Source organism: Coregonus lavaretus, assembly GCF_964263955.1.
Source record: "Coregonus lavaretus genome assembly, contig: HAP1_SCAFFOLD_1921, whole genome shotgun sequence".
In the NCBI taxonomy this organism is placed as follows: Eukaryota; Metazoa; Chordata; class Actinopteri; order Salmoniformes; family Salmonidae; genus Coregonus; species Coregonus lavaretus.
In genome coordinates this window covers 31,986-93,194 of record NW_028156670.1, presented here as the reverse complement: position 1 = coordinate 93,194, position 61,209 = coordinate 31,986, and the positions used below count along the sequence as shown (strand labels likewise).

The 61,209-nt window shown below is 47.5% G+C and overlaps 1 protein-coding gene across 1 annotated transcript; it reads right to left on the bottom strand.

Moving 5' to 3' along the window:
* Positions 1-1,428: 1,428 nt before the first annotated feature.
* Positions 1,429-56,634, bottom strand: LOC311126103 (serine/threonine-protein kinase SMG1-like). Its single transcript, XM_084200127.1, has 52 exons — positions 56,399-56,634; positions 54,827-55,005; positions 51,311-51,466; positions 50,860-50,996; positions 48,284-48,342; positions 47,899-48,112; positions 47,603-47,728; positions 46,503-46,575; positions 45,986-46,083; positions 42,970-43,143; positions 42,421-42,642; positions 42,039-42,140; positions 39,334-39,633; positions 38,711-38,797; positions 38,161-38,204; positions 35,024-35,185; positions 34,532-34,650; positions 34,143-34,230; positions 33,923-34,024; positions 33,465-33,605; positions 32,919-33,175; positions 31,988-32,184; positions 31,391-31,552; positions 29,309-29,463; positions 26,298-26,443; positions 25,824-26,159; positions 25,548-25,692; positions 24,796-24,946; positions 20,826-20,946; positions 20,408-20,644; positions 20,010-20,111; positions 19,605-19,769; positions 19,335-19,479; positions 18,305-18,443; positions 17,061-17,309; positions 16,149-16,329; positions 15,597-15,758; positions 15,000-15,229; positions 14,009-14,163; positions 13,020-13,242; positions 10,720-10,966; positions 10,454-10,524; positions 10,014-10,172; positions 9,419-9,670; positions 8,381-8,519; positions 8,115-8,224; positions 7,208-7,426; positions 6,671-6,864; positions 3,177-3,349; positions 2,668-2,947; positions 1,925-2,197; positions 1,429-1,744 (listed from the first exon to the last, which is right to left on the bottom strand). Exons 1-52 carry the CDS (start codon positions 56,473-56,475, stop codon positions 1,465-1,467), a joined length of 8,715 nt encoding a protein of 2,904 aa, XP_084056253.1. The 5' UTR covers positions 56,476-56,634; the 3' UTR covers positions 1,429-1,464.
* Between the last annotated feature and the right edge of the window lie 4,575 nt (positions 56,635-61,209).

The following is a 61,209-nucleotide window of genomic DNA, read 5'->3' as shown; positions in this document are numbered from 1 at the left end:
AATGGAAACTGAAAAAATACTTACAGTGTGGCTTGTCAACTCTCACATATGACATTGTATGCGTTCCAAATGGCACCCTATTCCCTATATAGTGCACTACTTTTGATCATGGCCCATAGGGTAAAAAGTAGTGCACTATATAGGGAATAGGTGTCATTTGGGACACGGTCATTGAGTGACAAAGTTTTTATTACCTGTGTCTATTCTCCCCTGTTAGTTTTCCTCACTGGAATAATCAGTGTCAATTTAACCTTTCACCTGCATGGTGAGAAGTTGCTTGGTTGTTTCACTTTTCCGTCATTCCCTGGATAAACACTTAACGGGTTAACCCCACCTACACCTGAGGGAATTAACCAGTAGAGTCAACAGAGTTTATTTACGTAACCTTCCATAAACGTTAACCTCCAGGAGCTACTGTTGGGGTCGTCAAAGATAGCCTATGTTTATGTTCTTACATTTTGTATCTAGCTAATGACTATTGTCTTTGACTGGGGACTGATTGTCTGTCCCGAAGTGGAGGTGACCGTTGGTTTCTGTTGCAACCTAGAGATTATTAGGCTAAATTCCATTGACGTGTGAGTGATGCAACACTCAAAACTGTAAAAGGACCCCCTTCCAATACATGCACGCACACGCACACGCACACGCACACACACACACACACCTCTATCCTCCACTACACACACACACACCTCTATCCTCCACTACACACACACCTCTATCCTCCACCGACCACACACACACACACCTCTATCCTCCACTACACACACACACACAACATCTATCCTCCACTACACACACACACACACCTCTATCCTCCACTACACACACACACACACACACCTCTATCCTCCACTACACACACACACACACCTCTATCCTCCACTACACACACACACACACACACACACCTCTATCCTCCACTACACACACACACCTCTATCCTCCACTACACACACACACCTCTATCCTCCACTACACACACACACACACCTCTATCCTCCACTACACACACACACACCTCTATCCTCCACTACACACACCACCTCTATCCTCCACTACACACACACACACACACCTCTATCCTCCACTACACACACACACACACACACACCTCTATCCTCCACTACACACACACACACCTCTATCCTCCACTACACACACACACACACCTCTATCCTCCACTACACACACACACACACACACACACCTCTATCCTCCACTACACACACACACACACACACACACCTCTATCCTCCACTACACACACACACACACACACCTCTATCCTCCACTACACACACACACACACACCTCTATCCTCCACTACACACACACACACACACACACACACCTCTATCCGCCACTACACACACACCTCTATCCGCCACTACACACACACACCTCTATCCGCCACTACACAGACACACACCTCTATCCGCCACTACACACACACACACACCTCTATCCGCCACTACACACAGGCTTCCACCCCCCTTCCACCCTTACCTGTAGACAGGTGTAGACGGCATTGGCCAGGTAGACGGTCTGGGCGGTCTCCTGCGGCGAGGGCAGGTCCAGATCGTGTGGGAGGAGCTGACACTGCCCCAGCAGCTGGACCAATGAGGTGATGTTACCGCTCATAGAACACAGCTCCTCCAGGAACCAGGCCCCGTCACGAGACGTCAACTCTACCAGCTGCCCCCCCGCCGCTGCTGCCGCTCCTTCCATCACCAGGTTACGCCTGGACCAGAGAGAGAACATTAGGTTTAGAAAGGGGGGGACCAGACACACATACACCCCTCTATCCCCCCCACCACACACGCTCACCCTGTCACAAGACGTAAGGAATACTAGTTGCTCCGTCAACCATCAGGTTACTGTCGAGACAGACAGACAGACAGACACAGACAGACAGACAGACCTGGTGAGGGCGCAGAGGGCTGATGAGATGATGGTGGCCAGGCTGAGAGAGCCCTGCTCTGGATTCTCCAGGAGGAACACACTGATGCAACGCTCTATCTCCTGAAGCTGTTCTTCACACGCATGTACCGTGGCGCCCTCGGCCTTGACGCGCTCCGCCTGGCGCAGAACACGCGTGTTGGTCTCTGACGCCTGGTGCTGCAAGGCCAGCTCAACACTGGACAGGAACTGGCACGACGCAAGGGGGGGCTGGGGGGCAAACTGGACCTCATACCTGGAGGGAGGAGAGTTTAGAGAGGAAGGTGGAGCACAGATTCATCAAATAATGAAATATTAGAATAAAGAGAGATGCGGACAGAAATACCAAGAAAAGGAGCCAGCTAATCCCAGAGGACCCTGACAGAGAAACAGAAAGAGAGAGAGACAGAGAAACAGACAGAAGCAGACAGAGAGAGAGACAGAAGCAGACAGAGAGAGAGACAGAAGCAGACAGAAAGAGAGACAGAAGCAGCCAGAGAGAGAGACAGAAGCAGACAGAGAGAGAGACAGAAGCAGACAGAGAGAGAGACAGAAGCAGACAGAGAGAGAGACAGAAGCAGACAGAGAGAGAGAGACAGAGAGGGGGTGAAGGAAGGAGAAAGGACAGAGAGAGGAGGAGGAATGAGAAGGAAAGACATGACGGCGTGAGACGGTAAGAAAGAGAGAAAGTGAAGAGAAAGCCAGCACGTGTCCACTCCAACTCACTGTCTGTATATCTGCTGGCAGTGGTCAACAGTCATGTCACAGAGCAGCTCTTCCAGCCACTGTTTCCAGAGGTGGGCCCTGTGGCGCAGCAGCACGGCCCGCGGGTACAGCAGGGCCACAGTGGCATAGCTGTGCAGCTGCTCCAGACAGCCTCGCAGGGCCCCACGGCGCTGCTGCAGCAGGGAGCCCACCTCAGCCTCCAGGCCCTCGCACTGGCTGATTAGGTGGGCCTGGCCGGCGTTCTGCAGGAAGGCTGTGGCCGGGACGTAGCTGGGAGGGCCTGGGGGAGGGAGGAAGAGAGAGAGGGTTAGGCCAAATCAATCAGAACGATGGGGCTGCTGATGTCCTGCAGTAGGCTGGCTAGCTGTGAACACACACACACACACAGAACACCCTCTCCCACCTCTACAGACACTAACCCAGGTCTATAGGACTGCTGATGTCCTGCAGCAGACTGGCTAGCTGTGACCACACACAGAACACCCTCTCCCTCCTCTACAGACACTAACCCAGGTCTATAGGACTGCTGATGTCCTGCAGCAGACTGGCTAGCTGTGTGGCCTCCAGGCTGCTGAAGGCTGCTTGGTACTGGGACATCCACTGGTCCAGGTCCCCCTGCTTCCCCTGGATCAACTCCTGGACCGTACGCTGACGAGATGCTAGCTGGGTGTGCTCAGAGTACCTGTGGGGGGGGGAGGGCGAGAGAGAGGGGCCGTGTTCAAGAGCATCAAATCCGTGTTGCATTGTGACCGACTTCCTGATCTACAAATAATAAGGATCCTGGGACTGAACACCTCCCTCTGCAACTGGATCCTGTTCGCTGACGACACGACGGTGAGACAGCCTATAGGGAGGTGGTCAGAGACCCGGCAGTGTGGTGCCGGGACAACAACCTCTCCTACAACGTCAGCAAGACAAAGGAGCTGATCGTGGACCACAGGAAACGGAGGGGCTAGCACACCCCCATCCACATTGATGGGGCTTTAGTGGAGCGGGTCGAGAGCTTCAAGTTCATCGGTGTCCACATCACAAAAAATTAACATGGTCCATACATACCCACACAGTTGTGAAGAGGGCACGACAGCGCCTCTTACCCTTCAGGAGGCTGAAAAGATTTGGCATGGGCCCTCAGATCCTCAAAAAGTTATACAGCTGCACCATTGAGAGCATCTTGACTGGCTGCATCACGGCTAGGTATGGCAACTGCAAGGCACACGACTATAAGGCGCTACAGAGGGTAGTGCGTACGGCCCAGTACAACACTGGGGCCAAGCTCCCTGCCATCCAGGACCTATATACCAGGCGGTGTCAGAGGAAGGCCCAAACAATTGTCAAAGACTCCAGCCACCCAAGCCATAGACTGTTCTCTCTGCTACCGCATGGCAAGCGGTACCAGCGCACCAAGTCTGGAACCGACAGGACCCCGAACAGCTTCTACCCCCAAGCAGGGCGGCAGGTAGCCTAGCGGTTCAGAGCGTTGGGTCAGTAACCGAAAGGTCGCTGGTTCGAATCCCCAAACCGAATAGGTGAAAAATCTGTCAATGTGCCCTTGAGCAAATTGTAAATGTAAGCCATAACTGGTACTCCCTGTATATAGCCATGTTATTACCTGGTACTCCCTGTATATAGCCATGTTATATTCTACTTCCTGTATATAGCCATGTTATATTCTACTTCCTGTATATAGCCATGTTATATTCTACTCCCTGTATATAGCCATGTTATTACCTGGTACTCCCTGTATATAGCCATGTTATATTCTACTTCCTGTATATAGCCATGTTATATTCTACTCCCTGTATATAGCCATGTTATTACCTGGTACTCCCTGTATATAGCCATGTTATATTCTACTCCCTGTATATAGCCATGTTATATTCTACTTCCTGTATATAGCCATGTTATATTCTACTCCCTGTATATAGCCATGTTATATTCTACTCCCTGTATATAGCCATGTTATATTCTACTCCCTGTATATAGCCATGTTATATTCTACTCCCTGTATATAGCCATGTTATATTCTACTCCCTGTATATAGCCATGTTATATTCTACTCCCTGTATATAGCCATGTTATATTCTACTCCCTGTATATAGCCATGTTATATTCTACTCCCTGTATATAGCCATGTTATTACCTGGTACTCCCTGTATATAGCCATGTTATATTCTACTCCCTGTATATAGCCATGTTATATTCTACTCCCTGTATATAGCCATGTTATATTCTACTCCCTGTATATAGCCATGTTATATTCTACTCCCTGTATATAGCCATGTTATTTGTACTTTTTATTGTTATTCGTTATTTACTGTGTATTTATTCCTCGTGTTAATATTTCTATCTTTAACTCTGCGCTGTTGGAAAAGGACCTGTCAGTCAGCATTTCACAGTTTGTCTACACCGGTTGTTTACCAAGAATGTGACAAAATTTTATTTGAGTAGTTAGTTAGAGGTAATTTGTAGATCAGTCAGTAGGCAGTCGCCTGCACTGTCGGCTGCAATGTCAAACAAGCCCGGGGAGTTACTCAAACGTCTGTCTGTATGGCATAGGTCAGGGGTTACATAACTGTGTTCCAGGGTGAGTATGAGGTGGTCTGGGGTTAGAGGTCAGGGGTTACATAACTGTGTTCCAGGGTGAGTATGAGGTGGTCTGGGGTTAGAGGTCAGGGGTTACATAACTGTGTTCCAGGGTGAGTATGAGGTGGTCTGGGGTTAGAGGTCAGGGGTTACATAACTGTGTTCCAGGGTGAGTATGAGGTGGTCTGGGGTTAGAGGTCAGGGGTTACATAACTGTGTTCCAGGGTGAGTATGAGGTGGTCTGGGGTTAGAGGTCAGGGGTTACATAACTGTGTTCCAGGGTGAGTATGAGGTGGTCTGGGGTTAGAGGTCAGGGGTTACATAACTGTGTTCCAGGGTGAGTATGAGGTGGTCTGGGGTTAGAGGTCAGGGGTTACATAACTGTGTTCCAGGGTGAGTATGAGGTGGTCTGGGGTTAGAGGTCAGGGGTTACATAACTGTGTTCCAGGGTGAGTATGAGGTGGTCTGGGGTTAGAGGTCAGGGGTTACATAACTGTGTTCCAGGGTGAGTATGAGGTGGTCTGGGGTTAGAGGTCAGGGGTTACATAACTGTGTTCCAGGGTGAGTATGAGGTGGTCTGGGGTTAGAGGTCAGGGGTTACATAACTGTGTTCCAGGGTGAGTATGAGGTGGTCTGGGGTTAGAGGTCAGGGGTTACATAACTGTGTTCCAGGGTGAGTATGAGGTGGTCTGGGGTTAGAGGTCAGGGGTTACATAACTGTGTTCCAGGGTGAGTATGAGGTGGTCTGGGGTTAGAGGTCAGGGGTTACATAACTGTGTTCCAGGGTGAGTATGAGGTGGTCTGGGGTTAGAGGTCAGGGGTTACATAACTGTGTTCCAGGGTGAGTATGAGGTGGTCTGGGGTTAGAGGTCAGGGGTTACATAACTGTGTTCCAGGGTGAGTATGAGGTGGTCTGGGGTTAGAGGTCAGGGGTTACATAACTGTGTTCCAGGGTGAGTATGAGGTGGTCTGGGGTTAGAGGTCAGGGGTTACATAACTGTGTTCCAGGGTAAGTATGAGGTGGTCTGTGGTTAGAGGTCAGGGGTTACATAACTGTGTTCCAGGGTGAGTATGAGGTGGTCTGGGGTTAGAGGTCAGGGGTTACATAACTGTGTTCCAGGGTGAGTATGAGGTGGTCTGTGGTTAGAGGTGTAACCAACCTGTGTTCCAGGGTAAGTATGAGGTGGTCTGGGGTTAGAGGTGTAACCAACCTGTGTTCCAGGGTAAGTATGAGGTGGTCTGGGGTTAGAGGTCAGGGGTTACATAACTGTGTTCCAGGGTAAGTATGAGGTGGTCTGTGGTTAGAGGTGTAACCAACCTGTGTTCCAGGGTAAGTATGAGGTGGTCTGGGGTTAGAGGTGTAACCAACCTGTGTTCCAGGGTAAGTATGAGGTGGTCTGGGGTTAGAGGTGTAACCAACCTGTGTTCCAGGGTAAGTATGAGGTGGTCTGAGCAGCTCTCTGCCCCCTCCAGGAAGCTCATCTCCTCCAGGATCTTGGTGGTCATCTTCTCCCCCTGAGAGAGCAGCTTCTGCAGGGTGATGTACTCTTCCACCGCCCCCTCCACCTGGGGCAGGACGCCCAACATCTCCTCACGGTTCTTAAACCAGTTCACCTGGAGGGAGGGGGAGAGGGAGGAAGGAAAGGAGGGGAGGGAGGGGGAGAGGGAGGAAGGAAAGGAGGGGAGGGAGGACGGAAAGGAGGGGAGGGAGGGAGGAAGGAAAGGAGGGAGGGGAGAGAGAGGAAGGAAAGGAGGGGAGAGAGAGGTAGTGAAGGGAGGAAGATTTCAGTTGCCTTGTTATTTCAGCTACACACAGAACATCTGGTAAGGGGAACAGATCGTCTGAATTGGCACTCTCACTACATACAGTGCACTACTTCTATAAGGAACAGGGTGCCATTTCAGATGCAGAGATAGAGATGTATGTGACTACATGTGTCTGTGTCTCCCTGCTGACCTTGATCTCAGCGACGCGGGAGGAGAAGAGGGAACGTGTGATGTCTCTCTCCATCTCTCTCTTGCTCTGCTTGTTCTCTGCTTGCTGCCCCCCCCCTCCGTACACGGCCCCGGCGAAGCCCACCTCCCCCCCGGCCGTCCAGTCCACCAGAGGGTCGTAAACAAACGCCTCCAGCAGGGTCAGCAGCGTCTCCCGCCCACGACGCATCATCTGAACCACCTGACCAATCAAAGAGGAGAGAGGTTAGCATCATCTGGACCACCTGACGAATCAGAAAAGAGAAGATTAGAATATGGTTTGCATGTTTCAGAAACGTTCAAAAAATATATAATAACGTTTCAGGAATGTCTTCAAATGTGACAGGAACATTTTAGGAATGTTTATAAGTAAACAAGACTAAGTTGTAAGTGAAGTTTGGGGTGATCAACAGCCGACAAAGCCGGGAAATCCAAATGAGCTGCATCACAGCTTGGACACAGACATTACCTAAATGTTTCACTAGCTAGTGTACCTGTTCACAGGAGAGTCTGAAGAATGTTTCACTAGCTAGCGTACCTGTTCACAGGAGAGTCTGAAGAATGTTTCACTAGCTAGCGTACCTGTTCACAGGAGAGTCTGAAGAATGTTTCACTAGCTAGCGTACCTGTTCACAGGAGAGTCTGAAGAATGTTTCACTAGCTAGCGTACCTGTTCACAGGAGAGTCTGAAGAATGTTTCACTAGCTAGCGTACCTGTTCACAGGAGAGTCTGAAGAATGTTTCACTAGCTAGCGTACCTGTTCACAGGAGAGTCTGAAGAATGTTTCACTAGCTAGCGTACCTGTTCACAGGAGAGTCTGAAGAATGTTTCACTAGCTAGCGTACCTGTTCACAGGAGAGTCTGAAGAATGTTTCACTAGCTAGCATACCTGTTCACAGGAGAGTCTGAAGATGCCCTCCACCCCAGTCACTCCCAGGGCCGTCTCTATGTTGTGGGTCATACGGAACGGAACTTTCTCTGGTACACGCAGGCTCTTCCCTGGAGACCACACACACAGAGAAACACACACATAGAGAGCGATAGAGAGAAACATCACACACCAGTAGGACAAACAGCAGTGAAATCCACAGAGCAACTTGTCTAAACCAGGAGGGTTGCTTGTTCAAACCTCAAAAAAGAACTTAATTTATTTACCTTTCTCAAAGCAGACGTTGTAGTCGATGTGCACCACCTCTCCAGTTGTCATGTCAATCAGCACGTTGTCAAGGTGGCGGTCGCCGAGGCCAATGATGTAGCCCACCATAGACATCACAGCAGTGGACCTGGCGTAAGACTGTAGGAGGAGGAGGAGGAGGGAGCACAGGCCGAAGAGGAGAGGACCGTTCATTTACCATTAAATTAGCCACCAGTAATGTTTCATTTTTTCATTTTTATTTTTTACATTTTATGACTTCTCCAAGCATATTAGTCCAACATGGCTTCCTTTCCTTCATCTGCCCTAGTCAGAAAGACCTAGCCAGGTAGATCCACAGAGTAAGATAGAGGACCTTTTCCTATGGAAATTAACACAGACACAAAGATGAGTCCTCTATCCAACTCTATGGGTGGATCCTTTATATAAACGTCTTTTTATACAGTATTTGTTAATGTCTTTGATATTATGAGCTGCATGGGGATTGGGAGGATGAGGACATTCCATGTAATTATTTCTGTCACTGGTGGGTGCCAGAAGGTCTGCGTGCCAAGACAGCTTGGGGGCCACTGGTGCTGATCTTAGAAGGAGTATGTGATGGAATATCCTGACTAGGGTGCAACACAATACCATATAGGGTGATACTATTGTTGTTGGGAGTGACACTCAATGGTTGGCAACTGTTGGATGGAATTAGCTTGCAAAGACTTATATAAACTGAGAGATTTTGTATGCCTATCATTCAGATGACAATAGGCTACGCCCGTACCGCTTGTCATGTGAATCCGGTACTGTAATATTAAATACCCTGAACCAACTCTCCATCTATGTGTGTAACTATTCTCTTACATCCTGAAGTACTCGATACCAGAGAAACTCGTCATAACAATCCTATATCAAATCTTAGTTCCGCCATGTTTTCATCTTTTGTGTTTTTATCAGGGAAAGGATACAAGGATAAGAAGCCTCACCACCTGTGTGACCTCTAACCCTTGACTGACCCCCAATAAACCCTGTTATGACCTCTGACCCCCGCTCACCTGTGTGACCCTCCACCACTCGCTAGGCGTGGTACAAGAGCACCACAGCTCCTTGGCCAGCAGGTTAGGGGGCGTGGACGCCATCAGCTCCTTAAGCACCTCCCTCATCACGCTGAGCGGCCAATCGCGCCGCGAAACGTCCAGGCTGAGCCCCACCCCCTTCAGGGCGGGGCCTATCTTGCTGTAGTAGAGCTCACTGGGCCGTGGGACCAGAGGGAGGGGCTGGGGCTGCTGCTGGAACGAATCCTGGGCCTGGGGGGAGGAGGGAGAGGGAGAACGGGGGGAGAGAGGGATGAGAGGGGGGAGAGAGGGATGGGGGGAGGAGAGAGAGGAGTACAGAGAGGGGGGGAGAGAGGAGAGGGGGGGAGAGAGGAGAGGGGGGGAGAGAGGAGAGGGGGGGAGAGAGGAGAGAGGGATGAGAGAGGGAGGGATGAGAGAGGAGTACAGAGAGGCCTCAAGGCCAATGGCCCCACCAATGTGTTTGGCTTTGCCATAGTTTCAATGTTGAATGTTGTATTTATTGAGCGCTACACATTCACAGAGAATGTTCCTACAAAACATAACTCAAACGCACACCTCCACCCACACACACTACCTTCTGGGCCTGCAGCACGGCCTCTCTCTGCTGCCAACGCTTGTAGAGGCCAAACAGCGGCGTGGCGCCATCCACCCACTGGATGAGACCTGAGCGCGTCCCCAGCGGGGTGACGGAGTAGTGGCGGGCGTGGAAGTGGGGGCGCTCCTGCTGGTTCACCTAGAGAGGAACATAGAGTTATGCTATGCAGAAAACAGTAGCAGTCGTATGACCAGATAAAACCGTCCATCTTTCCTAGAAGAAGTAGAGCTTTTTATTTATTTTCTTTATGTAAACATTACTGGAACAAGCCTTCAGGTTTAATGAAGTATTATACTAGATTTATTATTTTTGGTGTATTTTTTACAGCTGAACCGCACAGGACCCATGCTCTATACTGTTGCCTCTGGCTGGAGCGGCCTTGTACTTTAAATGATCAATCAATGAACGATCGTACGTACCTTGGTGAACATTGTGTTGACTATGGAAAGGAACTGCATGATTCTCTCATCTAGGTGGAGGTCCTCCAGACCTGAAAGAGAAAGAGAATAGATTAGGGTCAAATCAGAGAGAGGGAACGAGAGAGGAGGGAGGAATGGAGGTAGAAGGGAGGAGAATGAGGTTCAGGCTTTATATTCCTACTGGTTGTCTGCCTGGAGGTTGTTCTGTCTGGTAGAGCTAGTTGCGTCCATCGTGTGTGTGTGCTAAGTGTGTGTCTGTTATCTACCTTTGAAGAGGTAAGGGTAGTTGCGTCCGTCGGAGCCCAGGAAGTGTAGTTTCTTGGGTTTGGTCTTGGTTGGCAGGATGGTGATGGTGTTACCAACACTCTGGATGGTCAACGCGTCCGTCGCCGACACCTCGCCCGGCAACGCCATCTCTGTGGTCGCCATTGCAGCCAGGCGGGGGCTGATCTGGTCCAGACGTAGCAGATAGCTGGTCCTCTTCTGAGCCCTCTGCTGAAGACTCAGCATGATCTAGGAGACACATTTTAAACACTATTTAAATCCACAAATCACATTACATTCAACAAAAATGTATACATTTCAAAAGGTTACAGATACATGGACAGTCATGGAAACAAAAAGCACTTTCACACATCAGGGTCAAGTTTCCCCTAAGCACAGATCTAGGATCAGCTTCCTTTCCCCCAATCCTAATCTTAAAGAGAATGGAAACACTTTAGGAAGTAAAGCAAAGCGAGGTCTTCAATACACTAATACTAAACATGTGCATTTAACATAGAAACATCTCTATTTTTAGGGGATTTGGATCTTGAACAATGTTTATTAGAGGTATTGTTGGATTCTAGCTTGAAATATATTTATTCATGTTACCATACTAGAATTTATTGACTACTTTACATGTATAAGGAATGTATATGTTAGGGGTCAAGGAAGGGTAAAGAGGTACTAGGTGTGTGGAGAGCGACTGAGCGACGTGGAGAGAGAGCGACAAAAGGGGAAATGCAGAAAGTTAATATTCTGTTCAAATATGTTATTGTTGATATGAATGTTCCTTAGGAGGGAGGCAAAGGGCAACAGTCTAGTTTCAGTTCTTGATAAGGCAGACCAGCTGCTGAGGGACCATGAGGAATGTGGAACTTAACTCGAGATAAGGTCAACAGATGAAGAGAGAAGACACTGCTTGGAGGAGGAGGGCCACAGGGGCTCACCCCGAAGACCATCTGATTATAGTCCTCTCTCACACACACATATTTCCACGGCCATGAGCTCTAGACGTAGGCAGGGCCATGACAACACCAGTAAGAGGAACCTACTGTGTTTCTGCCTGACAGAGAAGGATTGTATCTTAGACATGCAAGGAGATGACTCCGCCTACCAGACAGGGTCTAACCTCTGATGACTCCGCCTACCAGACAGGGTCTAACCTCTGATGACTCCGCCTACCAGACAGGGTCTAACCTCTGATGACTCCGCCTACCAGACAGGGTCTAACCTCTGATGACTCCGCCTAGTTGGAAGATTTAAAGATGTGCTTGTGTGTCTTGTATGTTTGTCTTTGCTGCTGTATGACCCAGTGGGTTGAATAAACTTGGTTTGAGCTTTTTCTAGTCGTCCGTGAGTTTTTACTCTGTTTGTTCAGAACCTAACAGCATGGTAGCGCCATCTTGAATTGCCATAGAAACAACTGACGCCAATGCGTCATTGGCAGGATGGAGCAAATTTAGAGTTTTAGCACGGTGACTAAAAGTGAATGCTACCCCAGGGAGGCGCCTGGCCTTCACTGGACCTGAAAGGTTTCTAACAAGTTGCTCTGTCATTGAGATCAGGACAGCAACATTAAGTTAAGAAACTGTATAACAATGTTTTTATGTTGGTAATTAGAATATTGACATTTTAGAGTATTTGTTCTGATGGATAAGATGAGACTGAAATTAACTTTGGTTTTGATAACAAGCTGAGTAGACAGTCAGCCAAAACAAGGCATAGTAGCTAGCTAGCCTGCTGAATTTAGCTCTCGTTTTTTTTATGTTAATGTTGTCTTTGTCAATATGAGCATTTTATTTTGTACAGTTACCTATTTGAAGAGCATTTGTCATTAGCTAGATATCTCAATATCTTTTTCTTTTTTTTTGTCATTTAGCAGACGCTCTTATCCAGAGCGGCTTACAGTTTAGTGAGTGCATACATTATTATTATTTTTTTCTTACTGGCCGAACCCACAACCCTGGCATTGCAAACATCCCTGCCGCCCATTCCCTCCCCATACCCTGGACGACACTGGGCCAATTGTGCGCCGCCCCATGGGTCTCCCGGTCGCGGCCGGCTACAACAGAGCCTGGATTCGAACCAGGATCTCTAGTGGCACAGCTAGCACTGCGATGCAGTGCCTTAGACCACTGCGCCACTCGGTGCTGCTCGTGTTAACGGCATCTCGCTGAGTCTACCTTTAACCATCAGTGGGGGAAAATGCAAAGCTGACCCAAGATCAGCTTCTGGGGGGGGGGCAACTTCACCCTACGCCCTCACGGAACAAACACACCCCCACCCACGGTCCTGGCACTACCTGTTTGAATGGGACCCAGCTGCTGGCCGGGTTGGCCGGGTTGTGAGGGCACTTCAGTTTCTCCAGGGCCGAGGTGATGGGGTCCCCATAGGTCTGCTGGAACCAGGTCTCGTGGGGGGTCTCGGCGGGCGTGGTGGTGATGCTCCTCACATGGTCCAGCGCGAACACCACAGGACGCATCAGAGCTGAGTGCTTCTCACGCATGATGGCTACCTTCTCCTCCCTGACAGAGGGGAAGACACACTGTTTATCTATCTTCCTTTAATAGGGTTTAAACACACACACACATACATATATATATATATATATACATATATATATATATATATATATATATATATATATATATATATATATATATATATATACATATATATATACATATATATATACATATATTATATATATATATATATATATATATATATATATATATATATACATATATATATATATATATACACATATACACACACACACATATATACATATATATATATATGTTGAGATAGGACAGTGAAGAGGACAAAACAAAGGAAGTGAAAAGTGCAGAGGGTCAGAATGGAACCCATGACTTCTGCCAGCCTAGACTATACAGTACCAGAGACAGGGACTAACCTCTGCCAGCCTAGACTATACAGTACCAGAGACAGGGACTAACCTCTGCCAGCCTAGACTATACAGTACCAGAGACAGGGACTAACCTCTGCCAGCCTAGACTATACAGTACCAGAGACAGGGACTAACCTCTGCCAGCCTAGACTATACAGTACCAGAGACTAACCTCTGCCAGCCTAGACTATACAGTACCAGAGACAGGGGCTACAGCGTTAACCACTGGACCACACAGGCCATGACACACTATTCTGTCACTTGTGTATGAGTGACTGTTTTGTGACTGGAGTTAGGTCATTCTAAAACATGTGTTTGAGATTCATCATGTATCCTAGTAGTGTGTGTTGTGTGTGTCCTGAGTGTGTGAGACTCACTTGCGTAGTGTGTTGTTGTTCTGCACTCTCTTGACCTCGTCCTCTAGCTGCTGTATCCTGCGCAGGACGTGCATGTGTTGCTGCTGCAGGACCCCCAGCCACAACTCATCCCACAGCAGTGTCACGCGGCGCAGCTCTCCCACCAGCATCTGCACCTGGGGACCCACGGACGGACGGACACACAAAGTCACACATGGTTAGCACAGGTCCCCACAAGACAGCCAGGTCCCCACAAGACTCCCAGGTCCCCACAAAACACAAGCAGGGCTGGGCGATACGGCCCAAATGTCATATCCCGATATTAGTCTCATTTTAGACAGTATGATGGTATTTGACAGTATTTTGTGTTTCTGAATAATAACAGTTCTAAATATTATTTATAAGCGTTGCATTTCTTCTCTTAAATACGTGCTGTCTCTTTAAGAAGACTGCGGTCATTCACAAGTCACGATGCACGGAGATGCATAGTCAGTTCGCCGAGGGAAAGACAAATCATTTAACCCAGTGAATTAAAGTGTTTGGTGACAATCAGCTTTGAAAACAGCATATTTTACATTACGGTTGGCATATTATCACAAATAAAGTTCTAGGGTAGTGAACTGAGGAAAGTTAGCTTTCTTTGAATGTTGAATGTTGTTTAATAGCTAGCTAAATAGGTAGTTAAATTATCCTCTTGCTTTGGAAATAGTTGTAGCCTGTATGGACAGTAAATTCATTAACCGTTTCAAAATGTCTACATGCTGTGTAACATTATTCAAGAGTGTATAATTATGTGCAGCATGAGTGCGGAGCTAGCTAGGACTAGGGGGACATAATTAACTGTAACACCAGTAATGAGGGGAAGCATTTAGCTGGAACACCAGTAGTAGCAGGGAGGTATTTAGCTATAACACAGGTAGTAGGGGGAGGTATTTAGCTATAACACCAGTAGTAGGGGGAAATTCTTTACCTGTAACACCATAGTTGGGTTGTGGTAGGGGGAAGTATTTACCTGTAACACCATAGTGGGGTTGGCTGCAGACAGCTTGTCCACTATCTTGCTGTAGCAGTCATGCATCATGGCCTGGTCCTGGCTGGAACACAGTGCAGGAAACTCCTCGCCCCGCCCATCTTCCTCCTGGGAGGCGGGGTTACTGCCCATTGCCCCCTCCCCTTCTTCACATAGCCCCTCCCCCTGCATGCCTCCCAGGAAGGTGGGCAGGGCCGCTGGGAGCTTGTTGCCTGGGTGACAAAAATGTTGTGGTGAGTTGAGAGTAACAGAGTACCTGTCAACACACACAGTGTGTGAGTGTGTGAGTGTGTGAGAGTGAGTAGAGTGAGTGTGAGTAGAGTGAGTGTGTGAGAGAGAGAGTGTGAGTGTGAGAGAGAGAGAGTGAGTGTGAGAGAGAGAGTGAGTGTGAGAGAGAGCGAGTGAGTGTGAGAGAGAGAGAGTGAGTGTGAGAGAGAGAGAGTGAGTGTGAGAGAGAGAGTGAGTGTGAGAGAGAGAGAGAGTGAGTGTGAGAGAGAGAGTGAGTGTGAGAGAGAGAGTGAGCGTGAGAGAGAGAGAGTGAGTGCTAGAGAGTGTGTGTGTGAGTGAGAGTGAGTGTACCTGCGTGCTGTGCGTCTCCTCCCAGAGACAGTGATCCTACTATAGCAGGGTACAGGATGAGGTGTGGTGAGTCCTGGGCAACGCGACACAGCAGACTACAGATACTCTGTCTGATGTAAGCCTCTGGGTGGTTCAGACGAGAGAACAGCTGGGGGATGATGCCTGGGGGGGGGGGGGGGGGGGGGGGGGCAGAATTAGCAGGAGACAGAAAAGGTAGCAAAGGTCTCTCAAATCTCTCCATAAAGTATTCTAGGTCTTATACTAGAATGTCAGTTTAATAAATATAAATTAATTTCTAGGTTGTAACAATAGGAGCCTTCAGAGAAATGTGGACACATCAGAACAGAGAGCTCCCTCTGTGTTACCTCTCCAGGGGGCGGTGGATGTGTGAGTGTGTTACCTCTCCAGGGGACAGCGGAGATGTGTGTGTGTGTGTTACCTCTGCTGGGGACAGTGGAGGTGTGTGTGTGTGTGTTACCTCTGCTGGGGACAGTGGAGGTGTGTGTGTGTGCGTTACCTCTGCTGGGGACAGTGGAGGTGTGTGTGTGTTACCTCTCCAGGGGGCGGTGGGGGTAGAGGCGAGCCCAAGCTCAAGCCCCTCCCTCAGCTCCCCGGCGTGCTTCACCAGCAGCCGTAGCAACCGCAGCGTTGCCATGACGATGACATCGTCGTTGCTCTGCTTGCTGTTCTGATTGGTCAGCAGCAGCTTGGGATCATCCTCATCCATGGGTACCTGATGGAGGAAGAAGAGATGATGGATGGAGGGCAAGGAGAGATGGAGGAGAGATGGATGAAGAGATGGATGAAGAGATGGAGGGAGGGCAAGGAGAGATGGAGGGAGAGATGGATGGATAAAGAGATGGATGGAGAGATGGATGGAGGGAGGGCAAGGAGATGCAGTGAAAGTGAAAAGGCTATAAGAGAAGGCATCTCCTACAATGTCCCAAACTTCCACAAGTCCTAGATTAATAGAAACATAGTGAAATGAATAGCAATACCGGGCTGAGAATCTTCTAGCATGTATCCAGACCAACATAAATTCTACTTTTTAAGATTAATCTTACAGACAAGTACTCGTAGGGCCAGTTTCCCAGACACAGATTATATTTATTTTACCTTTATTTAACTAGGCAAGTCAGTTAAGAACAAATTCTTATTTACAATGACGGCCTACAACGGCCAAACCCGGACGACGCTGGGCCAATTGTGCGCCGCCCTATGGGACTCCCAATCACGGCCGGTTGTGATACAGCCTGGAATCGAACCAGGGTCTGTAGTGACGCCTCAAGCACTGAGATGCAGTGCCTTAGACCGCTGCGCCACTCAGGAGCCCAGATTAAGCTTAGTCCCAGACTAAAAAGCACGCTCAATGGAAAATCCCCATAGAAATAGTCCCGGACTAACCACTCCCAGTCTCCCCTGCCAGTCCCAGTCCACCCACGAGAGAGAGCGAGTTCCACCCACCTGTCCAGCGTTGAGTTTGAGGAAGGTGAAGTAGGCCCTGCAGGAGACCCTGTAGAGGCTGAAGATCCGGTCCACCACCCTCCTCCAGACCCGGATCAGACCCTCCATCACCCCACTACCCCCACCCTGGACCCCCTCCACCTCCCCCTGCTCCTCCAGCCAGGGACAGGCAGACAGCAGCTGCCTCCAGATCACATCCACCATGTCATCCTCCTCATCTTCCTCCTGCTGCAGGGCCATGTCCTCATCCTGGAGGGAGGGAGGGAGGGAGAGAGAGGGGGAGAGTTAGAGTTATGATAGCAGGCAGACGGTGAATCCCAACCCAACTCGGTTGGAGGGCCCTCCGTTGTCACGTGTTGCTGAGGAAACTCAGAGGGTGACTTCCAGAGTGGCGAGGGGATAAATAAACCCATCAATTTCAAGACACAATCCTGACTTGAATGATGCAATTCATGTTTCCCTTTCAAATAATAAAAAGAGCATGAAACTCTAATTAACAAATCCCCCGTTGTTTTACAAGATATAAACCTCAGTAACAGTTAATCATTCGGGAGGTATTTCATTTGTTTTAAGTGTCAAGCCTCGAAATCAGACACACGCACGTGTCATATAATTAGGCATGCCGCAATTATTTTGGTGAAATTGCCTAAAAATTGCACCAAAAACTTACGCGGTGCGTTATGGGAAACCACTTTGCTCTTAAGCCGGAAGTGTGTCAGACTCGTCGAAGTGGCTATCTGAGGGTCTTAATTAGCTCCCACACCCTCCATATTTCACTCTCTCAGCTTTGGGACACTTGTGCACATGGGGGAGGAGCGTGTAAACGGAGGGGCGAGGGGAGGGAGGTGATTTGGGATCCAGCCAGAGTAACAGGTTCTTTTTTAATAGACGCAGTCCTCTAGTCTTCTCATCCCATCCCTTCTCAAAACACATTGGAAGAGAAGGTCTGAGGGGCGGGACCTTGGACCTTCTCCACCAATACAGTTGAGGAGACGAGGAGATGAGATTTGTCAGGAATCAAGGAAAGACGACAGAGAGAGTCTAAAAGGTAGAGACACACATGGAAAAAGAGACACAAACCGGGTCACTTTGTTATGCAGTTCCATGTAGACTCAAGTTCTAAACTTCTATCCTGGATGAACTATGATATTTTCAGAACACTGGGAGAAAGCACAAGATGTGTACATACTAAAACAATAGTTACTAATTCAACAGTTATCCATTCCTCATGAGCTCACACACACCTGTATTCCGGCGGGTCGACACATGGCCTGACCCAGGATGCTGAAGATGGTCTCCTTGTCCTCCTCACTGGTGCATTCTGGGAGAAGCTCCTCGATCTCCTCCTTCTCTCCCGGGAGCAGAGGCACACCTTCACCTTGACTGGAGGAATAGAGAGAGAGGGGATGGGAGGGAAGATGAGAGAGAGGGACGGAAGATGAGAGAGAGGGACGGAAGATGAGAGAGAGGGACGGAAGATGAGAGAGAGGGACGGAAGATGAGAGAGAGGGACGGAAGTAGGGGAGGAGAGATGAAAGGAGAGAGGGATGGGAGGAGAGAGAGGGGAAAGAGGACAGAAGTATGTGAGGAGAGGAGAGAGAGGGATGGAAGAGAGCGATGACGGGAAGAGAGGTAGATAGCTTTTACCACAGAATGTACCACGTCTGTATTCATGTGTTATCAACAGCTTTTACCACAGAATGTACCACGTCTGTATTCATGTGTTATCAAACAGCTTTTACCACAGAATGTACCACATCTGTATTCATGTGTTATCAAACAGCTTTTACCACATCTGTATTCATGTCTTATCAACAGCTTTTACCACGGAATGTACCACGTCTGTATTCATGTTTAATCAACGGCTTTTACCACAGAATGTACCACGTCCGTATTTATGTGTTATCAATAGCTTTTACCACAGAATGTACCACGTCCGTATTCATATGTTATCAACGTCTTTTACCACAGAATGTACCACGTCTGTATTCATGTGTTATCAACAGCTTTTACCACATCTGTATTCATGTGTTATCAACAGCTTTTACCACAGAATGTACCACGTCTGAATTCATGTTTAATCAACGGCTTTTACCACAGAATGCACCACGTCTGTATTCATGTGTTATCAACAGCTTTTACCACGGAATGTACCACGTCTGTATTCATGTGTTATCAACAGCTTTTACCACGTCTGTATTCATGTGTGTTTCACGACAACTGAAAATCAAAACTAAAAGGGCATAATAAAACAACAACTGGCAGAGTAGGTACCTGGCGTTGTCAACCACCTTCCGTCCCCAGCGATAGGCCCAGCTGGCGAGAGCCGCCCAGGACTTGGCCACCTCCGGGGCCTGACTGGTGGACAACTGGTAGAGCTGCCCCAGGATCAAGTCTGGTTCTCCTACACCCACACTCACTACGGAGGCAGAGAGAGAGAGGGGTTAGTGTGTAGGGGTTAGGTTACAGCCTGGTAGAGCTTCCCCAGGACCAAGTTTGGTTCTCCTACACCCACACTCAGGCAGTTTAGGGGGTGTGTCCTACCTGTGGTCTCAGCTGTGATTCGGGGCATGCCCTGGTCCTCTAGGGGTAGCTCCAGCAGGGCTGTGATGTTCCGGCTGAGGGGGGGAAAGACAGCGACCCCTGACCTCTTCACCACCTGTTTGAGCTGAGGGGTCATGTCCTTCCAGTCCGCCAGCAGCCACTTACCTACAGACAGAGACGGTTAGAACAGGGCCGTGCCAAAAATACACATGGGAGGTTTTCTAAAAAAAAAAAAAAGGCCCCTGAAATTGCAGTAACATGCAGCAATTATCCTGTATGCACAGGACAGAGAGACGGGTACCAACCCTGGTACGCCTGCATCTCAAATGGCACTCTTCTCCCCCAAATAAGAGCACTATGTTGGGAATAGGGTGCCATTTGGGAAGCACTGGAAGCACTACTTACACAGAGTGAGGACGGAGCAACAGGCGGCGCGCTCACACTTCCCTGAGCGACAGTAAGACAGAGCATAGGAACTCAACATCTCCATGGCTGCCATGGACTGACCTGGAGGAGGAGGAAGAGGAGAAGGGAGGGGGAGAGAGAGAGGGAGAGGGAGGGGGGAGAGAGAGGGGGGGAGAGAGAGACGGAGGGAGAGAGAGAGGGGGGGAGAGAGAGAGGGGGGAGGGAGGGGGAGAGAGGAGGGAGAAGACAGAGAGAGGGGGAGAGAGAGGAGAAGGGAGGGGGAGAGAGGTGGAGCATGAGAGAGTTGGGGGAGGAATAAGGGGAGAGAGAAAGATGAGAAAGCCAAACACTAAAACACACACACACGTACGTACACACACACACACACACACACACACCCGCAGTGCAGAGTACTTTCGCCTTCTCGATCTGTAGTTCAGGTCCCCACTTCTCCCCCACAGCTCCCTCTAGTGTCAGACGCCTGAACGCACGGCTCAACCCATCCTCTCCTCCCTCCTCCTCGCTGCACTGGCCCAGCAGCCGCGTTGCCAGGGCGATGTTGCCCTGTTTCCGGGCGAACTTGACGGCCGTCAGACACAGTTCCATAAGGTGGCCGTCCAGCGGAGCAGAGGAGCCTGGGTAATGGAGCACAGGAAGCGAGAGAGGGTTAACGTGAGTCACATGATGGGGACCCCACCAACAGGGACCCCACACACCCACTGAAATAAATACAGATAGATATAAAGCACAGAGTCTAAGAGAGCAGAAACAACACACAGGGACACACACACAGGGATACACAGGTACATTGTGTACCTTTGAGCTTGAGCAGTAGTTGTCTCTGGTAGATGGTGTATCTCAGCGCGTGGAGCCACGGCTGGACATCCTGTTGTTTACAGGTGCTGAGCGCTTCACTGTACAGGGGGATCAGACAGTCCTGGAGAGGAGGAGGGGTTAGGGGGTGTGTGTGTGTGTGTGTGTGTATGTATATGTATATGTATATGTATATGTATATGTATATGTATATATATATATATATATATATATATATATATATATATATATATATATATATATATATATATATACATATATATATATATATATATATACACATACACACACACATACACACACACATACACAGTGGGGAGAACAAGTATTTGATACACTGCCGATTTTGCAGGTTTTTCCTACTTACAAAGCATGTAGAGGTCTGTAATTTTTATCATAGGTACACTTCAACTGTGAGAGACGGAATTTAAAATAAAAATCCAGAAAATCACATTGTATGATTTTTAACTAATGAATTTGCATTTTATTGCATGACATAAGTATTTGATACATCAGAAAAGCAGAACTTAATATTTGGTACAGAAACCTGTTTGCAATTACAGAGATCATACGTTTCCTGTAGGTCTTGACCACGTTTGCACACACTGCAGCAGGGATTTTGGCCCACTCCTCCATACAGACCTTCTCCAGATCCTTCAGGTTTCGGGGCTGTCGCTGGGCAATACGGACTTTCAGCTCCCTCCAAATATTTTCTATTGGGTTCAGGTCTGGAGACTGGCTAGGCCACTCCAGGACCTTGAGATGCTTCTTACGGAGCCACTCCTTAGTTGCCCTGGCTGTGTGATTCGGGTCGTTGTCATGCTGGAAGACCCAGCCACGACCCATCTTCAATGCTCTTACTGAGGGAAGGAGGTTGTTGGCCAAGATTTCGCGATACATGGCCCCATCCATCCTCCCCTCAATACGGTGCAGTCGTCCTGTCCCCTTTGCAGAAACGCATCCCCAAAGATTGATGTTTCCACCTTCATGCTTCACGTTGGGATGGTGTTCTTGGGGTTGTACTCATCCTTCTTCTTCCTCCAAACACGGCGAGTGGAGTTTAGACCAAAAAGCTCTATTTTTGTCTCATCAGACCACATGACCTTCTCCCATTCCTCCTCTGGATCATCCAGATGGTCATTGGCAAACTTCAGATGGGCCTGGACATGCGCTGGCTTGAGCAGGGGGACATTGCATGCGCTGCAGGATTTTAATCCATGACGGCATAGTGTGTTACTAATGGTTTTCTTTGAGACTGTGGTCCCAGCTCTCTTCAGGTCATTGACCAGGTCCTGCCGTGTAGTTCTGGGCTGATCACTCACCTTCCTCATGATCAGTGATGCCCCACGAGGTGAGATCTTGCATGGAGCCCCAGACCGAGGGTGATTGACCGTCATCTTGAACTTCTTCCATTTTCTAATAATTGCGCCAACAGTTGTTGCCTTCTCACCAAGCTGCTTGCCTATTGTCCTGTAGCCCATCCCAGCCTTGTGCAGGTCTAACATTTTATCCCTGATGTCCTTACACAGCTCTCTGGTCTTGGCCATTGTGGAGAGGTTGGAGTCTGTTTGATTGAGTGTGTGGACAGGTGTCTTTTATACAAAAACTAACAGGTCTGTGAGAGCCGGAATTCTTACTGGTTGGTAGGTGATCAAATACTTATGTCATGCAATAAAATGCAAATTAATTACTTAAAAATCATACAATGTGATTTTCTGGATTTTTGTTTTAGATTCCGTCTCTCACAGTTGAAGTGTACCTATGATAACAATTACAGACCTCTACATGCTTTGTAAGTAGGAAAACCTGCAAAAATCGGCAGTGTATCAAGTACTTGTTCTCCCCACTGTATGTATGTGTGTGTGTGTGTGTGTGTGTATATATATATATATATATATATATATATATATATATAAACAAACTCAGCAAAAAAAGAAGCGTCCCTTTTTCAGGACCAGTCTTTCAAAGATAATTTGTAAAAATCCAAATAACTTCACAGATCTTCATCGTAAAGGGTTTAAACACTGTTTCCCATGCTTGTTCAATGAACCATAAACAATTAATGAACATGCACCTATGGAACGGTCGTTAAGACACTAACAGCTTACAGACGGTAGGCAATTAAGGTCACAGTTATGAAAACTTAGGACACTAAAGAGGCCTTTCTACTGACTCTGAAAAACACCAAAAGAAAGATGCCCAGGGTCCCTGCTCATCTGTGTGAACTTGTCTTAGGCATTCTGCAAGGAGGCATGAGGACTGCAGATGTGGCCAGGGCAATAAATTGCAATGTCCGTACTGTGAGACGCCTAAGACAGCGCTACAGGGAGACAGGACGGACAGCTGATCGTCCTCGCAGTAGCAGACCACGTGTAACAACACCTGCACAGGATCGGTACATCCGAACATCAGACCTGCGGGACAGGTACAGGATGGCAACAACTACCCGAGTTACACCAGGAAGGCACAACCCCTCCATCAGTGCTCAGACTGTCCGCAATAGGCTGAGAGAGGCTGGACTGAGGGCTTGTAGGCCTATTGTAAGGCAGGTCCTCACCAGACATCACCGGCAACAACGGTGTAGGGCCATTCCCCCCAGAAATGTCCGGGAACTTGCAGGTGCCTTGGTGGAAGAGTGGGGTAACATCTCAAAGCAAGAACTGGCAAATCTGGTGCAGTCCATGAGGAGGAGATGCACTGCAGTACTTAATGCAGCTGGTGGCCACACCAGATACTGACTGTTACTTTTGATTTTGACCCACCCTTTGTTCAGGGACACATTATTCAATTTCTGTTAGTCACATGTGTGTGGAACTTGTTCAGTTTATGTCTCAGTTGTTGAATCTGACAGGTATATAACGTCGAGCACACAGCCATGCAATCTCCATATACAAACATTGGCAGTAGAACGGCCCGTACTTAAGAGCTCAGTGACTTTCAACGTGGCACCGTCATAGGATCTTTCCAACAAGTCAGTTCATCACATTTCTGCCCAGCTAAAGCTGCACTGGTCAACTGTAAGTGCTGTTATTGTGAAGTGGAAACGTCTAGGAGACACAACGGCTCAGCCGCAAAGTGGTAGGCCACACAAGCTCACAGAACGGGACCGCCGAGTGCTTAAGCGCGTAAAAATCGTCTGTCCTCGGTTGCAACAATCACTACCGAGTTCCAAACTGCCTCTGGAAGCAACTTCAGCACAAGAACCGTTTGAAGGGAGCTTCATGAAATGGGTTTCCATGGCCAAGCAGCCGCACACAAGCCTAAGATCACCATGCACAATTCTGTGCTTCCAACTTTGTGGCAACAGTTTGGGGAAGGCCCTTTCCTGTTTCAGCATGACAATGCCCCTGTGCACAAAGCGAGGTCCATACAGAAATGGTTTGTTGAGATCAGTGTGGAAGAACTTGACTGGCCTGCACGGAGCCCTGACCTCAACCCCATCTAACACCTTTGGGATGAATTTGAACACCGACTGCGAGCCAGGCCTAATCGCCCAACATCAGTACCTGACCTCACTAATGCTCGTGGCTGAATGGAAGCAAATCCCCGCAGCAATGTTCCATCATCTAGTGGAAAGCCTTCCCAGAAGAGTGGGGGCTGTTATAGCAGCAAAGGGGGGGACCAACTCCATATTAATACCCATGATTTTGGAATGAGATGTTTGACGAGCAGGTGTCCACATACTTTTGGTCATGTAGTGTACCTCCTGTCCGCTGAGTGTGTTCTCCAGGGCGGAGCAGCAGTGTAACTGCAGGGTGGCGAGGGTGTGTGTGTGTGTGTGTACCTCCTGTCCGCTGAGTGTGTTCTCCAGGGCGGAGCAGCAGTGTAACTGCAGGGTGGCGAGGGTGTGTGTGTGTGTGTGTACCTCCTGTCCGCTGAGTGTGTTCTCCAGGGCGGAGCAGCAGTGTAACTGCAGGGTGGCGAGGGTGTGTGTGTGTGTGTGTGTGTGTACCTCCTGTCCGCTGAGTGTGTTCTCCAGGGCGGAGCAGCAGTGTAACTGCAGGGTGGCGAGGGTGGGCAGGCCGTCAGAGAGGGTGAGGGTGGAGAGGCGGAGGGGACCCAGAGAGATACGACCCGTCTGCTTCAGGTAACGGACCAGGGTACTGCAACACACACAGAAGACATAAGCTATTATCTCTCCTTCCTCCCAGTGTGGTCACTTCCTGTCACCTGATTGGGAAAGGAAATGACTGGTATCACAAAAATGGTAGAAACTCCCACCAGCCCATGTCTCCACCAATACAATGCTTTTAGAGTAGTGGGAAGTAGTGAACGACTGTACACTTCAGGGTAAAGGAGATATTATTATGAGGCACCCATAGTATGTCCCAAATGGCACCCTATTCCCTATATAGTGCACTACTTTTGACCAGGGCCCACAGAGCAGCACAGACAGAACACATAGAAACAGCGGTCAGTCCAACTGAACCCAGCTCAATCTAAATGGAATGTGGAAGACATAATGGAAGATCTCAACGACAGCTGTTTCCTCTGTCTCTCTCTTACAACCCATTGGATGACAAAGTCTGAGGTCCTGCCCCTTTCACCTCCTCCAATGGGTTTTGAGAAGGAACCGAGGAGTATGCAACAGATCTTCCCAATGAAGTGTTCCACAATTCTGCAGGTTTTTGTTCCTACCCAGCACTAATACATTAATACGTGATTCAACAAAAAGTGATCTCCAGGATCCAATGAGAGACTCACTCTGAGTTGGGCATGGCCTTTGGTTCCTGCTCGTGATTGGCCGTTGTCATGGCGGCCACAGCGCTCCGCAGCAGCTGCACCTCGATGGCCTTCTGCAGTTCTGAGGGGTCCGGGCTCAACACTGCCGGGAGGAGACGCTTCAGGTCTATACACACACACACATCATTAAGACACACACACACCTCTAAGGAGTAGACTCAACACTGATAGAGGCAGTCTCATCAGACACACTGTAGTCCTCTCCCTCTCTCCCCCCCATCCCTTCCTCCCTCCTACCTAGTTTGTCCTTGGAGCCAGTAGAGGTGGAGTTGAGCAGGCCGTAGTCGTCTCTCTCCCCAGCCAGGAGCTCCAGCTGAGCACGGCATGCTGGGAAGTCTCCGTCCTCGAAGCAGCTCAGCGCCCGTACGTAGTTGAAGTCTGTCTTCAGGTGCACGCTTGCTGCGACAGGGTTACCAGGGTTCTTCTTGAGGGCGTGCACGCTGGCCTGCCACTCCTGCACTGAGGACCAATCACAGAGGGCCACATAGCACTGGCACGCCTTATTGGCAAGGAGGTTGAGCACCTCGGAGGAACACTCGCTGGACTTGAGGAGAACCGTCTTCCTGCCGTCACCTGAAGGAGGAGGAGAGGAGAGGCGGAAGGACAGGAGGAGAAGAGAGGGGGGGGGAGAAGAGGAGAAGAGGGTACTTGGTTATTATCAGCCAGTGGCTGCGTCTGAAATGTCACCCTATTCCCTGTGTGGCGTCTCACCGTTGCCGGTGTGTTTGGGGCTGGCTGTGTTGGAGCTGTTGGCTCCGGCCAGTTTGAGGAGTGAGCGGTCAAAGCCCTTAATGGAACAGTCCATCCCGGTCACGGCACACAGCTGTTCCTGGTACTCCACTGCAGCCTTCTCAAACCTAGACAGAGAGAGAGACAGGTATGGGTTACTATATGGTCTTGACAGAGAGGTATGGGTTATTATATGGTCTTTACAGACAGAGGTATGGGTTACTATATGGTCTTTACAGACAGAGGTATGGGTTATTATATGGTCTTGACAGAGAGCGGTATGGGTTATTATATGGTCTTGACAGAGAGCGGTATGGGTTATTATATGGTCTTGACATATCAATCAACAGCATCTACGGACAACACAGAGGCGTGTGCTACCTACTTATTGACTACATTTAAAGTGGCAATCAACAGTTGAAACAATAAAGCGTCCTCACTGCCCCGTTTCGGTAAAAAGCTGAGGGATGGGGCTGGAGAAATGTAACCACTCAAATTCAGCTTTGGATGCAAGGGCTGACCATCCATGAAATTATATAGAGCAACATTCTAGTCGTAATCATCCATTACATTCTAGAGCAACATTCTAGTCGTAACCATCCATGCCATTCTAGAGCAACATTCTAGTAACCATCCATGCCATTATAGAGCAACATTCTAGTCGTAATCATCCATGACATCATAGAGCAACATTCTAGTTGTAATCATGCATGACATTCTAGAGCAACATTCTAGTTGTAACCATCCATGCCATCATAGAGCAACATTCTAGTTGTAACCATCCATGCCATTATAGAGCAACATTCTAGTCGTAACCATCCATGACATTCTAGAGCAACATTCTAGTTGTAACCATCCATGACATTACAGAGCAACATTCTAGTTGTAATCATCCATGACATCATAGAGCAACATTCTAGTTGTAACCATCCATGCCATTATAGAGCAACATTCTAGTTGTAATCATCCATGACATCATAGAGCAACATTCTAGTTGTAACCATCCATGCCATTATAGAGCAACATTCTAGTCGTAACCATCCATGACATTCTAGAGCAACATTCTAGTCGTAACCATCCATGGCATTATAGAGCAACATTCTAGTTGTAATCATCCATGACATTATATAGAGCAACATTCTAGTTGTAATCATCCATGACATTATAGAGAGCAACATTCTGGTTGTAACCATCCATGACATATAGAGCAACATTCTAGTTGTAATCATCCATTACATTATATAGAGCAACATTCTAGTTGTACTCATCCATGACATTATATAGAGCAACATTCTAGTTGTACTCATCCATGACATTATATAGAGCAACATTCTAGTTGTACTCATCCATGACATTATATAGAGCAACATTCGAGTTGTAATCATCCATTACATTATATAGAGCAACATTCTAGTTGTAATCATCCATTACATTATATAGAGCAACATTCTAGTTGTACTCATCCATGACATTATATAGAGCAACATTCTAGTTGTAATCATGCATGACATTCTAGAGCAACATTCTAGTTGTAACCATCCATGCCATTATAGAGCAACATTCTAGTCGTAACCATCCATGACATTATAGAGCAACATTCTAGTTGTAACCATCCATGCCATTATAGAGCAACATTCTAGTCGTAACCATCCATGACATCATAGAGCAACATTCTAGTTGTAATCATGCATGACATTCTAGAGCAACATTCTAGTTGTAACCATCCATGCCATTATAGAGCAACATTCTAGTCGTAACCATCCATGACATTCTAGAGCAACATTCTAGTCGTAATCATCCATGACATTATATAGAGCAACATTCTAGTTGTAATCATCCATGACATTATAGAGAGCAACATTCTGGTTGTAACCATCCATGCCATTATAGAGCAACATTCTAGTTGTAACCATCCATGACATTATAGAGCAACATTCTAGTCGTAATCATCCATGACATTATATAGAGCAACATTCTAGTTGTAATCATCCATGACATTATAAAGAGCAACATTCTGGTTGTAACCATCCATGACATATAGAGCAATATTCTAGTTGTAATCATCCATTACATTATATAGAGCAACATTCTAGTTGTACTCATCCATGACATTATATAGAGCAACATTCTAGTTGTAATCATCCATGACATTATAGAGCAACATTCTAGTAGTAATCATCCATGACATCATAGAGCAACACTAGTTCTAATCATCCATGACATTATATAGAGCAACACTAGTTGTAATCATCCATGACATCATAGAGCAACATTCTAGTTGTAATCATCCATGAATTATATAGAGCAACATTCTAGTTGTAATCATCCATGAATTATATAGAGCAACATTCTAGTAGTAATCATCCATGACATCATAGAGCAACACTAGTTCTAATCATCCATGACATTATATAGAGCAACACTAGTTGTAATCATCCATGACATCATAGAGCAACATTCTAGTTGTAATCATCCATGAATTATATAGAGCAACATTCTAGTTGTAATCATCCATGACATTATATAGAGCAACATTCTAGTTGTAATCATCCATGACATTATAGAGCAACATTCTAGTAGTAATCATCCATGAATTATATAGAGCAACATTCTAGTAGTAATCATCCATGACATCATAGAGCAACACTAGTTCTAATCATCCATGACATTATATAGAGCAACACTAGTTGTAATCATCCATGACATCATAGAGCAACATTCTAGTTGTAATCATCCATGAATTATATAGAGCAACATTCTAGTTGTAACCATGGTGAAGCTATATAGTGTTTGTTTACATTTACTTTGTTTCAAAACATTTGTGTAAAACAAGCTTATATTTTGGGTTCTGATGGGGTACGGCAGGAGGAATTACGCTCATGAGGCATTTATAAGTCATATTCTTTAAGAATTGCCCCTTTAAGATGCTAAGCTTGGTTTGAAACCCAAGAGTGGCCTCCACTTTCACACACACACAGGGATGTTTTCCTTACCGGCCCTCAGCCTGTAGTGCCACAGAGCTGACCCAAGCCAGACTCTTGCCAGTGTTGGTGAGACTCCAGGCAGCTAAACCCTGGATAGCCTCAGGACAGTGAAGTTCACACAGAGCCTCCACCAGCATCACCAGAGGAGCCTCCAACTCTGGACCCTACAGAGAGGAGACATGGGGGGGGTCAGTTACAGGTGACCAGAAGAGATCTGGACCCTACAGAGAGGAGACATGGGGGGGGGGGGGGGGGGGGGGGTCAGTTACAGGTGACCAGAAGAGACCTGAACCCTACAGAGAGGAGACATGGGGTGGGGGGGTCAGTTACAGGTGACCAGAAGAGACCTGAACCCTACAGAGAGGAGACATGGGGGGGGGGTCAGTTACAGGTGACCAGAAGAGATCTGGACCCTACAGAGAGGAGACATGGGGGGGGGGGTCAGTTACAGGTGACCAGAAGAGATCTGGACCCTACAGAGAGGAGACATGGGAGGGGGGGGGGGGGGGTCAGTTACAGGTGACCATAAGAGATCTGGACCCTACAGAGAGGAGACCTGGGAGGGGTCAGTTACAGGTGACCAGGAGAGATCTGGACCCTACAGAGAGGAGACATGGGGGGTCAGTTACAGGTGACTAGAAGAGATCTGGACCCTACAGAGAGGAGACATGGGGGGTCAGTTACAGGTGACCAGAAGAGATCTGGACCCTACAGAGAGGAGACATGGGAGGGGTCAGTTACAGGTGACCAGGAGAGACCTGGACCCTACAGAGAGGAGACCTGGGAGGGGTCAGTTACAGGTGACCAGGAGAGATCTGGACCCTACAGAGAGGAGACATGGGGGGTCAGTTACAGGTGACCAGAAGAGATCTGGACCCTACAGAGAGGAGACATGGGGGGTCAGTTACAGGTGACCAGAAGAGATCTGGACCCTACAGAGAGGAGACATGGGAGGGGTCAGTTACAGGTGACCAGGAGAGATCTGGACCCTACAGAGAGGAGACATGGGGGGGTCAGTTACAGGTGACCAGAAGAGATCTGGACCCTACAGAGAGGAGACATGGGGTGGGGGGGGGGTCAGTTACAGGTGACCAGAAGAGATCTGAACCCTACAGAGAGGAGACATGGGGTGGGGGGGGTCAGTTACAGGTGACCAGAAGAGATCTGAACCCTACAGAGAGGAGACATGGGGTGGGGGGGGTCAGTTACAGGTGACCAGAAGAGATCTGGACCCTACAGAGAGGAGACATGGGGGGGGTCAGTTACAGGTGACCAGAAGAGATCTGGACCCTACAGAGAGGAGACATGGGGTGGGGGGGGTCAGTTACAGGTGACCAGAAGAGATCTGGACCCTACAGAGAGGAGACATGGGGGGGTCAGTTACAGGTGACCAGAAGAGATCTGGACCCTACAGAGAGGAGACATGGGGGGGTCAGTTACAGGTGACCAGAAGAGATCTGGACCCTACAGAGAGGAGACATGGGGTGGGGGGGGGGGGGTCAGTTACAGGTGACCAGAAGAGATCTGGACCCTACAGAGAGGAGACATGGGGGGGTCAGTTACAGGTGACCAGAAGAGATCTGGACCCTACAGAGAGGAGACATGGGGGGGGGGGGGGGTCAGTTACAGGTGACCAGAAGAGATCTGGACCCTACAGAGAGGAGACATGGGGGGTCAGTTACAGGTGACCAGGAGAGATCTGGACCCTACAGAGAGGAGACATGGGGGGTCAGTTACAGGTGACCAGGAGAGATCTGGACCCTACAGAGAGGAGACATGGGGGGTTAAGTTACAGGTGACCAGAAGAGACCTGAACCCTACAGAGAGGAGACATGGGGTGGGGGGTGGGGTCAGTTACAGGTGACCAGAAGAGACCTGGACCCTACAGAGAGGAGACATGGGGGGGTCAGTTACAGGTGATGTATTTAGCAACTTCAGGTAAAGGGGTCATGGGTTGAAAACGACTGTTGAACCGGGTGATGCTGAGTGTGTTTCTCTGTATGGTCAAGTACACTTGGTGAAGTTGGGGCTCTGGTCAAAGGTAGTGCACTATATAGGGATTAGGACTGTGTGTGTTCTTCCTCCTGTTACCGGAGTGCTGCTGTTCTTGATCTCAGTGAGCAGGTCGAAGCCGTGGCGGACGGTGACTGCTGGTTGGCCGGACAGAAGCCCCACCCTCATCAGGGCCAGGCGGATACGAGTCAGCCAATCCTGGCAGGTCTGACGGTTGGTATAGAAGAATGTTCTGATACCCTGGATACGGAGGGAGGGAGGGAGAGAGAGAGAAAAGAGGGGGAGGGAGAGAGAGATAGTTAACATAAGGAGCTGGGGGGGCACTTGGGGCTGTGTGTGTGTGTGTCTTTGGCGGTGTGGTCAGTCAGTTGGCACAGCCCTCGTAAGAGCTGTACATCAGTTTCTCCGGGTGTAGGTGTGGGTGTCAAAATCAAATCACATTTGATTGGTCGCATACACATTTTCTTTTTTTGTCATTTAGCAGACGCTCTTATCCAGAGCGACTTACAGGAGAAATTAGGGTTAAGTGCCTTGCTCAAGGGCACATCGACAGATTTTTCACCTAGTTGGCTCGGGGATTAGAACCAGCGACCTTTCGGTTACTGGCACAACGCTCTTAACCACTAAGCTACCTGCCGCCACATATTTATCAGATGCTATTGCGTGCGTGTGCACCTTGGGCGGTGCGGTCAGAGCGTTGGCACAGCCCTCGTAGGCGTTGTACATCAGTTTCTCCAGGTTTTCCAGGAACTGCAAGAGCAGTGCCAGACGCAGCTGGTTGCTATGGTGACCGTCGTCCGTGTCGCCGGCGCTCCATTGGCTAAGCTCCTGTTCCGTGTTCATACTGTGGGCCGCCAGGCTGCGGATCATACCTGGAGAGAGGGAGGGAGGAGAGAGCAAAGAATATGTTCTTGAAAGAGGCAACATGTACATCCAAAATGTGTATAGGCTTGGATAGGATTGGCTTGATAGGATAGGCTTGGATAGGATTGTATTGGCTTGGATAGGATTGTATTGGCTTGGATAGGATTGTATTGGCTTGGATAGGATAGGCTTGGATAGGTTAGGATAGACTTGGATAGGCTTGGCTTGGCTTGGATAGGATTGGCTTGGCTTGGATAGGATTGGCTTGGATAGGATAGGATTGGCTAGGCTTGGATAGGCGCTTAATATACATTAAAATTACTACAACCAAATGGAAACTGTGTAGAAATGATGGACCTATATTCATTCAGTTTCTTGACTGTCCAGCTCGCTAATAGACTGATCACCGACACGAAAGCTAGACAGTCAGGGAGCATTGAAAAAGGAAATATAACCCATTTTCAGAGCAGTCCTGCGGACCTTGCTGAATACTGAATGCGGCCAACGGGGCAAAATTAGTTTGACACCCCTGGTTTAAGACACTAAATTGCAGGTTCAGTTACAGGGGTTCAGCTACAGGGGTTCAGTTACAGAACGAACCCCCCCCCCCCCCACTCCAGGCCTCCCCCACCTTATCAGCAACACCATGTTAAAAAACATCATGGGGAAAACCCTGGACTGAGTGTTTTTGTGAGTTTTAGTGAGTGAACGTGTGTTTTGGTGCCTGCGTAACAGCCCTTACCCTCTATGGTCTGGAAGGTGTCCTGTGCCCGTCCCAGTGGCGTGCGGAGTTTAGATAACACGGTGAACTGAGCTGCCTCCCACACCGCCCACTGCCACAGCACCGCCTCCGTCTTCAGCAGACCCCGTGGTACACACACACTCACACCCGGGCCGGAGCCACACACACCCCCTTCACCACCTGATGAGCCACCACCACCCTCGCGCTTCTCCAGACGCTGACAGCTGTGGTACAGACGCTCCAGCCACGGCTCTTTACTGTAGGGAGAGACACACAGGTTAACAGATAAACACACACGTTAGCAGATTACACATTTACATTGTCATTTAGCAGACGCTCTTATCCTGAGTGACTTACAGTAGTGACCGCATACATTTTCATACCCCCCTCCCCCCATACTGGTAACCCGTGGGAATCGAACCCAACCCACAACCCTGCCGTTGCAAGCACCACGCTCTACCAACTGAGCCGCACGGGACCCACGTTAGCAGATGACACACAGGTCAGCAGAACGAACCCCCCCCCACACACACACACAGAGCATACCCTCCACGATGCAGGCTGCCGTACAGAATGAAGCTGATGAGGTCACTGAAGTCCTGAGGGTGAAAGGTGCTGCTGGGGGGGTGGTTCATGTGGCGACGGACCACCAAGGAGATCTCCTCTATCTCTGGGTGGCTGTGGTTACTGTAGGGACACAGACATTAAGGTCACTGTAGGGACACAGACATTAAGGTCACTGTAGGGACACAGACATTAAGGTCACTGTAGGGACACAGACATTAAGGTCACTGTAGGGACACAGACATTAAGGTTACTGTAGGGACACAGACATTAAGGTCACTGTAGGGACACAGACATTAAGGTCACTGTAGGGACACAGACATTAAGGTCACTGTAGGGACACAGACATTAATAAAGGTTACTGATAGAGTCTCTGCCTTAGAGGAGTCCCAGTCAGTCACTGAGGAAAGAGGAGGGTGTTCGGTGTGTTGTGTGCTGACCTGAGCGTCACGTCCAGAGGGATTGTCCTCAGCAGCTTGCCGTACGCCTGCCTCACCCTCACCGCAGAGTGCACCAGCTGGACACGACACACATCCACACACCTGGGAGGCACAGGACAGAGACAACATTACACACACACACCCGTTTGGGTTTATTCTTTTCTGTATAAGGGGTTGTTTTGAGGTGGAGGTGTGTGCATGTGTTGCAGGTGTGTGTTACCTCTGCAGCAGCTCTGTGTTGAGTGAGGAGGAGAGGACTTGTAGGCTGTTGCAGGTCTGGAGGCAGATTACTGGGTCCTCATTCAGGGCTGCAGACCGACAGAGAACACACACACACTGCAGGAATCAGGAAAAATTAAAACCGGTTTTCCCAAAAATCCTGTTTGGAAGATTCCCAGAATCAAGCAGAATTTAGCAACCCTTTCTATAGTTAAACAGTATTTACCGTTGTGGAGCAGACCCTTTCTATAGTTAAACAGTATTTACCGTTGTGGAGCAGACCCTTTCTATAGTTAAACAGTATTTACCGTTGTGGAGCAGACCCTTTCTATAGTTAAACAGTATTTACCGTTGTGGAGCAGACCCTTTCTATAGTTAAACAGTAGTTACCGTTGTGGAGCAGACCCTTGCAGAACTTGTGGAAGGAGGGCAGGGAGAAGAGAGGGGTGTAGGTATCAGACTTCTTCATCATCAGACACATCTCCAGAGACCACGTCAACAACAGCTTCCTGTTTGTAGCAGACACACACACAAACTAGGTTAGGTTATCGTTCAACTACACCTGTGTGTGTGTGTAATGTATAGTGTGTGTGTGTGTGTGTGTGTGTAATGTATAGTGTGTGTGTGTAATGTATAGTGTGTGTGTGTGTGTGTGTAATGTATAGTGTGTGTGTGTAATGTATAGTGTGTGTGTGTGTGTGTGTAATGTATAGTGTGTGTAATGTATAGTGTGTGTGTGTGTGTAATGTATAGTGTGTAATGTATAGTGTGTGTGTGTAATGTATAGTGTGTGTGTGTGTGTGTGTAATGTATAGTGTGTGTAATGTATAGTGTGTGTGTGTGTGTAATGTATAGTGTGTAATGTATAGTGTGTGTGTGTACCTGGCCTCAGTGTAGAGGTGCTCCTTCCTCAGCAGGGTCCCCAGCAGGGACAACAGAGTGCTGAAGTGTTTCCTGGTTGCCGTGGTTACCGTGCTGATGACCGCGCCGTCAAAGAGAGAGGGGGAGGAGGAGGACAGGCTGGACGAGATGAAGTGATCATGTCTGAAGAACAGAGGGAGGGAGAGAGACGGCGAGAGAGGGAGAGACGGCGAGAGAGGGAGAGACGGCGAGAGAGAGGATTGAAAGAAAATACAAATTAGAATGTGGTGAACTATGTTTAAAAAAAGGAAGGATCAAAGTTGTATTAACATGTGTTAGTTACCTAGTAGTGTGAGTATAGGGTATATAACAGTGTATTGTCCAGCAGGGTGGTAGTGTGTGTTAGTTACCTGGTACAGTGTGAGTATAGGGTATATAACAGTGTATTGTACAGCAGGGTGGTAGTGTGTGTTAGTTACCTGGTACAGTGTGAGTATAGGGTATATAACAGTGTATTGTACAGCAGGGTGGTAGTGTGTGTTAGTTACCTGGTGCAGTGTGAGTATAGGGTATATAACAGTGTATTGTACAGCAGGGTGGTAGTGTGTGTTAGTTACCTGGTACAGTGTGAGTATAGGGTATATAACAGTGTATTGTACAGCAGGGTGGTAGTGTGTGTTAGTTACCTGGTGCAGTGTGAGTATAGGGTATATAACAGTGTATTGTACAGCAGGGTGGTAGTGTGTGTTAGTTACCTGGTACAGTGTGAGTATAGGGTATATAACAGTGTATTGTACAGCAGGGTGGTAGTGTGTTAGTTACCTGGTACAGTGTGAGTATAGGGTATATAACAGTGTATTGTACAGCAGGGTGGTAGTGTGTGTTAGTTACCTGGTACAGTGTGAGTATAGGGTATATAACAGTGTATTGTACAGCAGGGTGGTAGTGTGTGTTAGTTACCTGGTACAGTGTGAGTATAGGGTATATAACAGTGTATTGTACAGCAGGGTGGTAGTGTGTGTTAGTTACCTGGTGCAGTGTGAGTATAGGGTATATAACAGTGTATTGTACAGCAGGGTGGTAGTGTGTGTTAGTTACCTGGTACAGTGTGAGTATAGGGTATATAACAGTGTATTGTACAGCAGGGTGGTAGTGTGTGTTAGTTACCTGGTGCAGTGTGAGTATAGGGTATATAACAGTGTATTGTACAGCAGGGTGGTAGTGTGTTAGTTACCTGGTGCAGTGTGAGTATAGGGTATATAACAGTGTATTGTACAGCAGGGTGGTAGTGTGTGTTAGTTACCTGGTGCAGTGTGAGTATAGGGTATATAACAGTGTATTGTACAGCAGGGTGGTAGTGTGTGTTAGTTACCTGGTGCAGTGTGAGTATAGGGTATATAACAGTGTATTGTACAGCAGGGTGGTAGTGTGTGTTAGTTACCTGGTACAGTGTGAGTATAGGGTATATAACAGTGTATTGTACAGCAGGGTGGTAGTGTGTGTTAGTTACCTGGTGCAGTGTGAGTATAGGGTATATAACAGTGTATTGTACAGCAGGGTGGTAGTGTGTGTTAGTTACCTGGTACAGTGTGAGTATAGGGTATATAACAGTGTATTGTACAGCAGGGTGGTAGTGTGTGTTAGTTACCTGGTGCAGTGTGAGTATAGGGTATATAACAGTGTATTGTACAGCAGGATGGTAGTGTGTGTTAGTTACCTGGTGCAGTGTGAGTATAGGGTATATAACAGTGTATTGTACAGCAGGGTGGTAGTGTGTTAGTTACCTGGTGCAGTGTGAGTATAGGGTATATAACAGTGTATTGTACAGCAGGGTGGTAGTGTGTGTTAGTTACCTGGTGCAGTGTGAGTATAGGGTATATAACAGTGTATTGTACAGCAGGGTGGTAGTGTGTGTTAGTTACCTGGTACAGTGTGAGTATAGGGTATATAACAGTGTATTGTACAGCAGGGTGGTAGTGTGTTAGTTACCTGGTGCAGTGTGAGTATAGGGTATATAACAGTGTATTGTACAGCAGGGTGGTAGTGTGTGTTAGTTACCTGGTGCAGTGTGAGTATAGGGTATATAACAGTGTATTGTACAGCAGGGTGGTTGTGCGTGTTAGTTACCTGGTGCAGTGTGAGTATAGGGTATATAACAGTGTATTGTACAGCAGGGTGGTAGTGTGTGTTAGTTACCTGGTGCAGTGTGAGTATAGGGTATATAACAGTGTATTGTACAGCAGGGTGGTAGTGTGTGTTAGTTACCTGGTACAGTGTGAGTATAGGGTATATAACAGTGTATTGTACAGCAGGGTGGTAGTGTGTTAGTTACCTGGTACAGTGTGAGTATAGGGTATATAACAGTGTATTGTACAGCAGGGTGGTAGTGTGTTAGTTACCTGGTGCAGTGTGAGTATAGGGTATATAACAGTGTATTGTACAGCAGGGTGGTAGTGTGTGTTAGTTACCTGGTGCAGTGTGAGTATAGGGTATATAACAGTGTATTGTACAGCAGGGTGGTAGTGTGTGTTAGTTACCTGGTACAGTGTGAGTATAGGGTATATAACAGTGTATTGTACAGCAGGGTGGTAGTGTGTGTTAGTTACCTGGTACAGTGTGAGTATAGGGTATATAACAGTGTATTGTACAGCAGGGTGGTAGTGTGTGTTAGTTACCTGGTACAGTGTGAGTATAGGGTATATAACAGTGTATTGTACAGCAGGGTGGTAGTGTGTGTTAGTTACCTGGTACAGTGTGAGTATAGGGTATATAACAGTGTATTGTACAGCAGGGTGGTAGTGTGTGTTAGTTACCTGGTGCAGTGTGAGTATAGGGTATATAACAGTGTATTGTACAGCAGGGTGGTAGTGTGTGTTAGTTACCTGGTACAGTGTGAGTATAGGGTATATAACAGTGTATTGTACAGCAGGGTGGTAGTGTGTGTTAGTTACCTGGTGCAGTGTGAGTATAGGGTATATAACAGTGTATTGTACAGCAGGGTGGTAGTGTGTGTTAGTTACCTGGTGCAGTGTGAGTATAGGGTATATAACAGTGTATTGTACAGCAGGGTGGTAGTGTGTGTTAGTTACCTGGTGCAGTGTGAGTATAGGGTATATAACAGTGTATTGTACAGCAGGGTGGTTGTGCGTGTTAGTTACCTGGTACAGTGTGAGTATAGGGTATATAACACAGCATATTGTACAGCAGGGTGGTAGTGTGTGTTAGTTACCTGGTGCAGTGTGAGTATAGGGTATATAACAGTGTATTGTACAGCAGGGTGGTAGTGTGTGTTAGTTACCTGGTGCAGTGTGAGTATAGGGTATATAACAGTGTATTGTACAGCAGGGTGGTTGTGCGTGTTAGTTACCTGGTACAGTGTGAGTATAGGGTATATAACACAGCATATTGTACAGCAGGGTGGTAGTGTGTGTTAGTTACCTGGTACAGTATTGTACAGCAGGGTGGTTGTGCGTGTTAGTTACCTGGTACAGTGTGAGTATAGGGTATATAACAGTGTATTGTACAGCAGGGTGGTAGTGTGTGTTAGTTACCTGGTACAGTATGAGTATAGGGTATATAACAGTGTATTGTACAGCAGGGTGGTAGTGTGTGTTAGTTACCTGGTACAGTATTGTACAGCAGGGTGGTTGTGCGTGTTAGTTACCTGGTACAGTGTGAGTATAGGGTATATAACACAGCATATTGTACAGCAGGGTGGTAGACGGCCAGGTCAGAGTGGACCAACATCAGGTTCTGACTCAACAACGCAAACACCGTCGGAGACAGAGCCCACATCTACAGAGACAGAGCGAGAGACAGAGCGAGAGACAGAGCGAGAGCGACAGAGCGAGAGCGACAGAGCGAGAGCGACAGAGCGAGAGCGAGCGAGAGAGAGCGAGAGGGGCAGAGCAGAGGTACATTTTAAGGTCAGTTCAGTTCATGTTACTTGGTGTTGCTGATGGTGGTGCAGTGGGTGTGTTAGGTAACATACCCCTATGAGTGAGTTCTTGGTGTTTTGGCCGGAGCTGCAGTGTGTGTGTGTGTGTGTTTCGTAACCCTACATACCCCTATGAGTAAGTTCTTGGTGTTTTGGCCGGAGCTGCAGTGTGTGTGTGTGTGTGTGTGTGTGTGTGTGTGTGTGTTTCGTAACCCTACATACCCCTATGAGTAAGTTCTTGGTGTTTTGGCCGGAGCTGCAGTGTGTGTGTGTGTGTGTTTCGTAACCCTACATACCCCTATGAGTAAGTTCTTGGTGTTTTGGCCGGAGCTGCAGTGTGTGTGTGTGTGTGTGTGTGTGTGTGTGTGTGTGTGTGTTTCGTAACCCTACATACCCCTATGAGTGAGTTCTTGGTGTTGCCGATGGTGGTGAGGGCTGACAGGTTGAAGATGAGGGTGAACTCTGCCCTCTCAGGGGTGAGGGTGAGGGGGGTGAAGACAGGGTGCTGGATGCCGGGAAAGGCTGTTGGGGTCGGGGAGGGGGTACCAGGGGTTGGGGGGAGGTCCAGGGGGGCCAGCAGACTGGACAGGGCACAGGCCATCTCTCCCAGAACCAGTTTATAAGCTGCTTCCAGAATGGGAATGTTCTTTAGGCTCAAAACGGACTGGTACACACCCAGGGCTGCTGACATCACCTGGAGAGAAAGAGAGAGATAGAGAGCAGAGGGGATCAGTGAAGACACATGGATACAGACACAGAGAGACAGCCGGACACACCCAGTAAAAACATGTCTTAACAGTTTCCATTCAACCTTTGATTGGTTTTGTTTTCAATAGAATTGTCATGCTAACAGGATTATAGAAAGCCGCAAACACACAGAAACACACCTTCCACCTAACCCTCAGACACAGAAACACACCTTCCACCTAACCCTCAGACAGAGAAACACACCTTCCACCTAACCCTAACAGACAGAGAAACACCTTCCACCTAACCCTAACAGACAGAGAAACACCTTCCACCTAACCCTAACAGACAGAGAAACACCTTCCACCTCAGGCTGTGGCGGTCATGAAATGTCAGCTGCATACAAGCCGCTGATGCGCACCTTTGGAACATCTATATTTAAAAAAGTTTAATAAAATCAATTTAATAATAACCATCACAATAAATCCATTATTTATTTTAGGCGGGTCTAAAGAACATTTATTTCAGAAGAACAGAATATGAGTTGGTCTACTGTATGTTACCTGGCTATGCTCCATGCCGTAGGCTTGTTCATTTAGCAGACAAGATATGCTTATAAATCCCGTGCCATTATTTTATATTATAATGATTTCATAGTTAGAAGAATAACTGAACTTGGCTGAATAATATAGAAAGGATATTTTTCACATTCCAGAGTGAGTGCTCATATGAAGTGGCTATGTTGAGCGTAAAAGTGATCACTTGAAACAGGTACTATACGCTACATTTAGAGTTATTTGGCAACTTTAGTTGTGAATGATACAAACATTAGAATGTCTTAGAATTCAAAACACATATGGGCTGCACGATGCGACTAGACTATTGAAACACATGCATAAGCTCTAATATGCATATGTGTTTTGAATTAATCGTCACCTTAGAAAGCGCTATCCATTTAGCTGTGTTAGGTTTTGAAGCAACATCCACAACGACCATGTTTTCCACTCAGTTTCAACCTGCTGTTGAACTTCTTTCTTCAAATGGATCAATCACAGTGATGTGAGTTTTAAAAAGCACGATACTGTTTTGATAAGCATTTGATGTGATTTCCATTGCATTTGCCTTGACGTCAGAGTGGTTAGAGAGACAACAGAGACCTGAGGACGAGGCCAGTAGGACCTGATGGCAGTTAGAAAGTTGGGCACTATCAAAGCACATAAGAGGAGATTACCGTGACTCAACAGTCACGTGGTATTTTACTGCGGTCATGACTGCCGGTGTGGCGGTAACCGGTCACCGCAACAGCCCTACCTCCACCTAACCCTAACAGAAACTGATAGAACTTCCACGTAACCCTAACAGAAACAACTTCCCCCTAACAGATACAGCTTCCACATAACCCTAACAGAAACACACCTTACGTTACATTCTCCCAATCTGAATCGGAGGCTCTTCCCATTTCAATTAGGTGGTTTCAAGCACCCACAAATGTACACCTCTATAAACCTGGTCACACACACACACTCACTCTAGGGGGGCGAACATTTAAACTTTAAAAAGAAACTGGTAAATTAAGAAAAAAATCCCTAAAATAGTATACTTTTTTTTTTACAAAATGGAGTCTGCTGCTGCGCTTTTACCTGACCCAACGTTACAATGTAGCGATTGGTGCTTTGGAAACGTACTTAAGTACGCTTAAGTACGCCTGCTGGGAACATGTCTACAACTTCATCAGCAAGCTGTCAAACTATCCTAAATAAGTGACGAGCTACATGCTGTTTATCAGTGCAGTGCCCAACATCCATAGCTAGCTAGCTAACATTCCATCCCTGTGTTTGTCAGTGAAGCTAGCTAGCAGCAGGCAGGCTACAACAAGATAAACCAGCTGATGAAATCACAGGCGACCGATATACCAGGAATAGAGCAGCCGTTTTGTTTTTACAACTTCTTCCCTGTCTATCAGAGTATGCGTCTGTCCCAGTGCCTGTGTTTCATAGCAATTGAGTCATGTGCAAGACAGGTCGCGAATGGATTTAGAATATTGATAAGCAGGAGTTGGAACATTGAGTGTGCGTCGTCTCAACGCTCCTTTTGGCAAAACACTTGCGGACTCAAGTGATCACTATCGAACGCAACAGCAAGTGGCCACTCGATAAAGGGCTTAGTGGCCAAGTGTTGGGGTTTGAGATTCAGCCTATGACTGTGGTAGATGGAACTTCATTGCCCCCTAGCACCCACCCAATAGGACTGTCGTACCCAATATGACCATATTCTGCATTGTGAATACATATGACATTTTAAGCATTTTTCTTATCGTTTTAACAGAAAAATTACTTTTTTTTTTTAAACAGCAATTTAAACATTAAGAAAATGTTTCCATTTGTCACATCCCTAACACACACACACACACACCTCTCTGTCCCTGTTGAAGCGTAGCTCCAGGAGCTGTGACGTCGGTGCCAGCAGCTTCTCCACAAACCAGGCTGGAAGCTTAGTGTTGATCTGGTCCACGATCTACCACACAGAGAGAAGAGACCATTAGAAGCAGAGAGGCAAAACGTTGAATGACCAACCAGTTCTCTGCATTCGGGCAGCCATTGATAATGCAATGCATAATGTTTTTAAAAAGTCTCAAAATGTTGGCCTACATTGACGCAACATTCAAGTTTCCGCTCACAAGACCTGAAATTTGCTCAGTTTGAGGGAACATTCTTCCAAACTGGTTTAAACCAATTCTAACTAGCATAAACTAGTTATAACCTGTATGTAAACCAGTTTTAGAACCGGTCCTTACCAATGTGATGAGGCTGAGGACGGCCAGGCTGTACTCTGGGCCACAGGCCCGGCAGGCGTCCAGCTGGTCCAGGCCGTAGGTGATGACAGCGTCGGTCAGCTGTGCGGACGGCTCCAAGCTCACCAGCAGGACACACACACACTCGTTCCCCGCCGTCAACACCGGCTCAGAGAACAACACCTGCTTGGCCGTCGACACACACGCCAGCACCCGATTCAGAACCTGGGGAAAGGGAGGAAGGAGAGGGATGAGGTAAGGTTGTGTTGGGAACAAATTCTATCTGTGACATATGCCTTGTTAATTACCAGAGTCTGTGTGTCTCTCCCACCCACTCTCCTTACATCAGTAAAATGCCTCGGATGGGTGTGTGCGTCTTTCCTTACATCAGAGATCTATGCCTGTGTGTGTGTATGTCTCTCCTTACATCAGAGATCTATGCCTGTGTGTGTGTATGTCTCTCCTTACATCAGAGATCTATGCCTGTGTGTGTGTGTATGTCTCTCCTTACATCAGAGATCTATGCCTGTGTGTGTGTATGTCTCTCCTTACATCAGAGACGTATGCCTGTGTGATGGGCGGTCCTCTGATGGGGTTGAAGCGCTGTCCGATGCAGCGCACCACGGTGCTGAACACCCTCAGCAGGGCGGCCAGTTTGGGCAGAGACACCGTGGGGGGAGGGACGTCCTCGTCTACCGCCTCTCCAGAACCCACGTGACCCAAGTCCTGGAGACAACATGGGACAGAACAGTCCATACATTTCTTCATGGCATTTAATATTTAATGTAATACAAAAGGATCTCAGTGATAAACATTTTCCACAACTTGATACACAGTGTCTTCAGAAAGTATTCAGACCTCAGTTTTTTCTACATTTTGTTAAAGCCTGAATTGTAAATTGATTAAAATATCCCCGCCACCCACCCATCTACACACAATACCCCATAATGAGAAAGTGAAAACATGTTTTTTTTTATGTTTGCAAATGTATTGAAAATGAAATACAGAAATCTCATTTACATAAGTATTCACACCCCTTTGCTATGACACTCCAAATTGAGCTCAGGTGCATCCAATTTCATTTGATCATCCTTGAGATGTCACTACAACTTGATTGGAGTCCACCTGTGGCCAAATTAAATTGTTTGGACATGATTTCGAATGAAAACACACAGTTGGCCCACAGTTGACAGTGCATGTCAGAGCAGAAACTATACCATGAAGTTCAAGGAACTGTCCGTAGATCTCCGAGATTGTGATGAGGCATATATCTGGGGAAGGGTATAAAACTATTTCTAGAGTGTTGAAAGTTTCTAAGAGCACAGTGGTCTCAATCATTGGGAAATTGAAAAAATATGGAACTACCCAGACTGCCTAGAGCTGGCCATCCGACCAAACTGAGCAACCGGGCAAGAAGGACCTTGGTCAGGGAGGTGACCAAGAACCCAATGAGCATTCTGACAGAACTACAGAGTTCCATCGCTGTGATGGGAGAACCTGCCAGAAGGACAACAGTCTCTACAGCACTTCAATCTGGGCTTTATGGGAGAGTGGCCAAACGGAAGACACTCCTGTGAAAAATGCACATGACTGCACGGTTGGAGTTTGCACAAAGGCACGTGAAAGACAGAGCAAAGGCAAAATATTATGTGGTCTGATGAGACAAAAACTCTTTGGCCTGAATGCAAAGCGCCATGTCTGGAGAAAACCAGGCGGTGCTCATCACCAGTCTAACACCATCCCTACCGTGAAGCGTGGTGATGGCAGCATCATGCTATGGGGAAGCTTTTCAGCGGCAGGGACTGGGAGAGTGGTAAGGGAATAATAATAATAATAATAATAATAATAATAATAATAATAATAATAATAATAATATGCCATTTAGCAGACGCTTTTATCCAAAGTGACTTACAGTCATGTGTGCATAAATTTTTACGTGTGGGTGGTCCCGGGGATCGAACCCACTACCCTGGCGTTACAAGCACCATGCTCTACCAATTGAGCTACAGAGGACCACATTGAACGAAGCCAAACACAGGCAAATCCTTGATGAGAACCTACTTCAGATGCAAACAACAGACTGGGGCAAAGATTTACATTCCAACAGGACAATGACCCAAAGCATACAGCCAAAGCAATGCTGGAATGGCTTCAGAACAAGAATGTGAAAGTCAGTGGCCCAGCCAAAGCCCAGACTTGAATCCCATTGAAAATCTGTGGAAACACTTGAAGATTGCTGTTCAGCGCCACTCCTCATTAACTTAACAGAGCTTGAGAAAATCTACCAGGAACAATAGGAGAAAATCCCCAAATCCAGATTTGCAAAACTGATTCAGATGACTCAAAGCTGTAATCGCCGCCAAAGGTGCTTCTACAAAGTATTGACTCAGGGATGTGAATACCTTTGTAAATTAGTTATTTCTGTATTTCATTTTCAATACATTTGCTAAAATTTCCAAAAACAATGTCATTATGGATTATTGTATGTAGATGGGTGAGAAAAAAATCTATGTAATCAATTTTGAATTCAGTCTGTAACAACAAAATGTGGAATAAGTCAAGGGGTATGAATACTTTCTGAAGGCTCTGTACGTTTGCCTGTAGCCTTAAATTGCTAGTTTGGTTGACTGGTCAGTTCGTATCTCTGAGGTTCTACTGTAATAGTCTGGGGAACACCATTACCTTTGCATAGGTATCCATGTAATAGTGTAGCGTACACTCAGTGGCCAGTTTATTAGGTACACCACCCTGTTCACGAAAATGGTTTGCGCCTACAGACAGTGAGTGGCATGGCCGTGGCTTGCTATATAAACAGGCATTGAGCCATTCAGTTACTGTTCTATTGAAAGTTATAAATGGGCAAAACGAGTGACCTAAGCAACTTTGAGCGTGGTATGATCACCGGTGCCAGGCGGACTGGTTCCAGTATCTCAGAAACATCCGACCTCCTGGGCTTTCACGCACAACAGTGTCTAGGGTTTACCGAGAATGGTGTGAAAAAAGCTTGTTAATGAGAGAGGTCGAAGAAGAATGGCAAGAATCGTGCAAGCTGACAGGCGGCCCACAGACTGGCAAATAATGGCGCAGTAGAACAGTGGTGTGCAGAACGGCACCTCAGAACTCAAAACTCGTCGGCCCTTGTCACGGATGTGCTATTGCAGCAGATGCCCACAACGGGTTCCACTCCTATCAGCTAAAAACAAGAAGAAGCGGCTCCAGTGGGCACGCAATCACCAACACTGGACAACTGAAGAGCGGAAAAACAGCTGGTCCGACAAATCCCGGTTCCTGTTGCGTCATGCTGATGGCAGTCAGAATTTGTCTTAAACAGAATGAGTCCATGGACCCATCCTGCCTTGTGTCAACGGTACAGGCTGGTGGCGGTGGTGTAATGTTGTGGGGAATGTTTTCCTGGCGCACGTTAGGTCCCTTGATACCAACTGAGCAACGTTTCCATGCCCCGAAGAATTCAGGCTGTTCTGGTGGCAAATTGGGGGGGGGGGGGGGGTACTAGATGGGTGTACCTAATAAACTGGCCACTGAGCGTGTGTGTAGTGGTGTTACTGACCTCTGCGTAGGCCTCCATGTCCTCTAGAAACTGCCCCAGCAGCGTGGTGGAGAAGGTCAGGTCTGCTACCCAGAACTGCTCCAGGCTCTGCAGCCAGCCTGCACACACAGAGAGTTCACACGCATACATTTGACTTGTGTAAACCAGGGGTGTCAAACTCATTTTGACCCGGGGGCCGCATTCGGTCTTCAAAGATGTTCGGAGGGCCGCACTGAATTATTTTTTATTTCCTTGCAGTCAATTTGTTTTTGGAATTTGATGCTCCTTGACTGTGTAGTGATTTTTAGCGAGCTGGACAGTCAAACTGTATGAATATAGGTCCATTATCATTTCTACAGTTTCCATTTGGTTTTAGTCAATTCAAAGTATATTGAGTTTAACTCAAACCACCCCCGTGACACACCTGGCGTAAACCATACACTGTCAACTACAGACCTGCAGCAATCTTTCCATCCCCACCAAGTTGTGATTATGTTCTATATTAAGAGGTAGATGGAAAACCTGATTGTGTACTCACCTGAGACCTGTTGAGTCAGAGACTGTTTCTGTGTGTGGTCGATGTGCCAGCCCACCAAGATATCCACCGTATCCTGTCACACACAACAGGCACGGTCAAAAGACAACACAAATACTTCACTGTAGACACTCTGGGGGACATTTATAAGACCAGCTAGTAGAGACAGAGAGAGAGAGACTGACAGAGTAGGAGAGAGAAAGAGGGAGTGAGCCAGGCAGTAGGAGATGGAGGTAGTGAAAGAGGGAGCAGGCCAGGCAGTAGGAGATGGGAAAAAGAGGGAGCGAGCCAGGCAGTAGGAGATGGGAGAAAGAGGGAGTGAGCCAGGCAGTAGGAATGGAGGTAGTGAAAGAGGGAGCGGGCCAGGCAGTAGGACATGGAGGTAGTGAAAGAGGGAGCGGGCCAGGCAGTAGGAGATGGGAAAAAGAGGGAGCGAGCCAAGCAGTAGGAGAAGGGAGAAAGAGGGAGCGGGCCAGGCAGTAGGAGATGGGAGAAAGAGGGAGTGAGCCAGGCAGTAGGAGATGGAGGTAGTGAAAGAGGGAGCGGGCCAGGCAGTAGGAGATGGGAAAAAGAGGGAGCGAGCCAAGCAGTAGGAGATGGAGGTAGTGAAAGAGGGAGCGGGCCAGGCAGTAGGAGATGGGAAAAAGAGGGAGCGAGCCAGGCAGTAGGAGATGGGAGAAAGAGGGAGCGGGCCAGGCAGTAGGAGATGGGAGAAAGAGGGAGTGAGCCAGGCAGTAGGAGATGGAGGTAGTGAAAGAGGGAGCGGGCCAGGCAGTAGGAGATGGAGGTAGTGAAAGAGGGAGCGGGCCAGGCAGTAGGAGATGGAGGTAGTGAAAGAGGGAGCGGGCCAGGCAGTAGGAGATGGAGGTAGTGAAAGAGGGAGCGGGCCAGGCAGTAGGAGATGGAGGTAGTGAAAGAGGGCGCGGGCCAGGCAGTAGGAGATGGAGGTAGTGAAAGAGGGCGCGGGCCAGGCAGTAGGAGATGGAGGTAGTGAAAGAGGGAGCGAGCCAGGCAGTAGGAGATGGAGGTAGTGAAAGAAAACACCAGCAGACGCTCACATTTGAAGTTGGCGCAAGAGAGTGTGTGTGTGTGTTGCCACTCACTCTGAAGTTGGTGCTGAAGACGTGTGGGTAGCAGCGGGCCACCTGCAGGATGCAGCGGACGCTCTGACACAGCAGCTCCGGCGTGTCCAGGTTCTCCAAGATGGACTGCAGGCTACTCATGACCAGCTGACACAAAATGGACACCACAGAGTCAGTTACCCACTCTCTCAACTTAACTTTCCCTTACTACCCTGGGCCTTATTCATTATGATCTAAAAGGCCAAACTGATCCTAAGTCAGCAGTCCTACTGTGAGACACTATGAATGGGGTCCTGGTTCCTCTCCTGTCCTCTTACCTTCATGACAGGTGAGAAGGCCTTCCTCTCTCCAGCTGCCTCCAGGGCTCGGTACGCTGCCACCAGGTAGAGCAGCTTGACCTCGTCCCGGGTGCTGGAGCTGAACTTGACAAACATCCACTTGAAGATGCGCTCTGCTTCATAGCTCAGAGCAGTGCACAGCAGGCCCAGACACACCGCTGCCTCCTGACGCAGCTCCGACAGCAGCTTACTGCTACAGAGGAGAGAGGAGAGTCCGTACAAACCAACACACAACCTGACTAGCTTAACAGCCAAAAGGATCTTGAAACATCTAAATGGTCTAAATCTATATACATACTCTATAGGGAACAGGGAGCCATTCCAGATGGAGACTATTGGGCTCTGATTGGGAGCTTCCTCTTACCTTTCATTCAAAATATCATTCAGGGTACTGAGGATTGTATCCAACTGTTTCACCAGGGCCTGGTGGGAGAGGTAAGGAGAGAGAGCGCGAGAGGTAAGGAGAGAGAGAGCGCGAGAGGTAAGGAGAGAGCGAGCGCGAGAGATAAGGAGAGAGCGAGCGCGAGAGAGGTAAGGAGAGAGCGAGCGCGAGAGAGGTAAGGAGAGAGAGCGCGAGAGGTAAGGAGAGAGAGAGCGCGAGAGGTAAGGAGAGAGAGAGCGCGAGAGGTAAGGAGAGAGCGCGAGAGAGGTAGGGAGAGAGCGCAAGAGAGGTAAGGAGAGGGAGAGCGCGAGAGGTAAGGAGAGAGCGCGAGGTAAGGAGAGAGAGATAGAGAGGTAAGGAGCGAGAGGGGGAGGGAGAGGAACACAATCAGTGTCAAACAGGGAGAGAACACAGTTCTACAGTGGAGATGCACCACCTGGTAAATATAACCCATCCAGTCTAAAAACAGCCCTGGTAAATATAACCCATCCAGTCTAGAAACAGCCCTGGTAAATATAACCCATCCAGTCTAAAAACAGCCCTGGTAAATACAGTGGGGGAAAAAAGTATTTAGTCAGCCACCAATTGTGCAAGTTCTCCCACTTAAAAAGATGAGAGAGGCCTGTAATTTATCATAGGTACACGTCAACTATGACAGACAAAATGAGATTTTTTTTCTCCAGAAAATCACATTGTAGGATTTTTTATGAATTTATTTGCAAATTATGGTGGAAAATAAGTATTTGGTCAATAACAAAAGTTTCTCAATACTTTGTTATATACCCTTTGTTGGCAATGACACAGGTCAAACGTTTTCTGTAAGTCTTCACAAGGTTTTCACACACTGTTGCTGGTATTTTGGCCCATTCCTCCATGCAGATCTCCTCTAGAGCAGTGATGTTTTGGGGCTGTCGCTGGGCAACACAGACTTTCAACTCCCTCCAAAGATTTTCTATGGGGTTGAGATCTGGAGACTGGCTAGGCCACTCCAGGACCTTGAAATGCTTCTTACGAAGCCACTCCTTCGTTGCCCGGGCGGTGTGTTTGGGATCATTGTCATGCTGAAAGACCCAGCCACGTTTCATCTTCAATGCCCTTGCTGATGGAAGGAGGTTTTCACTCAAAATTTCACGATACATGGCCCCATTCATTCTTTCCTTTACACGGATCAGTCGTCCTGGTCCCTTTGCAGAAAAACAGCCCCAAAGCATGATGTTTCCACCCCCATGCTTCACAGTAGGTATGGTGTTCTTTGGATGCAACTCAGCATTCTTTGTCCTCCAAACACGACGAGTTGAGTTTTTACCAAAAAGTTATATTTTGGTTTCATCTGACCATATGACATTCTCCCAATCCTCTTCTGGATCATCCAAATGCACTCTAGCAAACTTCAGACGGGCCTGGACATGTACTGGCTTAAGCAGGGGGACACGTCTGGCACTGCAGGATTTGAGTCCCTGGCGGCGTAGTGTGTTACTGAAGGTAGGCTTTGTTACTTTGGTCCCAGCTCTCTGCAGGTCATTCACTAGGTCCCCCTGTGTGGTTCTGGGATTTTTGCTCACCGTTCTTGTGATCATTTTGACCCCACGGGGTGAGATCTTGCGTGGAGCCCCAGATCGAGGGAGATTATCAGTGGTCTTGTATGTCTTCTATTTCCTAATAATTGCTCCCACAGTTGATTTCTTCAAACCAAGCTGCTTACCTATTGCAGATTCAGTCTTCCCAGCCTGGTGCAGGTCTACAATTTTGTTTCTGTGTCCTTTGACAGCTCGTTGGTCTTGGCCATAGTGGAGTTTGGAGTGTGATGAGCCTCTTAAAGAAGAAGTTACAGGTCTGTGAGAGCCAGAAATCTTGCTTGTTTGTAGGTGACCAAATACTTATTTTCCACCATAATTTGCAAATAAATTCATAAAAATCCTACAATGTGATTTTCTGGATTTTTTTCCCTCAATTTGTCTGTCATAGTTGACTTGTACCTATGATGAAAATTACAGGCCTCTCTCATCTTTTTAAGTGGGAGAACTTGCACAATTGGTGGCTGACTAAATACTTTTTTCCCCCACTGTATAACCCCTCCAGTCTAAAAACAGCCCTGGTTATCTAAGGCCTGTCATAAGAGACAACAATGCAGAGCTTAGCCAGAGAGAGCGACACAGTGGCTGTGTCCCAAAAGGCACCCTATTCCCTTTATAGTGCACTACTGTTGACCAGGGCCTATAGTAGTGCACTATTTACATTTTAGTCATTTAGCAGACGCTCTTATCCAGAGCGACTTACAGGAGCAATTAGGGTTAAGTGCCTTGCTCAAGGGCACATCGACAGATTGTGCACTATGTAGGGAACAGGGTACCATTTGGGACACAGCCACTAATATCCCTCTAGACCAGAGGCCCTGACCACTGACCAACGCTATCCTATCCTAGGGAGAATCTCTAAGCTAGGGAGTTAAGACCTCCCTGGGTTGCTGGGATCAATTGACTGACTGATCACCTCACCACTGTTGTTGTCAGAGTGAGTGATGAACTACCCAGATAGACTGATATGATTGATGACCTCACCACTTTGTTGTCAGAGTGAGTGATGAACTCCCGGAGCTGTCTGACGGAGGTCAGCCGGCGGTCCCTGTCCTCCTCTCGGGACACACGGCGCAGGAGGTTGGACAGGCGAGACTCATCAGAGTGAGACATCCCTCTGTCTGTGGAGAGAGAGAGATGAAATGGTGATTATAAATGGCATTCAGCAATTTTGCCATTATATCTAGGCAAACTGAGTAGATCGACGCCTGTACGGGTGTCACGTAGGCCAGTGGTTTCCAAACCTCTCCTCAGAGCCCCCAGCCAATCCATGGATTATATCTATTCCACAGCTAGCACCTGATTCAACTGGTCAACTAATCATCAAGCCCTTGACTAGGTGAATCAGCAGTGTTAAGTCTGGGGGTTCCTGAGGAGGGGTTTAATAACCGCAGAGGAGAGGTTTAATAACCCCTGACGTAGGCTACATACTCACCGTGGGATTTCCTCATGTCCTTAGAAGCTAAAGCACGGTTTCCATGCTGCTGAAAAGTGGTCAAATCGGCGGTCGCATCGTTGATCCTCAACTCTTGCCCCAACGACTTCCAACCAAAAGTATCATCACTGAACCCTCCTGCAGCTTCATATCCTCCTGGGGGGGGGGGGGGCGAGAAAGGGGAGAGAGTGTGTGTGTGTGTTGGAAAGACAGAGGGAGAGAGGTGGAGAGAGAGGGGAGAGAAAGCGTTAGTCTTCCACCAGAAAGCATACAGTGCTAGTTCCACCAGAGAGTGTTCTGGTTATACAGCCAACAAAGCACAGAGAAATGAACACCATCATTACTGCTGTATGAGCCCATGGATGACAGTCAAAACACAATGGAAGAGGTGGTCATTCCACCACAGCAGTCTCAGAAGGAACAGTTCCTGTCACTACGATAACGCTGGCTGCGCCAGAGATGGCACCCTCTTTTGAACTACTTTTGACCAGGGCCCGTATCCACAAAGCGCCTCAGAGTAGCAGTGCTGATCTAGGATCAGTTTTTCCTTTTAGATCATAATGAATAAGATTATATGGACAGATGCGAGATCAGCACGCCTACTCTGAGATGCAAAAAATTGTCAAAGACTCCAGCCACCCAAGACATAAACTGTTCTCTCTGCTACTGCACGGCAAGCTTGTACCGATGCACCAAGTCTGGAACCAACAGGACCCTGAACAGCTTCTTCCCCCAAGCCATAAGACTGCTAAATAGTTAACAAATAGCTACCCGGACTATCTGCATTGATCCTTTTTGTACTAACTATTTTGACTCATCACATATGCTGCTGTTACTGTTTAATATATATCCTGTTGCCTAGTCACTTTACCCCTACCTATATGTACATATCTACCTCCATTACCTCGTACCCCTGCACATGGACTCAGTACTGGTACCCAGTGTATATAGCAAAGTTATCGTTACTCATTGTATATTTATTCCTTGTGTTATTATTTTTATATTATTTTACTCTCTGCATTGTTGGGAATGGCCCGTAAGTAAGCATTTCACTGTTAGTCTACACCTGTTGTTTACGAAGCATGTGGCAAATCCATTTGATTTGCTTGGTGGATACAGGGCCCATGCCATGACTGGCTCAAGTGAACTACATTTACATTGTTTTTTTTTGTTTTTTTACATACAATCCCAACGCTGTTTTAGAACGTTCAGAAAGGTCAACAGCCATCACTTGCAATACGGCTTTTTAAACATATGGCCCTCATCTTTCATCAGCAGTTTTGCACAGATCTATACAGCTATGGTTATCCATACAGCTATCTGACCAAACTACACTTCCCCAGTTAGATTACACACAGGTGTTAGGAGCGCGGTAGATGGCTAATTAGCACAGGTGGTCAAGCTCTGTCTACCATCAGTTTTCCGTAAACAAGCGTTGTAACATGGCGATATGGCCGTGTGGGAACACTAACCCTATCATGGTATGCATTATTTTTTTTTATTATTTTTTTTAAGATAAGGTCCTTACGCTTCAAAAACCGTACCGCAAGTGATGCATGTTCATTTTTGGACTGAGCGTCGGGGATCTTACCAAAACTCCCCCATACAAAAGACGCCTTTGTCCAATGACTCATGTGTAACGTAATGGAACTGAGAGTCATGATCAAGGGCTATGCTAAGGCATGCCATGGCGTCCACTACACTGGTGCTGGAGTACACCGAAACCAAGGGTCTGAACATAAAACGTAACCAAGCACAGCTAGTCTCTGGAAGCGGACGCATCATTATTACAATACCAGCTGCTAGCGCGCACAGCACATGATTAAGTACAACGCCAAGCACCGGTGTGTGACATCACCAATCACCGTAACTAAAATTACTTAGGCTACAGGGCAGCGTAGGTGGCCAACACCTTGTATACGTCCCTAATGGCACCCTATTCCCTATATAGTGCACTATTTTTTAACCAGAGCCCTATGAGCCCTTGTAGTAAAGTAGTAGTATAGAGGAAATAGGTTGCCATTGGGCCCTGGTCAAAAGTAGTGCACTATATAGGGAATAGGGTGCCATTTGAGACGCAAACTTCTCTACCATGAGGGCAGATATCTGTGGGGAACCCGGGGACGCGCAGTGCTTTCCTTCCAGATGCCCCGGACAGATACGCACCGAGACGAGAGTGCTCTTCTTTCTCTTCAACAGAAACATTAAGCCAACATGAGTCTGAGGACCCAGGAAGGAAGGAGGGAGAGAAGCTGGATGTGTCCAAAAGGCACCTTTATTCATTATATAGTACATTAATACTAGTTTATTAGTTATTTACACAGGACACACATGGTGTCTACAGTCCAATGACATGCTGACTACAGGTTCACCTCTGGACAACGTGACCACAACAATGGATACAGTAATACAAATAGGACTCTGGTCAAAAGTAGTGCACTATATAGGGAATAGGTTACCATTGGACTCTGGTCTAAAGTAGTGCACTAAATAGGGGATAGGTTACCATTGGACTCTGGTTTAAAGTAGTGCACTAAATAGGGGATAGGTTACCATTGGACTCTGGTTTAAAGTAGTGCACTATATAGGGAATAGGGTGCCATGTCAGACAACCGCTGTCAGCATTTACTGCTAACCTGACCCCATAATAACCCAAGCCTGGTCTCATGTACTGCTAACCTGACCCCATAATAACCCAAGCCTGGTCTCATGTACTGCTAACCTGACCCCATAATAACCCAAGCCTGGTCTCATGTACTGCTAACCTGACCCCATAATAACCCAAGCCTGGTCTCATGTACTGCTAACCTGACCCCATAATAACCCGGCGGCAGGTAGCTTAGTGGTTAAGAGCGTTGTGCCAGTAACCGAAAGGTCGCTGGTTCTAATCCCCGAGCCGATTAGGTGAAAAATCTGTCGATGTGCCCTTGAGCAAGGCACTTAACCCTAATTGCTCCTGTAAGTCGCTCTGGATAAGAGCGTCTGCTAAATAAAAAAATAAAAAAAATAAAAAAAAATGTACTGCTAACCTGACCCCATAATAACCCAAGCCTGGTCTCATGTACTGCTAACCTGACCCCATAATAACCCACTGACCCCATAATAACCCAAGCCTGGTCTCAGATCTGTTTGTGCCGTCTTGCCAGCTAGCTCCTATGGTCTTTGTCAAGACAGCACAAACAGATCCAGAACCAGGCTACTATAATACACAGCACCCCTGCCTAGGTAGGCAGGCCTGTTACGAATCCCCTTTTACTCTTACTGGAGCAATGGTTAGCAGGCCTGCCTACAGTGAAACCCACAAGGGGCGTTACAGTCATAGCGCACTTAAATCACTATACAGTACCACCAACATGCTGCAGACAGGCAGTGTCCCCCAGCCCCCCCAACATGCTGCAGACAGGCAGTAGCACCCACCCCCTGCCCCCCCCAACATGCTGCAGACAGGCAGTAGCACCCACCCAGCCCACACACACCAACATGCTGCAGACAGTAGACAGTAACAGTAACACCCACCCCCTTCGTCCAGAGTGTCTGCAGTGGCTGGGAAGGCATCATTGTGTAGGAGAGGTGGGGAGACAGGCTGGTCCGAGGTTGCTACTCCCACTGCTGTTGGGTCGTATACAGCTGGACCCAGGTCTCTGGTGGCGATGCGCTTCACACCGTCCTGGCTAGCTGCTGACACACTGTCGCCTCTGAAGCAGGCGGACAGAGGGACGGACACACAGGGGTGCAGGACACACAAACACAGTCAGTGAAATCCACCAGGGCAACTTGTACTTGATAGATAGTGGTTCATCATCATAACTTATATGGACACACTCCCTACAGTTTGACAATCTCACCCCAATCTGGTTTACAAGTCTAGGATTAAACAACTGGATACATGGATGGAGAAATTATTCTAGCTAAATGTACAGCACTGTTGAATAGTTTTCCACAAGACTATGAGCATTTGTCTGAACAGAAACGTCAAATGCAGGTCTCAACTGAAGGAATGTTCTAAAAACACCTCCCTTTCTTTAATCAAGAACTGATGAGCTTGCATAATGTACTTTATTGATGTCCCTGTGCAATTCAATCCGCTGACAGCATTGCTAAATCACTTTCGTTTGCTGGCAAAGGGTGGTACCGCGCCAACTAGGAAAGATAGCAGGATAGTAATCAGTTAGCAAGTGTTAAAACATAGTAGCTAGTTAGCCGTCTTCTGGTTAGTTATTTTTGAGCGATAGCTAGGTAGCCAATATGAACTATCAAGCTAAAGTCATCTAGCTAATCATTGTTGACCAGATAACGTAACAAGACAGCAGGAAAGACACCCGTTGCCCACCGATGGCTCATCGTTCCGTAGCCAGGTAGCTAGTTAGCCAGCTTGAAAGCCAAAGTTGCCACACTATACGTTAGCACACCATTTGATGTCAAATCAGTTTACTGATCCGGATACCGCGTTATCAAAGCACAACCACCCCCACCCAACGATTGGTAGCTAGCTATCTAACAAGCCCAGTCACTCTGGGGACAAAGGTGAAGAAAGTTAGAACCTAGCTAGCTAACGAACACTAGCCATAGTTAGCTGGCTAGATTTGCGCTTTGAGCTAACTAACGTCAGTTAGCCAACTAACTAGCTGGCTACCAAGTGAAGGTAACATGTCATCTCAGTGACAACGAATATTGGCTAATAATAGTAATAACTAGCAATAACTAGCTAACACCACTTCCAATGTTACCGAAATAGCTGCCAAGCATTGGCTTCTCTGACCACTAATAATATTAGGTTAACTAGCTAGCCATGTCTACCTAAACACGAGGAAAGCATAGCAATGAAATGCGGCAGGTTGTGTTTTGAGTCAGAATAAATGCGCAAAGTGTTGGTTATCCTTGTTAGCGTAGCTAGCTAGTTTGGATAACGTGATCAAGCTTGAGCGTTAGCTTGCTTACTGGCTAGCTACTGTTATCAAGCCATTTCCCTCAGGTGTGGGAACCAAAGTGGCTGACTAGCTAACTAGCTAGCTAAATAAAGAAGCTGCTGTTAGGCCCAGCGAATCCCCGTTCTATTTTAGACTCTCTCACCGGTGGCGCGATACCAACCTGGGCTTCCAATCATTCCAGTCTCGCTGCAGTTTGTGGGCGCTGCTAAGCCGAAACCCAAGGGCTTTACGGCTCATTACCTTTGCGAGAACAGCATGACCTGCTCTCAACGGGATTAAATTCGGTGAACAAGCGTATTCGCTCGCTATCTGTTTATTTTACGTCCATTAATGGACCCGCTACAGCTATCTGTGTGCGTTATGTTTTGTATCGGTTCGGGTCGGCCTCCTTTCTTTTTTTTTTTTCCGGCTCCCACTCCTTCTTCGATTCTTGATGAAAGAGCCACTGCCCCCTTTTCTTTATAGCAGCGCCATCTGCCGGACTTTGGAACGACCAAGCAAGAGCTGTGAGCGCAACAGGTCTGTTCAACTAACCCAGAGGTTTACCTAGCTAACTTCACTGACCCTCAAAAAAACTCAATCTCCTCTGCAGCTAGCAACTGCAGCAAGTTGTTTTTTGCACATCACTTGGAATATGCGTTGCCAAGCGACAACATCACGAGTGGGAGTGAGAAGAGAGCATGCATGCAGCAACAGTAAAGGTAAAGATGAGCAGAATTCAAGGCATTATGGTGTGTGTAGTAGTGCAAACTTTAATGTTTTTTTTCTCCATAAAATGTCACACACACACACACACACACACACACACACATACACACACACACACATACAGCTATGTCTTACTATACTTGTAAGGACTTTTTGGGGACAAACAATTGATTCCCATTCACATTCACAGTTTCTCTGAAACTCCAGAAACAAATTAACAAGACATGGGGCGGCGCACAATTGGCCCAGTGTCGTCCAAGGTAAGGGAGGGTTTGGCCGGCAGGGATGGCGTTTGCAATGCCATGGTTGTGGGTTCGATTCCCATGGGGGGCCAGTATGAAAAAAATAATGTATGCACTCACTAACTGTAAGTCGCTCTGGATAAGAGCGTCTGCTAAATGACTAAAATGTAAATGTAAATGTAACAACAGGGTAGGACAAAACCCCCTCCCTCTACTGTAGAGAAGCTGTAACTGCTGAGAGGGAATGAGTGTGTGATTAAACATAATTGAACATAACTTTAAGAAAAGGGTGGAGAATCTGGCCAAAAACCAATGTACAGTATTTGTATTTATTATGGATCCCCAGCTTTACAGGAATATGACTCTGAATATAAACAGCAACACCTCCCCCATTGGCATTCCTGTCTCTTCTGTAGATGTTATAACCATATATTGCTACCACTGTATCATCAAAGGAATGATCTAAGTGAGTTTCAGAGATGAATGTATGAATGTTCTGTTACTAGCAAGTTATCGATTTCATTAACTTTGTTTCTTAGGTTACATATGTTAATGTGGCCTATTTTTAGTGGTTTTCTTGGATGTTTCATTGTTTTTATTGCTTTACTGGGAGGCTTATCAAAAGTAGGCATGACAGCAATATTTACACTGAACAAAAATATAAACGCAACATGCAACAATTTCAAAGATTTTACTGAGTTACAGTTCAGGTAATCAGGCAATTAAAATACATTCATAAGGCCCTAATCTATGGATGTCACATGACTGGGAATACAGATATGCATCTGTTGGTCACAGATACCTTAAAAAAAAAAAAGTAGGGGCGTGGATCAGAAAACCAGTCAGTATCTGGTGTGAGCATCATTTGCCTCATGCAGCGCAACACATCTCCTTCGCATATAGTTGATCAGGCTATTGAATGTGGCCTGTGGAATGTTGTCCCACTCCTCTTCAATGGCTGTGAAAAGTTGCTGGATATTGGCGGGAACTGGAACATGTTGTCATACACGTCGAACCAGAGCATCCCAAACATGCTCAATGGGTGACATGTCTGGTGAGTTTGCAGGCCATGGAAGAACTGGGACATTTTCAGCTTCCAGGAATTGTGTACAGATCCTTGCGGCATGGGGCTGTGCATTATCATGCTGCAACATGAGGTGATGGCGGCGGATGAATGGCACAACAATGGGCCTCAGGATCTCCTCATGGTATCTCTGTGCATTCAAATTGCCATCGATAAAATGCAATTGAGTTCGTTGTCCGTAGCTTATGCCTACCCATACCATAACCCCACCGCCACCATGAGGAACTCTGTTCACAACGTTGACGTCAACAAACTGCTCGCCCACACAACACCATACACGCTGTCTGCCATCTGCCTGGTACAGTTGAAACTGGGATTCATCCGTGAAGAGCACACTTCTCCAGCATGACATTGGCCATCGAAGGTGAGCATTTTCCCACTGAAGTCGGTTACGACGCCGAACTGCAGTCAGGTCAAGACCGTGGTGACGACGACGAGCACGCATATGAGCTTCCCTGAGACGGTTTCTGACAGTTTGTGCAGAGATTCTTTGGTTTTGCAAACCCACAGTTTCATCAGCTGTCCGGGAGGTTGGTCTCAGATGATCCCGCATGTAACAATGTATACTGGGAGTCGGGAAGCAAGTACAGGGAGTGCATTTAATGATAAATAAAACATAAACATGGAACAAAACAAGAGTAGCGTACAGACAAGAACAGAGTAACAGAATCAGTAACGCCTAGGGAAGGAACCAAAGGGAATGACATATATAGGGGAGGTAATCAGGAAGGTGATGGAGTCCAGGTGAGTCTGATGAGGCGCTGGTGCGCATAACGATGGTGACAGGTGTGCGTAATAAAGAGCAGCCTGGTGACCTAGAGGCCAGAGGGGGAGTATACGTAACAGTAACCCCTCCCTGACGCGCAGCTCCAGCCGCAAAGGGACGATCCCGGGGATCAGGAGCGGACCGGTCACCTCTGCTGATGCGCGGAAACCTGTCGAGCCGGCTGAGGCGCGGGAACCTGTCGAGCCGGCTGAGGCGCGGGAACCTGTCGAGCCGGCTGAGGCGCGGGAACCTGTCGAGCCGGCTGAGCCGCGGGAACCTGTCGAACCGGCTGAGGCGCGGGAACCTGTCCAGCCGGCTGAGGCGCGGGAACCTGTCCAGCCGGCTGAGGCGCGAGAACCTGTCGAGCCGGCTGAGGCGCGGGAGCCTGTCGAGCCGGCTGAGGCGCGGGAACCTGTCGAGCCGGCTGAGGCGCGGGAACCTGTCCAGCCGGCTGAGGCGCGAGAACCTGTCGAGCCGGCTGAGGCGCGGGAGCCTGACGGCCCAGCTGAGGCATGGGAGCCTGACGAGCCGGCTGAGGCATCTGAGCCTGCCGAGCCAAACGAGGCTTGAGAACCTGTCGAGCCAGCTGAGGCATGGAAGCCTGACGAGCCAGCTGAGGCATCCCCGGTTGTTTAAGCAGTCGGCAAAAAAATAAAAAATAAATGTCCCTGATGTTTCCCTTCGGTGAGGTGTTCTTCTGTACAAATGTACGCTGGGAGTCGGGAAGCAAGTAAAGGGAGTGCATTTAATGATAAATAAAACATGGCACAAAACAAGAGTAGCATCCAGACAGGAACAGAGTAACAGAATCAATAATGCTGAGGGAAGGAACCAAAGGGAGTGACATATATAGGGGAGGTAATCAAGAAGGTGATGGAGTCCAGGTGAGTCTGATGTAACAATGGTTACAGGTGTGCGTAATAAAGAGCAGCCTGGTGACCTAGAGGCCAGAGGGGGAGTATACATGACGCCGCAGGTGAAGAAGCCAGAAATGGAGGTCCTGGGCTGGCGTGGTTACACGTGGTCTGCGGTTGTAAGGCTGGTTGGATGTACTGCCAAATTCTCAGAAACGACGTTGGAGGCGGCTTATGGTAGAGAAATGAACATTCAATTTTCTGGCAACAGCTCTGGTGGACATTCCTGCAGTCAGCATGCCAATTGCATGCTCCATCAAAATTTTAGACATCTGTGGCATTGTGTTGTGTGACAAAACTGCACATTTTAGAGTGACCTTTTATTGTCCCCAGCACAAGGTGCACCTGTGTAATGATTATGCTGTTTAATCAGCTTCTTGATATGCCACACCTGTCAGGTGGATGGATTATATTGGCAAAGGAGAAAGGCTCACTAACAGGGATGTAAACAAATTTGTGCACAACATTTGAGAGAAATAAGCTTTTTGTGCGTTTGGAAAGTTTCTGGGATCTTTTATTTCAGCTCATGAAACCAACACTTTACATGTTGTGTTTATATTTCAGTTCAGTATATATTTGAGCTGATAGTTCAGGGTGAACTGCACACGGTGGACTTCATTTACATTTGAGTCATTTAGCAGATGCTCTTATCCAGAGCGACTTACAGTAGAGTGCATACATTTTTCATACTTTTTTGTACTGGTCCCCCATGGGAATCGAACCCACAAACCTGGCGTTGCAAGCGCCATGCTCTACTAACAGAGCCTCACTTGGATCACATCATTAGAAGTTTACTTCAATAATAATTAACAGCCAATACTCCTACTAGGGCAAACCGTCTCAGTGCTAACAGTATAACTAAGGTTAATAGGCGCATGGTTACTGCTGACAATAGCTGTCGGATTGACAAAGGCATTCAGGGGAGTTAGAGAAACACAAATTAGGTTACTTACATTATGACTGACAACACCCCTGGGAGAACGGACATTTGCAGCAGCACTACGACAACTCTGCGACTCAATGGTAGGGATTATCTGACCAGGGCTTGGGTCACTGATAAATCATTGTCTGTAGCCTCCAACCTCCCTCATCCTATTGGAGAGTGGCTACACACACCCATGAAGACTGCCTGGCTGCTATTCATTAACCAATGTGTCCCCTGGCCGCTATAGCCTCCAACCTCCCTCATCCTATTGGAGAGTCGCTCCACACACCCATGAAGACTGCCTGGGTCCTAATCATTAGTGCACATAGTAG

Excerpts from the sequence above, each read along its gene's own strand:
- LOC311126103 (XM_084200127.1), bottom strand. The coding sequence starts at position 56,475 with ATGAGCCGTAAAGCCCTTGGGTTTCGGCTTAGCAGCGCCCACAAACTG. Across the intron at positions 47,729-47,898 it reads CCTTCTCACCTGTCATGAAG|CTGGTCATGAGTAGCCTGCA; the intron begins GTAAGAGGACAG and ends ATTTTGTGTCAG. Across the intron at positions 2,198-2,667 it reads TGCCAGCAGATATACAGACA|GTATGAGGTCCAGTTTGCCC; the intron begins GTGAGTTGGAGT and ends TCCTCCCTCCAG.